A 72,089-nucleotide genomic window follows, 5' to 3' on the forward strand; every position below is an offset into this window, starting at 1 on the left:
ATCAGATAGCATAACAGCGACAGACTTGGAAAGTTAACAGCAATTAAGACTCATATCAAACAAAATCTTAATTTGATATGTTTGATATGAGTCTTAATTGCTGTTAACTTTCCAAGTCAGTGGTGTAGCCCCAGTATGTTCGGTGCAATAAAGTTTTGTTGAAGTCATACGGGAGTTGCTTGGAGTTTGTCATGCGCAGTTGCGCCGGAGCCCTTCCATTTCTTACCAGGCACTGGCCTGGGACGCTTTGTTCACTCTATGCGGGCATGCATGGATGGACTTAAAAGGCCAAAATGGGTGCTACTGTGCTTTTGCCTGTGCCCGAGGTCCCCAAGATCATTCGGACACTCGACCCGGTAAAAGAATATCCTAGTGTGGGTCAAGTTCAGGACTCTGGGGCTCCTGATAATGTTGTTACTATTGAACCTACTGCCCTGGTAAAACCCTACTGTATGTCGTCCCGATTTCGGCGGGGGTAGCCAGGAATTGCCAAAAGTCATGACTATTTTCGCCAACAACGGGAAGGGGAGATTGAGTTTGAAATGGGTTCTGATGACGGGGAGATTGAATTCAGCTCTGATGAGGATGAATACTTAAGGGCATTCTCTAACACAGCCTTTAAGGACATCATGCGTAGAGTGATTAACAACTATGTCCCTAGTTCGGTGCCGTCTGCACCTTATGTTTCACTGACCCGGGATAATGAGATCATGGTGGAGTACCAGTCCTATGAGGGTTTAGGGTGATCACCTACTCTGTCCACCTGGGAAAGGGAACCGATGCTTCACAAGATTCATGGGTGGGACACTGATAGTTCCAAGGAAAATTGGGGGTCCAATAGTTCTAGAGAGAACTGGGATTCTGAAATCTCAGACGAGAATTGCTATAGCGCAGAAGAAGGGGGTGATAATTTTTTTTAAAGAATTTTCCTGGCATGACACTTCCAGACCCATAGCTTCCATGCCTAAAGTATTGCCTGGTTGTGGGTGCCCAGTATGTTACCAGGAATATCGCTGTGCTTGCGCTTTAGATCCAGTGGATCATGCCGTGCGCAGACCACCCTAATAGGGTATTTTCAGTGACAGTGCCCGATAGTACGGTGCATTAGTTAGTCACAGGAACCAGAGCACTATTATTGATAAAAAGGTTCTCCATGTTGGAAGGAACCTATGTTCAGTTATGCAGTCATTTGATATATCCTTCAAATAAAACTGTATGTACTGTATTCCTTGAAATGTGTTATCATGCATATATGCAAATGTGATAAACATATATGTAAAATGTTCTTGTCATGTTAAGGTTACATTCGAGGATGGTACCCGAAACTTTAGGACCCAAGTGAGGTCGTTGGGATTCCACCAGAGGGAGAGTGTAGCCAGGTCACCGTATGGCTACTATTCTGCCCTTGGGCTGGCAGTAAACCCTGGTACAATCAGGTTTCCAGTAGTTGATATGGGGTTTTCACCCTCCTGGGTACTGTACTTAAGTGACAGCGGGAGGTGGTGACATCAGGCCTGGGCATGACCAATCATGAGTCAGACCTGGTGCCCTCCTCCTGGCTGTACTTAAGGGCAGGTACCGCCCAAATTCGGGAGTGCCTTTCCCCGAACTTGAGGAAGGCAGGTCACACAGAGAGGCTGATTATTGGGCCTTCTCCAGTCCTCTTCCCTTCGGAGGAGAGTGAGCGTGGACCATACCTCTGTCTCTGCTAGGGAATTAGGGAAGAGCTAGGATGGCTGCGGGTGCCCTTGGCCTGTAGTAACGGTCCAGGGACCATCCTTCAGTAGTAGCTGTGAGTCTTTATTGGGCAGAAGTCTGCCATTGTTCCTTTACTGTACAGAAGAGTAATAAACCGTTCCTGTTTTTATTCCTCCTGCCTGGTGCATGACCTTACTGGGGGGAGAGGTAATGCAGATGAAGCGGCCGTTATTCGAACATATCACAGAGCCGTTTTCGTGTGCGCTGCTGTACTCCACGCGGCCAATCATGAGGTTGCTTTGTTTGAATTTCATGGATTCCGATTTGTTTGGGCGTTTCTGTTGCAGAAAGGAATTGTGATGTGTGCAGTACAATACTGTGTTTCAATTTTGCCGGTTTTTAAAAACCAGGACACTAAAATTCCATTTTCTGTACTCGATAAAAACGAGTCAACACGCGGTAATGACGCGGTAATGACGCGCCACGACATGGGTATTCCGAGGTATACAACGCGTGATATGTTTGAATAACGGCTGCTGCATCTGTAGTTCTACTGTGGGAGATCACCTTCAGTTCCTAGAGCCTATGGCAGATGGAGGCGCTGCACTGCTGAAGAGATATGTGGGGTATGAACCCCAGAAGCCTGTTCCTGTGTCCCCGCTATCACCGGCGGACGACTCAGCCCTTCTGTTACCAGCAGGTATCATGCACCACACGATCCGTAATGGCCACATCTCCCACCGGGTGGGGGAAATACCGTTACACTTAAAAATTCTTCTAGTAACGTACATTGCAAGTCATTTCAGGAACAGATTAAAGACCAGCAATGGGAGTTTTTGGGGACGGTGGTTCACAGACCCTCAGAGCATTTTTATAGGGTTGCACAGTTCTTACAAGGTTGAAAACCATTGCGACAGAGCTTTTGTCTGCTGTGCAGTATTACACGGTGTGTACAAAAAGCCGCAGAAGTACAGAACCCACTCATAGGTGTTCCATCCTATTGGATTTATTAGCTTGAGTGTAGTTAATGATTCTGTATGTGCAGCTGTGAGTGTGTATAAATCAGACACAATACGTTTTTGGTGGATAATAATCCTATTGTTTACAGCTTCTTTCCCCATGTCACCTAAGGGTGGCTTACTATCACCTAAAGGGTTTTCCATGCGAAAATGAACCATTGTGTATTGCTCATTTAAACATTTTGTAGATAATTTAAAATAACACAGGGATTTACAAGCGCAATTGCGAACACTATGGTTATGATAACACTGTAATTACAAATGCGATAATCAAATATTCACATTCAGTTTCACAACAATTTTATAGTCATTTGTATGACCTTAGTTGTTGATAAATTAATGCAGGGTCTCAGCCTTGTAGTGCATGACATTGTTCCTCCAGTTATCACAACATATCCCTGAATAATACACGGGATAAAATGGCAGTGTTGGAGCAGTATATTACAATAAGTACCAGCAAAGAATTTCATTACATCTATGGCAGTGGTTCTCAACCTTTTTGGAGCAGGGGCAACCCTGAAGGATTGTGAAAATATCGGGGCACCCCTGCTCCTCAGACCTCAGTCATCCCCTCCTCGCTTACAGTACACGCACCCTCTTTTTCACAAACACAACACCACCCTCTTCTTACACACTCCAGATTAATCCTCACACATTATACTCACCCTTTTAATAAACACACACTCCACTTCTCATTTGCCCCCCTAATCCTCTTTCTCAATCATAAACACCACATTCACCCCCTATATCTCTTACTTATACCACATACCTACCCTCACCCCACAAAAAGCACTAGACTCCCCTACCCCCACAACACAAAGCTATCACACCCCCTCCCCACACAAAGCTGTCACACCCCCTCCCCACACAAAGCTGTCACTCCTTCCCTCTTTCCTCCCACCTTCCCACACACCTCAAACATGTCAGCTGCTCAGCAGGTGTTTCATGCGCTGTCTGGAGATAAAGAGGCTTCTCTCCTTAGTGCCGGGCTGAGAGAGGAGAGGCGGATCACAGCCTCTATGTCTCCTAATTGCTAGTTGTGTCAGCACATCCCGTGCCGTGTTTTTCCCCCATGACTGTAGCACCCTTGGCAGAGGTTCGCCGCACACCAGGTTTTCACAGCACCCTGGATGATAAACACTGCTACTGTATATACAATTCATGATAAGAACATTTACTTCAATAAGCCCACTGTGTACTGTGCGGCTACCATCACTTTCTGATTGAGGCTCATTGCTGTGGTCTTCAGGGATGTCACATAAAGCAAAGGTTTTAACAGAAACATTTGGAAATATAGATCCTAACCTAAAAAGCAATTTTTCTCACCAAAGTATATGTTTTCTTGTTACTATATTTAGGTATGTATATCTTTATTTATTTAGCGCCATCTATGTATATATCGCTTCACAGCAGTAATACATGTGACATACTAATATAACACATGTAGCACTGTACCCCCCCCCCCACCCCCCCATGGGAGATACACAGCTTCTGCTCCCTAGGGTGTGGTGCACATACCTGTTAGGCTCAGGAGAGCTGAGCTGATCTGCGGTGATATGGAGATCAGGACAGGCTTAGGGTCTTCCTCTGAGCTGCTTCTCAGGGTGCTTAGCACCTCCAGCTGTAGTGGGCTCCAGGGTGTCCGGAGATCAGTCCCCACTATTGAACACTTCTTTCTCCCCTGCCCAGGGACTGACCCGAACTGACACGCAGGCAGAGGTATGATGAACAAGGGGTCTTTATTGCAGTCACTGCATTAGATGTTTCATGCAAAGCGGTGCAGAGTCTTAGAGGCTCCAGGGTTATGAATGGTGCTGGATCCCGGTATTATGGGTGATCTGTAGCAATCAGATGTCCCCCCAGCCCCTAAGGACTGGGGGTGGGCACGCTCATCCCCGATGGGAGAGGCTCACAGCCCTACTGGTCTCTTCCTCATCCAGAACAGGACTGACTAAATTTGTCTTTGCCTCCCATCAGGAACCAGAAGGGGCCGGCTCGTGGTCTATACCTATCCCTGATAGGCTTACACAGGCCACGAGTCACCACCACACTCCTGACCATCAGAGAGAAGCATATAGGGGGGTCAAAAGCCCATGGATTAACCTGTCCCAGCCCAGACTACTTAGGACTTAGGTGACAGAGAGGGAAAGACAGGTAGAATAGACAAACCCTGTTACACACACAATGGGAATAAGCGCTTCAGACATACAAGTAACATTAGGAAAAGGAGTCCCTGCCCTGAAGAGCTTACAATCTATATGAGTGTTCATCTTGTTATGAATACAACAACATTCTCTCAATGTCACTTTCGTTTCCTCTTCAAACATGGAAGCTAGAGTGGACATTTAGTGTTTATGTAACTTGGGAAAGTTCATTGTCATCTTAGCACAGAATCAACCAATAATCGTATGATTTATGACTATACTGTAGCATGATTACTAAACATTCCCTAAGAATTTTAGAGGAGAGAGATTTTTTTGTGGGTAGGGAAAAAGAATATCCAACTTATCCAATGAAGATACACGTAGTACTGCGGTTATGGGACTTATATTTTTTTAAATAAAGTAACATTGTTCTATTTTACAGAGGTTTTCAACATGTATTTCATGGAACATTGACAAGAAAAACTGTGTAATGGTGCTCTACAGTGAGAACTGCCCTTAACGCTGCAGTTCAAGCAATATCCTACGTGTGTGTTTGTTTAAAATAAATCAGTTCTGTACTATGAGAAGATACTTGTAGCTCTGCCCAGCTGCGGTCCTCCCGCATTGTCCCTCGATGGGCCGCTCTCTGATGTCTTTGCGCGCATCAGAATCAGGGCACGTGAGAGTGAGGGAGGCCCACACAGCATGGGAGAGGGAGATGTCAGCTTGAGGAGATCCGGGGCAGCAGAGACTTGAGACCATCCCCAAGGTAGGTAAGTCTGTATTTTGTATTTAATTGGGGTGGGGGGAGAGAGGGGATGTTTACATTTTTTTATTTGGGAGGTGTTTTAAATATATATGTAATGGTGTTTGCCCGGGCCAATCTCATATTGCCCCCCCTATGTGGACTCTTACCCCTGTTACATGGCATACTAGTGTGGTGCACCTGCTGGCTTACAGGACTCCTGAGTCTCCCGCTTGATGGTATTATGGGGAATGGCATCAGGACTGGCTAATGAGGTAATGCAAAGTTATACTCACTCATGGTACAGGGCCTCCATCTCTTCCAGACCCCCAGCGTAGTAGGGAGGAGTCTCTGAAAGAGAACCTCTATGTGCACCGTCTTCCCAAGTGACTCCACACACAGGACAGAAGCGATATCTTTCTTTGGCATCCTTTATTGGACAGCCGCCCATCATAGTGGCTGGTCGTCTAGCCACTCATCTCAGGTTGCCAACCCAAAGGAAGTCCCTGACCGTACACTCCCAGGCAGGGGCACTGAAAGAAGGTGTAGCTCTTCCCTTACTTCCTGATGGAGTAAGAGGAATAGTCTTCCACACCACTCCCTTGAGGGAGGGCTACAAACACTGCCAGAGCCCTGACAGGTTGCTGGACAGACTCACCTCACTCAGGTGGTGAGGCACACACTGACTACATTCAGGAAGTGCTGCATATTATATAGCTTCAGTAGGCACCACCCCTGTGTCATTGTAAGTCGACACAGAACCTGATGTCACTTCCTTCACTGAATAATACACAGCACATGAGGTGAGGGCAAACCCCATGATTACTCCTGGCAAACCTGCCCTTAACAGGGATTATTGCACAGGAGGAGAAAGACATGTAACCCCAAAACTACACAGGGCTACATATATATATATATTTGGGGGGTGAAGGTTTTTTTGTATTTGCGGGAGTGTTTGTTTTTGGTAAGCCTCTTAGCTGCACTCCACAGATATCCTCCACTTACCATGATATTACTAGTACTAAACATGGTCCCAAAGTGTCGTTCCCACACGCAGTGCAACTTCTAGTTCCAGCTGTCCTGTTTTGCTAGTGTTAATGTCACAGTGACAACTTGGGTAATCATGACATCTCCCTATTTGCATTAAATGAACTTCTGAAATAACATCTGGCTCCTCATAAATAAAATACTCCTTTACAGTCTAAAGGTTTTCATACACTGGACAAAATATACAGTAAATGTCTGATGCTATACAATCCTTAAAATATTTACGTAACATGGAAACAAACAATCTATAGGAATTCCATACCAGACTTATCACTATTATAAACATTATAGAGCACATAGTGGTTTTATTACAGTAAACCATTTATTACTCACATTTACATTTAATCATTGAAATAACAAGCTTCTTCTGCCATTTAAAGTAATTATATTTGCTTTACAACATATACTTTTCCGGTATAACGTGCACACGTCGTCTTCACTCATTAATCATATGCTTCTTGTTCAAATGGTACTTTAGTTCATATCACCAGTTAGATGTGCATATAAGTTTACAAATGTAAAACCTGATCATTAGTAAAAGCCACAACTAACTGGAACAGAGGAGTCCCGCAGAACTGATCCCCCGGTTTCCAAGTCACAATATGTCTTCTTCACCAGTTAACAATACTTGCCCTGTGGACACAAAATTGCTGTGGGGTTAGAATTAACTCCTGGGGCCAATAGAAAGCTGTGACATCATTGGAAGCCTGCATTGCGGTTTTGTATTGGTAACCCCAGCCACCATGTTCTTTATAGTTTTCTCAAAGAAACGATGTAAACTCTTAGGGACCCAATTGGTGAGGTTAGCTAGAATCTTTTTTTTCTTGGGGGGTGGGAGGGGGGGGGGGATTTGCTACAGTACTTTAATACTTTATTCATATAGAATCTTACCAATTAGATTGTAAGCTCCTCGGAGTAGGGACTCCTCTTCCTTAATGTTACTTTTATGTCGGAAGTACTTAAGGGGTCATGCACTAAGCTCCATTAAGTCGTTTTTAGAGCGCAAAGTGCTCTTAGAACGTGATGTTGCGCTGAACACGATGCACTAAGCCACGCAAACAGGCACTTTGAGCTCTAAAACTGACTTTTTTCAGGAAATATTTCAGTCCAACGAGTCCAACTTTGCTCGTTCGTTACCCTGTTTGCGTTAAATTCTGCCCTTAAGCGGGATGCACTAAGCGACTTAACCTTAGCGTACGCGAAAGTTGCGTTAAACAGAACACGTCAGCTCAAGGTAAATGTAAAAAAAAGCTGGATTTTGAAAAATTTCTTGCTTTACATATTTGCATGCGCAACAGGAGTACAACAGGCCGGCGGGTGTCCCCGGCTGACCCCGCGGGTGTCCCCGAGGGAGGCCGGGGGTCGCGCGGGTTTCCCCGGCTGACCCCGCTGCTGTCCCGGGGTCCCTGCGGGAGTCCCGGGGTACCCGCAGGCCTGCGGTACCAATGTTGTGCCTACAAAAATACTAAACATTATTTCTAACTAAATACACCCCTAACACATACAGTACAATAATGTGCAAAATAACTATTATCCAGATATGGATAATATATTATTTGCCCATTATTAAACACTGCATTAGCATACATAAATAAAGTAAATAAATACAGTTATACTTACCACAACAGCAGGTCCCTCTGTCCTCCGTTGAAAGAAAGCATACAGTATATACATAATAAAGACATACTAATGGCCCCTAACCCCTTAATCACCTTAGCGGTTACAAACCGCTATAGTCATTAAGGGGTTAACCCACCCTGCCTCCATACAAACCCGGGAGGCCTAAGCACCCACCCTACACTGACTATACCCACCCTGTACCCATTGAGTAGTATAGTGGTACATCATACCCATATAATAATAATATGGGCATGATAAGCCTCTATAGCACTCAATGGGCACCCTAATTGCAATACATTAATACACCAGATACACAATAATAAAACCTAACTCCAAAAAAACATACTTCACTAAATAAAAACAGTAGCCAGCTAATCCAATGAATACAAGCAATAACAACATCAACAATGAATTAATTAAACCATTAACCAATCAAAACAATTAATTCCTAAACCAACTCAAAATGAATAGTAACACTAACCAATCAAACCAATGAATTACTGCAACATTAATGAATGTAAACATGATTGTTAGTGTTACTATTCATTTTGAGTTGGTTTAGGAATTAATTGTTTCATTGGTTAATGGTTTAATTAATTCATTGTTGATGTTGTTACTGCTTGTATTCATTGGATTAGCTGGCTACTGTTTTTATTTACTTCATTTAGGTATGCTAATGCAGTGTTTAATAATGGGCAAATAATCTATTATCCATATCTGGATAATAGTTATTTTGCACATTACTGTACTGTATGGGTTTGGGCGGTGGGGGGGGGTCGTGTATTGATGTTTGTTAAATCTTTTTTTAATATACATGTGTTTCATAGTGTAGATGTGCAGGGGGTCTCCGGAGCTGGCCCGCGTTGGTTTTATGTCCGGGGACCCCCCTGCTTCCCGAGATACAGGCCCCGTTATGGGGTGCCGGTATCTCCTGCAGTTTCAAGCTTCCGCGTCACGTGACCGGGACATTTAAATTCTGCAGGGGATACCGGCACCCCATAACGGGGCCTGTATCTCCTGAAGTAGGAGGTCCTCGGACCTGAAACCAATGCGGTTCAGCTCCGGAGACCCCCTGCTCATGTACACTATTATTAAAATGATTTTAATTAGTGTACGATCGCCTGTAACAGCCTTGCATGGAGATGGCAAATCTCCATGCAAATGTTAAATGCTGCTTTTTTTTCTACCAGCTAGCGTATGTGAAGTTTAAGAATGCTAGCAGGGGGAAAAAAAGCAACATGTACGCTGTGGGTGTTTTGAGCACATACGTTAAAAAATGGGCTCAAGGCCTTAGTGAATCGCGTCCCCGGCCTCACTTTTTAACGGACGTGCTTTTTTTGAACATCAGAACCCAAAGCCGTTGAGCTTAGTGCATAGCCCCCTTATTCCCATAACCTGTTATTTATATTATCTGTTATTTATATATTTACCCCGTGTATTCCTACTGTGAAGTGCTACGCACATTAATGGCGCTATATAAATAAAGACATACAATACAATACAATACTGTACAATATATTTCATATATTATTTTCTTTGTAATTAAACGCTTTTGCTATTCAGATAAGTGGCCTCGAAACCTTAAACGGTCAGCCAACCTCTGATGCTTTACTCTCATCCTGTAATGCTTTGTCGGTGCCTTTTTGCACATATAACATCTGGACCAGGGACTCTGATATGTGAAGATATGGCACCCATTACTGTGTTCCATTGCATGCAGTAATATACTAATGTCATCTCCCAGCCCATCAAAAAAATGGCACGAAAGTTACACAATTTTGAGCAACTTCTGCTCAGGAACAGCGACTGGGTACTCAATTTCCGTAGCCGTGAATGCTTATGGAGTCCCTATTGATAATTATAGTATAACAAGTTGATGTACTGTTTATATATGTATTTGGTTGCAGCCATTTTGCCACGGCCACATGAGCTGTGAAGTGGCCCGGCGGCCGGGTGAGTTGTGGCGAAGCACCGGTGGTCATTTGGTCGTGACAAAATTGCTGCGACCAAACGTCCTAGACTTACACACACCTTTTAGCTTACCTAAAGCCTCTGATGCACCCCAACTCCGTGGACGAATGCCAAAGTTGGGCCTGAATTCCCGGGTGGGCACAACTTCCATCTCGCGCATGGGGGTGGAGCTTCAATTAAGGCTGGGCTGCAGGTAGGGAGAGCTGGGGCCTGGCAGCCATTGGAGGCCAGGCAGCTGGACACAGATGTTGGGTTTAAACTCTGCCTGGGCCCAACTTCTAGCGCCGATCCCGGCCTGCCCACCCATAATTGTCCCGTCTCTACCCTCTGTCGGCTGCCCTGATCCTGTGTCAACATCGCTCTGAAAAAAAGCTGCAGATACACCGTAACAGCATGTACCATCACAATAATATATACCAGTATATTACTGGCTGGCAGGTAACAATGGATGGGAACTTTTTGTATTAAATCAATAGGAGAATGGAGATGGGATTGAGCTCTTTTGGAAGAAACAAGACATTATTTCAAGGGAACATTCCATTGTGCCTCAAGAGGAAAGTTTTCGACCAATGTACTCTGCCTCTGGTCACGTAAGAATGTGAAACTTGGACCCTAAAGGCAAAGGTAATTCAGAAGGTTCAAACAATCCAAAGAAGTATGGAGAGATGTATGCTGGGTATTGGGGGAAATAGAGAAGTTGCGCCAAAAAGGAATATCCTACTGTTCAATATGTCAGTTCAGTCCTTTCCACAATGCAGTATCACTGCCCGAGTCTCTCAGAGGTGATTCACCAGCCTCTGTGTAAATATATAGTTGAAAAAGGGGGAAGGGTCCTCAGGCGCGTTGTTCTGCTTGTGGCTCCACGGCGTGTAAAACGTAGGAAATAAAAGGGGAGAGAAAGGAACCACAGTGAGAAAACAACACAATAGTCATATATAACTCACTTCTTCATTCAGGGGGGTAGACAGTGAACATTCAATGTGGTAGGAGACACACTCACATCAGGTGTCTAATCTTGATTAGATGACTTCTCCTCTATATGGGGTGGGGTGGGTTGAGGGGATGCCTCCTGGTATCTTCCTCAAGGAAATAAGAAAAAAAGGGGGAAAAAATAGTGTAATACGCTACGTCACTGAGGAAGCAATAGCGAAACGCGTCTGACGTTTTTTGGTTATCACAAGCCACCGTAGTGAGGAGTTTGACTTCCCTGTTTTTTGGGCCAGCATCTCGCCGGTTGCGCAGGCGCATGCGCAACGGAACAGGGGCTGTGCAACGTGTGTGCGGAGAGGAAAGGCAGACGGAGAAGGACCCAGCCTGTGCACGGGCGTTTGGACATCTTTTCTGCGGTCAGCTGAACTCCACGCACGGACAGGAAGAATCTGCCAGCTGGGAACCAGACAAGACAAGACACCCCATCCCTGAAAGGGACGCTCTGTGGAGTCTGGCTACATCTCCTCCCTATGCCAATAGAAATTGGCCGCTTGTGAGTTTTTAATCTCTTTTGTTTATATGTTAATAAATTGTATTACACTATTTTTTTCCCCTTTTTTTCTTATTTCCTTGAGGAAGATACCAGGAGGCATCCCCTCACCCTCAACCCACCCCACCCCATATAGAGGAGAATTCATCTAATCAAGATTAGACACCTGATGTGAGTGTGTCTCCTACCACATTGAATGTTCACTGTCTACCCCCCTGAATGAAGAAGTGAGTTATATATGACTATTGTGTTGTTTTCTCACTGTGATTCCCCTCTCTCCCCTTTTATTTCCTACATTTTACTCGCCGTGGAGCCACAAGCAGAACAACGCGCCTGAGGACCCTTCCCCCTTTTTCAACTATATGCTGGGTATTACCCGAAGAGACAGGAAAAAGGATGAATGGGTTTGAAACAAACAAACAAAAAAAAGTCTATGGCATCATCACACGGGTGAAGACATTAAAATGGCAGGGGCAAGAAGAATTGACCATCGTTGGACAAATATGGTACTCAACTGGATTCCAAAGGAAATGATAACATTTGCAAAAGTGAGACTTGCAACCGCAGTACCTGGAACATCCTTGGGGATGACTTCATCCAGGAGTGGATCAACAAGGGCTGAAGATGATGATGTAAATATATATATAAAGCAGAAAATAGCCGTGTTGGTCCAGTTGCGATAGTGCAGAATAAATGAGTTCTTCAATATTAGGTGATACCTTTTTTATTGGACTAACAATTTATGTCATAGGACAAGCTTTCGAGAGTTTTCCTCTCTTCTTCAGGTCAAGCAATACTGATATACACAGGAATCTATGGCTAAAACAGTGTAGAGAGAAAAAAAAACAGATATGTACTGTATATACGTGTGTATATACAGTATTCTATATATATATTTATACCCCTAACCCTGGCGATTTATTGTGAAGAAAATGCTATAAATCACCAAAAACTGCACCAAGGGACCAATTAGCTCTGCAAATTCTGTAAGTATTGATGATGGAGAAAAGGAAACTAATAGAAAATGTGTATTGTTATACCTTTAAGCAGCTTCAGAACTTTTACAAAAAATAGGGAATCCGCTGCCTGGAGAGACGTACCTAATATATTTATTTAAAAAATGTAAAACTGAACACTTCTTTAATACTGTTGGTATGAATAAAATGTAAGTATCAGTGTTTAACTTAAGTAAGAGTGTTTGCACTCTTTATTTAAGAGTATGTCAAAGCACATAGGTTACTTCAATTTAGTTTCATTGTCGGCTGAATATACTCATTAAAAATACTTTAGAATGTTTTTTTGAAAACGTGAGTTTGGTGTAATCGCTCATTGTTCTTAGTAATTAGTATAGTTTGTGTGTTAAATATTTTGACTGGTAGTAAAGTGTTCTGTCGGACGCAATCATTTCCCTCCAGTTCATCTTGCAAAAGTACTGTTTGAGATTAAAATATCCTAGCTTTTATTTGTAATAATGATGATAACTTGTGCTAATGAGATCACTAACCGCCGTTGTTTTTACAAATAATTAGCTTTGTGAATTTGCATTAAACTCAGGAAAAAAATGAGTTAATGTGGCATTGTGGATCTGGTCCTTAGTGTTGAGGAGGTTAAAATGGAGCTTTCCTCAGAGCCCAGTGCAGTGTAAAGGTAACGATAGTAACCTCAAAAGCTAGAGATGAGCAAATGATGATTTTTATCACACAAAAAAAATAAAACGTTGCCAAAGAAAATAGAAGGACTCTCTCAGGGAACAGCTGTTAAGAGCCAGAACTGTGATGTAAGAAGCCGAAACAACTTCTTATTTCCTAAATGAATGTTCTGCTGCTCGTACGTCCCATTTAATCATCGGTTTTTATTTCCCTCCTGGAAAATAAATGGGAACACCCCATGAAATCAGAAAGGATTTGCCTGTTTTGAAATGGTTCCCCTTTCTTAACAAGTAGTGGGTGTTAATATCTCCGGCTTTGAGGGGATCAGATGGCTGAGACCTGCTAGCTGCTGGAATAAATGAACTCAAATGTGGTAACACACTGGAGTGAAATACATATTCAAAAAGCATTTCTGGATAGTAACGGAAGCGTGACAGTAAGGATTTAGCATCCAGTGAATGGACTATGAGTAAGTATCGTCTTTAAATGGATGTGCGTCTTTTACAAATGATGTGTTTTCCGATGGCTTAGAAAACATTTTTAACTGTGCCGCAGCAAAGCCTCCTGGAGCTGTAACGGAGTAATATAAGCAACTTGGGCTGCCGCTTAAGCAATTCCCAGTGTGTGGCTGTCTAAACAGAAACAGATGTTTAGGCAACACAGCCACGCAACAGACAGAAGATTAAAACATCTGCCCAGAGTGTTGGATGGAGCCAGATAAGCAGCAGCTGCATCAGCTGAGCCTGCCAATCATTTTCTAAAGGGGGAGCACATGTTAGCCTGCACCACTCTCGGATTCTGACATGTTGCTTCATTTATCAGGGGATAATCACTTTTCTGGCCAGGATGCCCCAACTACTGTACCACCCAGCTGCTTCCTGCATATGTTTCTTCCCTGTTTTCACTCGCTATGGTGTCTGAATGCTATTGTCATCTCTTCTGTCATCCTATGCAGTGGGGCTTCTTCATGTGTTTTTTCAGATTTAAAAGCCTGCTTCCCACGTATTTAACCCAAATGTAAAAAAACAAAAATGATTTTTTTTCCCAATCCGATTTAAACTTTATTTTGAAATCTTCCTTTAACGAACTTAAGATTTGACAATGGTAAATAATAGGTTTGAACCACTTTAACCCTTTGAGTGCGCCTCCAGCAGTCGCGGTCGCTCCATCACAGAAAAGAAGGGGAGGTGCTACACTAGAGCATATAGATTGCACTCTACCATAGAAAAATTAGCAGAACGTCGCTACTATATAATGGGGTCCCTGGAGTGCCAGCACCTATGTGGTAGCAGCTACATCTAGAGGATACCCAAAGTGCATTTTGTGCGTTACGAGTTTTTGTCTAGGAATTGTTGCAGTGTTCTTTATTGCGATGGGGCACAGCTCTCTAACGATAGTGTTGTGGTTTCTGAAGACACTCATTCTGATCTAATAGATGTTCTCTCCTACAGAAAGTAACCACCAAAAAAAAAAAAAACACCGACCCACTCCCTCATTGTGAGAAAAATAAAATATTTTCAATCCAAGGGGTTATTCATCCAACAACGATAGTGCCAATTGTGGCACTTTCGCATGGAAACTCCCATTGACTTCAGTAAGAGTTTCTGTGTGATAGAGTCCCGATTGGTACTATCGTAGTTTAATGAGTAACCCCCATCGTTTCTATGTAACTTTGATGATACCAATCTGGCATTTTATGTGCATATTATCCACCTTTCCGCTGGAAAGCACAGCAACTAGATGCATCATTTGGTTTGTTAGGTTTATGGTTGTGCAGTAAGTGACCTGTTTAGAAAAGATGTCCATCATCCTCATGTTTTACGTGAGGGAAGCCAAGAATCGATCTCCAGAAGCCTATACTTGTCATTCGCAAGTGGTAAATGTTCCAGGAAAATATATATAAAATATAATGAGAGCTAAGTATTAAGATGCTGCTTTTTGCTCCTTGGTTCAGTTTACATTTTTTTTTCTGTTTTGCCAATGCAACCTGTCACCAGAGATGTCAATATCTTCTCCTACATTTAACATTGATCCATAAGGAGCAGACCTAGTATGAAGTGTTCACAGGAGGAAACAGACCATACGGCCCATTATAAGGCCATAATGGACAAATACGTTCCTACAGTAATAGGACTTGCACCAATGTCTATATACACAGGATCTCCATATAGCTACATTTACATACAGACTGCTAAAGCTGATCTGCATTTCTCCAGTGTCTATGCAAGATTTCTGAAGTTCCATAGACCTTCCGGAAAACTTGGTACTTTGGACCTTAGAGGTCCACGTTCTGCTGGGGTGAGCCGGGGATTTTCTGGTATCCAGTGGGCCAGTGTCAGCCTGACCTGGTGGAATTAGTTGACGGAAAAAGGAAAACAGCGTTGAATGGGAAACAAACTTTGGTACAGTACATCTTATTAACTCCTCGCCTAATTTTCATGCAATCACTTCCTAAATTGCTCACTGACACAAAGGGCACTAATCTATCCCACAGCACCTTAATATATTTGTGATTAAACACAACTTGAAATTCTCTTCAAAATCAGCTTAAAGCACCAAGTCCTCAATTTGTTCTTAGGCGTAGGGTGACCAGATTTTCAAAATGAAAAACCGGGACACTGAAGTGTGTGTTTCATTATACAGAGGTGGGCCCTGAAGTGTGTGTTTCTGTATAAAGAGGTGGGGGCTGCTGTGTGCAGTGTGTTTGTGTGTACAGAGGTGGGGGCTGCAGTGTGCAGTGTGTGTTTGTGTGTATAGAGGTGGGGGCTGCAGTGTGTGTTTGTGTGTATAGAGGACTAGCTGATATACCCGGCGTTGCCTGGGATTTCATTTTCCTGCTCCCCTTCTGTCTCCGCTCCCCTCCCCCGTGCACAGTTCAATTCCCCCCCCTGTTCACAGCTGCGTCCCCCCCGTTCACATCTCCGATTCCCCTCCTTCACAGTTGGGTTCACCCCCCCCTGTTCACACCTCTGTTCCCCTTCACAGCTCCGTTCCCCCCCCCTGCACATCTCCGTTTTCCCCCTTTCAGAGCTCAATTCCCCCCCCCCTTTACTGCTCCGCACATCACTCTCCCCCCCTAAATCTCACATCACTCTCCCCCTCCTGCATCTCACATCACTCCCCCCCCTGCATCTCACATCACTCGCCCCCCCTCTGCATCTCACATCACTCGCCCCCCCCTGCATCTCACATCACTCGCCCCCCCCCCTGCATCTTACATCACTCGCCCCCCCTGCATCTCACATCTTTCTCCCCCCTGCATCTCACATCACTCGCCCTCCCCTGCATCTCACATCACTCCCCCCCACCTGCATCACCCATCTCTCTCCCCCCCTACCTGCATCACCCATCTCCCCCCTACCTGCATCACCCATCTCTCTCCCCCCCACCTGCATCACCCATCTCTCTCCCTCCCACCTGCATCACCCATCTCTCTCCCCCTCCACCTGCATCACCCATCTCTCTCCCCCCACCTGGATCACCCATCTCTCTCCCCCACACCTGCATCACCCATCTCTCTCTCCCCCCACACCTGCATCACCCATCTCTCCCCCCAACCTGCATCACCCATCTCTCTCTCCCCCCACACCTGCATCACCCATCTCTCCCCCCCACCTGCATCACCCATCTCTCCCCCCCACCTGCATCACCCATCTCTCCCCCCACCTGCATCACCCATCTCTCTCTCCCCCCCCACCTGCATCACCCACCTCCCTCTCCCCCCCACCTGCATCACCAATCTCTCTCCCCCCACCTGCATCACCCATCTCTCTCCCCCCCACCTGCATCACCCATCTCTCTCCCCCCACCTGCATCACCCATCTCTCTCTCCCCTCCACCTGCATCACCCATTTCTCTCCCCCCCTACCTGCATCACCCATATCTCTCCCCCCCACCTGCATCACCCATCTCTCTCCCCCCACCTGCATCACCCATCTCTCTCCCCCCCACCTGCATCATCCATCTCTCTCCCCCCCACCTGCATCACCCATCTCTCCCCCCCACCTGCATCACCCAGCTCTCTTCCCCCCCACCTGCATCACCCATCTCTCTCCCCCCCCCCCCCCCCACCTGCATCACCCATCTCTCTCCACCCATATGCCTACCTCAGGCGGCTGCGGTTTCGGTGGAGGCGGCTGGGGGTTCGGCGGAGGCGGTAGACTGTGGCACGTGCGCAGCAGGCACAGGAAGTGCCGTGAGTGGGCTCTGGGGGGGGGGGGGATCAAGCTGGGGTGCCGGGGGGATAGCGAGCCAGGGACCGGAGGGAGGGAGAGCGAGCCGGGGACCGGAGGGAGGGATAGCGAGCTGGGGACCGGAGGGAGGGAGAACCGGGCTGACGGGGAGTCGGAGGGAGAGCCGGGAAGTCGGAGGGAGAGCCGGGGAGTAGGAGGGGGGGCCAGCGTGCCAGAAGGGGGGCCAGCGTGCCAGATGGAGGGCCAGAGTGGCGGGAGTTAGACCAGAGTGCCGGGGGAGGAAAGCTGGGGAGAGCCAAAGCCCCGCCCCCCAGCTTCCTCCTACCTTCAGCCAATCCCCTGATGCCCGGCATTCTAAAGCCCCGCCCTGGCATTCATGAAATACTTAACAATCCTCGCCGCAGCCCCCTCGCACCACCTCAGAGTCGCAGACACAACTACAAAAACGAGGCCAGGAGAAAATCCGGGACATTTCCGTGACGGATGGGCAACCGGGACAAGACCGAAAAAAACGGGACTGTCCCGGCAAAACCGGGACGCCTGGTCACCCTACTTAGGCATCTAAATTCAGGGATCTCTTGGTGCAGCAGTGCATCTGAATTGTAAAATATGGAAAATAAAAAGAGGAAGGCGATTATATACAGTATATGTTGCAATATATATATATTGGCACTCCAATAGGTGCTGGTAAGCCACAGGTGCACGTCCCATATAGAGAATGTAGTTATACATTACCGTTCCAAGGATTGATAAACAAGAGACAGCACTCAATGTTGAAAATCAAAGTGTATTAGTGAAAGCAAAAATACATCCAGAAACCCAACGTTTCGGTCCTACAGAATGGGACCTTCCTCAGGGGGATACAAAAAAATATATATATGAAAAACAAGAAGAGGAAAAGCGCCCGATCCTTGTGCAAAATCCAAATACAAAGTTTTAATAACATGAACCAAGACAATTGCACACACAATTTGCCACTGAATAAAAAGTATTATATGGGCTAGCCCATGCGCCAACATGTAACCAGATCGCCGTCCGTTTGCTCCGTCACACTGTGTTTTCCTGTAAGACCTCACTGCTGCTGGTGTCACCTTGTGAGTGTCTCTGAGGCAAACAAAGATTGCAGCCTGGGTTCCTATCAAACATGGTCTATATTGAGAGCGACTCAGGGAACTTCTCCATTCTGGTGTCTGGCATCTGGCATCTGAACTGCTCCACCACCGTAGCTCACTCCAACCACGTGACCCTATGTGTTTCTTCTGGCAAAGCGGATTTCACCAGGGGATCCCTGATATATATATATATATATATATATATATATATATATATATATATATATATATATATACAGTGGTCGACAAATCACCAAAAATTCTACTCGCCGAACAAAAAAATCTACTCGCCACCTAATACCAAACGTGTGCTGCTTGGGCCAATAGGCGCTCGCCACGATGTTAAATCCACTCGCCCGGGGCTTGCAAATGTATAGGTTTGTCGAACACTGTATATATATATATATAAATGAATAGACAGCGCCTGTTAAAGTGACCACTCGAATCGTGACCTCCCAAAAACGAAAAACCACCCAGAAATGCCTGGGTCAGTACAGATGACTATATATATATATGTAACGGGTATTCACTATGAATACAGACGCTACTACTGCTGTGTATAACTGTGTGGCTCTCAGGAGCCTAAGCCTCCGCCCGGGGATCCTGGGGTACATACATATAACAAATTCGTGGTGCAACGCCTCCACCTGAGAGGGATCCCAATGGAGTGGGAGGAGGCCCTCACAGGAAACAATCACGGTAACCACAGAGTTGTAAAACAGGACAGGCTTTACTGCATATATGCGCATAACTTATATTCTACTATACATAACATTCAACGTTGCATTTTGGGTAAGGTATAACATACACCCCGCTCCCACCACCATGTATCCCCACACCGTGTCCAATCGCACTATACAAGGCCCTTGGCCACTCTCCACGTAAGTGTCCCCAAGTGATAACCCCACCCTTTAGGCGTGCTTCTTGCGTTGCTGTACAGTGTTGGTGCACTTGAAGAATGATACCTGCCCGGGGCTCCCACCCCGGGTTCCGCAGACTACGACAGGGATTCCACCCGATCCGACGTCGTCCTCCACACCGCGTTGGGTGAATTCCAGCGTGGATAATATCACCTTAGTCTCAGTGTCTTTGGTGGCGTTCTGAGCCCAGAAACCACCTCGCAGGGCTGCACGGCTTCAGCGCTGTGTCCCTGACTATGCAAATAGCTAATGGGGCAGTGTCCCTATCTAGGGCCTGTCCCTATAGCACAACAAGCTACACAGTGGCTCAGGGCTGTCTGGGGCCTAGGGGGCTGCTGGCCTAGTGCAGGGAGTCACTGACTCCTGCACCCTACCTCCTTCCCCTAGCTGCTCCTGACACCGACCAACATGCTCCAAAACCCCGCGAAATGTAACTAATCTCCTCTGCAGGGAGATGCTGCACCCCCATTGGCTCCCTGGGGTCACGTGGGGCACTCCTGAGGCTCATGGGAGATGTAGTCCCTTCTGTGAGCCCTCTCTTGATTGGCCCTCGTTCGCGCGCGTCTCCTGCGCATGCGCAAACTTCCCTGCTGGCCACCGCACCGAGAGCATGATTGCGCATGCGCAAACAAATTGAAGCTGGCGGCGCCCTCGCCGCCCTGCTCCGGGAGCTCTAACGACGCGATTGCGTCCCTGGCGACCGTCTGCACAAGTCCCCGGCAACCCCCGAGCAGCATCGTGACCGCCCTCACTCTTGCGATCGGCCGACGGGACCGCCATTGGGCTCGGCGGCACCCGCGATCGCCAGCAAGGTGAGGGGGAACTTGACAGGCAGGGGGGACCTGGCTACATCCTCCCCCTGGTAAAGAAAACCCCAACGTCCTCGCTTGGGACACAACTTACATAACTATATACAGCAGTTATATAATGAAAATGGCACAACATCGTTATATAATCAAAATGCATCTTATACGAATATAACTTAGTACATTGCATCAACTTTAAACAATGTTACACTGTTCTGTGAGCATCACAATCACGGATTGGATTTTGCTCCGAGACCACTGCTGGCACAAAGCACGGGCTCTGTGAATCCAAAGGCTGGCCTGTTGGTGCCACCTTAGTAGGCGTTGGCCTACAGGGCCCTTTACCCGTAGCTCCTCCGGGAGATGCCCCTTCTGTGGAATAGTCCCTTTGAGAGGGTCCTTCCATAGGGTCTTCAGGAGTTTCAGAGTGGGTTTCATTATTTACTGTCTCTTGACCCATCTCTGATAAGTCGGACTCACCGTTGAGCGGTGTGGCCAGTATTTCTGCTTCTTCGTCTCCCACTTGGGGGATGGGGAGAAGGTGATTACGATGCCAAACCTTTACCCAGCCGTCAGTGTCTTTGATGCGATAGACCGGGAGGCCTGGCATCTGTGACTCAACTTCATATACTCCGTCTCTCCACCGGTCCGCCAGTTTATGTTTTCCGGGGACTCCCAGATTACGAAGCAACACAGCGTCCCCAGGACGTAGCTCCCGATACTTGACTTTATTGTCATATCGTCTCTTTTTAGGATCCAGGGCAGGAAAGGGAGCGATGTCATCAGGAACACCCAAAAGAAAACATATAAGATATCATAGTGCAGTAGGTTAAATAAAACGTGATGTTCAGTGTGATAACTTGGCTCTTATAGATGACCTACTTACAAGAAGTAAGATAAAAAACAGCAAGTGGTTTAAAGATTGTTCCTGAGGAAGCTGTGGTATACAGCGAAACGCGTTGAGCCGAGTTAGCAGAGTAGCAGCACAGCTGAATTGCAGTCTGGCTACCTGTTTCATCCCTGGAGGCACAGTGTCGGTGCGGCGATCCCATCACCCCTTCACTCATCCGCTCCAACCGGAAGTCGTCACTCCTAGGCCCGGACGTGACGACAGACGCTCTCCATCTGCGACCGGACGAGGGGACACCCTCGAGGAGGGATACTGAAGGGACTGGAGCTTTCCATCTGCCGATTCACCATACCTACTGCCTCAAGTAAAACCTTATGTGATTGTGTTCGTATTCCACATTGTGAGTACATGTCTTATGCCTTTTATCTATAAATTTTGGTGTTATCTGGTAAACACTATGGTTTCCCTCTATTCCTGTATGATTGCGTGTATCTGACTGGGAGCTGAGGTCTTCGTGAATATACCATCCAGCCTGTTACCAGTGTTCACTGTTGCGTGCTGCAGTCAAACCCATCTGCCACTACAAGCTGAATTTTTCAAGAACCATCTTTAAACCACTTGCTGTTTTTTATCTTACTTCTTGTAAGTAGGTCATCTATAAGAGCCAAGTTATCACACTGAACATCACGTTTTATTTAACCTACTGCACTATGATATCTTATATGTTTTGTTTTGGGTGTTCCTGATGACATCGCTCCCTTTCCTGCCCTGGATCCTAACTACTTGTAAGGGAATCAGTGCATATTCCCTGGAAGGTTGAGAATATTTCAGAAACACCTTATAATTTATCTTTATTTATTTTATTCATTTACATTTACTGCTGTTATAGCGCCGTTCCAAGTCACTGGGTTTCATATTGTCTCTTATTGCCAGTATTAAGTTTAGCTGTAGACTTCTCAGGCTGTTGGTACGCTTGCTGCAAACTGTCCTTTAGCCTTTGCACATACTTGAAATGGGTATCATTGTGTATCCCATCCGTTGTTACTCGAAGACGCACATCTACTGGGAGTCTTGCCTCCCGTCCAAACATGAGGAAGTATGGGGAGAATCCAGTGGACTCATGGCGAGTACAGTTGTACGCATGTACCAAAGCTTCTACGTGTCGACTCCATTCCGTTTTCTGCCCACCCTTCAGGGTTCCGAGCATGTCCAACAAGGTCCTGTTGAATCGTTCAGGCAAAGCATCTCCTTCGGGGTGGTACGGAGTCGTCCGGGATTTGGCGATTTTCAGCATTTTGAGTAATTCTCGGATCAGAGTGCTCTCAAAATTTCGCCCTTGGTCGGAGTGAAGTCGGTTTGGAAGACCATAGTGAACGAAGAACTTCTCCCATAGTATTTTTGCGACTGTGATGGCCTTCTGGTCTTTTGTGGGGAAGGCCTGTGCATACCGGGTGTAATGGTCCATGATGACCAGCATGTTACAGATTCCTCGGGTATCGGGTTCAATACACAAAAAGTCCATACACACCAGGTCCATTGGACCAGAACTCTTGAGATGGGCCATGGGTGCGGCTCTGGTAGGCAAAGTCTTGCGTTGGACGAACCGGGAACAACGGCAGCAGTGCTGTTCCACTGCATCGCACATCTTGGGCCAGAAGAACCGGTCTCGGACTAACCCAAAATTCTTCTCTACTCCGAGGTGCCCATGTTCATCATGTAGAGACTTCAACACCATATATCTCAAGTTTTGGGGTAGAACCAGTTGTCGCCTATCAGGGTGGTTGTGATATTGGACCACCCTATAGAGCAAGCAATTGTCTATCTCGAACTTGTCCACCTCACGCATTAGCAACGCGATCAGGTCTCGGGGAGCACTTTTCAGTAGAGCTGGATTCTTTCTTTGAACAGCTTGCCGAATGATGCTGATTACTAGAACCCTCATTTGATAGTCCACTAAGTCTTTCCATCTTATGACTTTGTCATGGGTTATGTTCATTCCCTTGGGATCGCAGTAGGCAGCGGGGATAGCCTGCGACTGGCATCCTAACGAATCTGCAACTCGTAGTTCGGAGAAGGCCACCTGATCATTGATGACGGCCACTATGCTACACATTGCTCGCATCCCTGGCCCGGGGATTTCTTCCCATTCATCATCATCGGGAGTAGCACTTAATCCTGGTCGTCGTGATAGAGCGTCAGCTCCACTGTTCAGAGGCCCCGGCTTGTACTTCATAGAGAATCTGTAGTTACATAGGGTTGCCAGCCATTGGTGCCCTGCTGCATCCAACTTGGCGGAAGTATTGATGTACGTGAGGGGATTGTTATCCGTCCTTACCTCAAACGTAACACCATAGAGGTAATCATGAAGTTTCTCTGTGATCGCCCATTTGAGAGCCAGGAACTCTAGCTTGTGTACAGGGTACTTCTGTTCACTGGGTGTCAGGCTGCGGCTGATGTAGGCTACAGGCCGAAGACCCTCGGGGTGCTTCTGATGCAGGACAGCGCCCAGTCCATTGAGACTGGCATCCACATGCAGAACGTATGGTTGTTCTGGATCGGCATACGCAAGCACTGGTGCTTCAGTCAGGCTTTTCTTCAAGTTCAGGAAGGCCCACTCACACTCGGACGTCCACTTATCGCCAAACGGTTGACGGGCCGACGTGGCCTTCCTTCCGGTATCCTCAGGGTATATCTTCAACAGATTGTTCAGGGGTTTAGCTCGACTAGAGCACCCTTCCACGAAGCGACGGTAATACCCACAGAAACCCAGGAATGATCGCAGTTCTGTGACATTCTCGGGACGCGGCCAGTTCACTACCGCTTCTATTTTGGCGGGATCGGTAGCAATTCCTTGAGCAGACACGATGTGTCCCACGTAGGTCACTGAGGTGTGACAAAATCGACACTTGTCGAGGGATAACTTCAATTCTTCTTTTCCAAGGCGGTCTATCACCTTCAGCAGCCTCTCTTCGTGCTCTTCCAGGGTCTTCCCGAAGACAATGATGTCGTCCAGGTAGACAAGACACTCCCGAGGGTTCATGTCCCCAATTGTTTTCTCCATCAGTCTCTGGAAGGTCGCAGGAGCTCCACATATACCTTGGGGCATACGCGTAAATTGGTAGAAGCCCAGGGGGCAGACGAAGGCTGTCTTTTCCTGGTCCTCTTCGCTCATAGGTACCTGGTAGTACCCAGATCGTAAATCAAGCACACTAAACCATTGGCTCCCGGTTAGCACATTCAGGATTTCTTCAATGCGAGGAAGGTTGTATTGCTCGGGTACCGTACGATTATTCAGAGTTCGATAATCGACGCACAGTCTTACAGATCCATTCTTCTTCCTTACCACCACTATGGGTGATGCATAAGGACTCCGAGACTCCGTCAATATCCCAGCGGGCTCCATTTCCTTCAGGACGTTCCTTACATCGTCCACATCCCTGGGGGCGATGCGACGAGAGCGTTCACGGAACGGAGTGGCGTCACTCAACCTAATGGTGTGTTGGGCGCTGCGACTGCGGCCCACATCCATCTCGCTGGTGGAAAATACCATCCTTCTTTCATTCAGCTTGACCGTCAGTCGATCCTTCCACTCAGTTGGCAGCGTCGAGTCTCTGAAGTTGAAGTCCAGGTCAACTAACTGCTCACCCACTGCAGCGGCATTCACCTGGGGCACTGTTTCTACCGGGCTGAGGGGATATATGCTGCCCAGACTTTGTCCTACATCAATGTCCATCGGAAATGGAGAGATATTTTGAACATACACGTAGGTTCGTAGAGGAATTGTGGTCGTCCACTTTCTGACTTCGGGTATTACCCTATACCCTCTCTGGGTCTCTTCCTCAGGGGCACTCTCCAGAGAGAACAGATGATCGGTCTCATCTCGATCCGGATAACAGCACCAGACAGCCATGCGTTGCACTCCCCCTGGTAAAATGGTCGTCAGTCCGCGTTGACGATTGTAGAGGTCCCTGTGACGCTCTAAGGCATATACTCTGTTGCAATCCTCTCTCAGTACACGGTCTCTTTCAGGTAGGCTCTGATTACAGCTCGCACTATATCCGTATTTGTTCCCAAGATGACCGGGTACTGACATTATCCTTGAGGCTTCAGGCATACCTTTGCCTCCACATGCATGGGATGTTTCTTACCGGTATTCAATTGAAGTATCTCCAGTTGAATTCCCACAATCCCATCGATGGGGTAATCTTCATTGCTCAACTCGCATGTTTGGTAAGGGAAGTTACGTGACTGGAAACGGTTCCAGGGTAAATTAGAGGGCACCCTTCCGGTAAAGTCTCTGGTAGATACACTACTTGTGGGCCTCTATCCGGGGGTATAGCTTGTTCAGTGGCCAGCAATAGGGTGTTCTCTTGCCGGTCAATGTTGTAGTGCTTGCTGATGAGGCGGGCGCCCGCCAGACCAGGTAATGTCCTTACTGCGCTGCAGACAGTAAACATGGATACATCGGCAGGTACCCCGTCTACGGCGACTACGTGTTGCAGGAGCTCTCCTAGCTTTTCGGCCCAGTTGGGCACTTGTTTGGGCGTGAGCGCAGACATGCTGACTGATAGGATACTACGTTAACTACTGAGTAGGGCACCCCATGGCTATCTCAGCAGCGCCTCCAAATGTAACGGGTATTCCCTGCTGTGTATACCTGTGTGGCTTTCAGGAGCCTAAGCCTCCGCTCAGGGAGCCGGGGGTACATACATATAACAATCTCGTGGTGCAACGCCTCCACCTGGGAGGGATCCCAATGGAGTGGGAGGAGGCCCTCACAGGAAACAATCACGGTAACCACAGAGTTGTAAAACAGGACAGGCTTTACTGCATATATGCGCATAACTTATATTCTACTATACATAACATTCAACGTTGCATTTTGGGTAAGGTATAACATACACCCCGCTCCCACCACCATGTATCCCCACACCGTGTCCAATCGCACTATACAAGGCCCTTGGCCACTCTCCACGTAAGTGTCCCCAAGTGATAACCCCACCCTTTAGGCGTGCTTCTTGCGTTGCTGTACAGTGTTGGTGCACTTGAAGAATGATACCTGCCCGGGGCTCCCACCCCGGGTTCCGCAGACTACGACAGGGATTCCACCCGATCCGACGTCGTCCTCCACACCGCGTTGGGTGAATTTCAGCGTGGATAATATCACCTTAGTCTCAGTGTCTTTGGTGGCGTTCTGAGCCCAGAACCCACCTCGCAGGGCTGCACGGCTTCAGCAATGTGTCCCTGACTATGCAAATAGCTAATGGGGCAGTGTCCCTATCTAGGGCCTGTCCCTATAGCACAACAAGCTACACAGTGGCTCAGGGCTGTCTGGGGCCTAGGGGGCTGCTGACCTAGTACAGGGAGTCACTGACTCCTGCACCCTACCTCCTTCCCCTAGCTGCTCCTGACGCCGACCAATGTGCTCCAAAACCCCGCGAAATGTAACTAATCTCCTCTGCAGGGAGATGCTGCAGCCCTATTGGCTCCCTGGGGTCACGTGGGGCGCTCCTGAGGCTCATGGGAGATGTAGTCCCTTCTGTGAGCCCTCTCCTTATTGGCCCTCGTTCGCGCGCATCTCCTGCGCATGCGCAAACTTCCCTGCTGGCCACCGCACCGAGAGCATGACTGCGCATGCGTGAACAAATAGAAGATGACGGCGCCCTCGCCGCCCTGCTTCAGGAGCGCCGGGAACCCTAACAACGCTATCGCGGCCCTGGCAACCGGCCGCACGCGTCCCCGGCAACACCCGAGCAGCATCCTGACCGCCCCCACTCTTGCGATCGGCCGACGGGACCGCCATTGGGCTCGGCGGCACCCGCGATCGCCAGCAAGGTGAGGGGGAACTTGACAGGCATGGGGGACCTGGCTACATCTATATATATATATATATATATATATATATATATATATATATATATATAGATAGATAGATAGATAGATATATATATATATAGATATAGATATAGATATATAGATATATATATATATATATATATATATATATATATATATATATATATATATATATATATATATAAAAATATATATATGTAAACAAAAGGAGAAAAAGAAGCCCAAAAGTATAGCTCTCTAGTGTACCATATGAGATTTCAAAAATACAAAATGTATTTATTTACTGTCACAAAACATGATAAAAGAAAGCATTGAATTTTAAAATAAGGCATAGATCCCCAGTACGTAAACCATAGCAATTGCTCACTAGCATGTGAGTCATATAGGACACAAAATCTCAATGAGAAATAACAGACAATCTATGTCTGAAGCAAAAAAGGAAATGGCTATACAAGTAACTCACAACAACAATGTGAAGGAAAGGACTGTGACCAAAATTACTATATGAAGTCAACCGCTACACAAAATATCATGGGATAAATGTAGAAAATATTCCCCTTGCATGCTCAACAAAGCTATGCACAAAATCAATGCTGTAGAAGAGACATAGTAATAGGATATAGGTCCAAGTATGTGAATCCTAAAGCTTGTTAAGTGTGAAGCACAATCCTACTTAGCATGAAAAACAGTGTCACTAAATATGCTGGGAGCAACGGCTCAAGGGTATAGTTACGTGTCCCAGAGAGGGGACAAACCAGGGGATCCTGCCTACAGCACCCACTCCTACGCGTTTCGGCGAGATGCCTTCAACTGGGAGCGGTGGGGTAGGCAGAGTAGTATGCAGGCTTAAAAGGGATTAGATTTGCGCCAAATAACGCCGTCAGCAGGTGAAAATTACACCCACTAAATTACCTTAATTGTTCCCAGGGGTGCACTAGGTGAGCCTTCCAATTGCGCAAGTGTGGGATGACGTCATCAGTAGGAACCTAATGTGCCCGTGCTCTGTGCTCTCATGAAACTGGCAGAGTACTCACTCAAAATGATGAATGCGCATGCGTGGCCAAAAGTAAACAGTACTACAATGTAAGCCTGTCGCACGCGTCCAGGTTAGCTAATGCGCAAAGCTTCAAAGTTTGCCCTGCATTTAAAGGGAGAGTGACACTATAAACCCAAATACATTTAAACGCGATCACAGTTAATTTAAGCACTGACAAGGCACCTACTGTAATTAAACCACAGCTTAAAGTGAATTAGTTTACACAACTAGCAAGATAGCAGTAATAAATCTGCTTAATAGAAAAAAGGGAATGATATACACATAGAAAATACTTATCTATACAAACTGTATATCAGGTTGTATATAGCTGTTAGGAAGATAGATCTTAATTAAATAAGTACAGTCCAAGTTACATAAGCATGACTAGAACACAGACATATATTGCTAGAATTATAAACGTGTCATTTAGAGAGAGCACAAAGCATCCTCTCATTAAAAACAACGTGATGTTCTCAAAGAAAAGTCCAGAACCACATCTACGGAATGACAAAATACTCCAAAGTCACATGGAAGATTCCCAATATGAGTTAGCATCAACTCTGGAGGCTGTGTCCTTCACATGGTAGTATGTCCCGAATGCACCGAGGTAGATGATGGTTGCAGTAACTCCAAAGTCCGTCCGAGGATGGTCAAACCCAAGATTTATAATTATAGGTGTAGCCATGCTGTAAAATGGACTACAGTCATCTCTCCTGCTGGCAGTAAGACCTGGTAAGTTATGGGAATGCCAGCAGTAATTATGGAGGTTTGCCCTCATACCCTGGTGAGGTGCCACATACTCTGAATCCATAATTAGTGATGTCAGAGTTGTGCCTGCCCCCAGAGGATACATAAGGCACAGCACTGCTCAAAAGTTAGAGTTGGTTGTAGTTGTTGGAGTAAGGAGCAAGTCTGAGTACAGACTTGATATGGTAGCCACTGATGCAGGTGATGCAGAGCACAGCAAAGCAAAGGTACAGGATACACTGGAACAGCAGCAGTAAAATAAAAGTCCTCTATTTTCACTTCATGGTGCAGACAGGGATGGGTGCAAAAAAGCCTCCTTCTCTTACGCGTTTCACACCTATAAGGCGCTTCGTCAGAGAGTGTAGGTAGGTGTGCCTTGTTCCCCCTCTTATACTGGTCTGAATTAACCACAATTGAAAAATCCCCGTTTGCAGCGAAAACCGGAAGTGACGTGGTGATCACCTAAACCGGAAGTGACGTCGCGCAATGTGCGAGGCTATGTGATGGATACTATAGCTTTGTTGGTCATATATACATGATCATTTCTCAATATATGGCAGCAAGAGAACTGTTTGAGAGCTAAACTCTTTCTCTGCCTCTGTGTAAATGAATTACTGCGATCGTCCTTCCAAACCGGAAGTGACTTATCGCGTTGATACAGGAAATAATCTATGTGTATAAACAGTGTGGGTTGTCATAGCAACCCAAACTCGGCAAACTTTACAGTGGGGAATATAGAGAAACTGTTTGTTAAAGGGGGAATATGGCACAAATATCTTGCTAGATAATTAGGTGACTAAAGTAAAGCAAGATATATTAAAAACAACTAAAAAAATACATATGCAAATCGGAGGACATAATGACATCACAGTTCCAAGTAAAAAATAGAAAAATGCTAAATTAATCTATATAGATGTATAGTAGGAGCAGAATATTGCAAAGATAAAATGCATTTGACAACCATATGTACCGAGATGGTGGGCTATGTAAATCCTATTTAAAGAGAGATTTCCTGATCACACTCATTAAACAAAAAATACATCCTAGTCATTAATCAATACACAATTATGATAGGAAATGTTTCAATTCCCAATCTGTATTTATACCCCCGGGTGATAATGACCCGAGGGTATAAATCCAGAACATTTCTCTTTTATTGAGTGTCCCTTCTCTGTTGCCTCCCCTTGTATGTTTGGGGATATACTCCAACGCACTAAATGTAAATGTTTCTATGGAGCTATATGGGCAGTCACAGAAATGTTTGGCTAAAGGCAAATTTAGATCATTCTTTTTGATTGATCTTAGATGTTCTGAGATCCTAATTTTTAGCGGACGTATTGTCCTGCCGATATATATTTTTTCGCAAATACAGTTTAATTTATATACCACATAATTTGTGTTACATGTCATAAAATGGGTAATTTTGTATTTTTGACCTGTATGTTTGTTAACAATTTCTGACAGTGGAGTAGCATACTTACAATATGAACAATTCCCACACTTATGGAACCCCTTAGGAAGTGTTTTGTTTTTTGAATCTGAGATAAATAGACTTGGTGATAGGTGGTATCCTATGGTTTTGGCTTTTTTGTAAACAAATTTTGGAGTATTTGATACAACTGTGTTAAGATCTTTGTCTAGTTGTAATATTTTCCAGTGTTTTTCAACAATTTTTTTAATGAGTTTAGACTGATTACTATATGTAGTGATGAAAAGTGGTGTTTCGGAGACTTGTTGCTTTGGATGCCTATATTTTGAGTTGGAATTAACTACAGAGGTGTTTAGTAGTTCTTCTCTTTCTGTATTCAAGGCCTTTTTAAAGGCAGATTGTATATCTGACTCAGAATACCCTCTGTCTCTAAATCTCTCACTTAGTTTTGTTGATTCTTTCAAAAAGGATTCTTTAGTGGAGCATACCCTCCTTAATCTAAGGTATTGTCCGATTGGGATGCCACGTAATAATGGCTTCGGGTGACTGCTATTGGCCCTGAGGATGGAGTTGCGGGCGTTAGGTTTTCGAAACAAGTTTGTCTGAATTTTGAGGTCAGTATCTATATATAGATTAATATCCAAATAATTGATATGATTAATATGTATACATGAAGTAAACTTTATATTAAATGTATTATCGTTAAGATAATTAATGAAGTCCCTCAAGGTAGAGCAATCTCCCCTCCATATCAGAATGAGGTCGTCAATGTACCGACGATAAAAAAACTATATTGTTACGGAATGGATTAGTGACACCGAAAATGTGTATGTTTTCCCAAAATCCCAAAAATAAATTCGCGTAAGAAGGTGCAAACGAAGTCCCCATTGCCGTGCCCTGTTTTTGAAGATAAAAGTGGTGATCAAACAAAAAATAATTGTGTTCTAAAAGAAAAATAATGCAATCTAACAAAAATGTGATTTGTGGAGTGTGTAAATATTAGTGGTGTTAAGAAAGTGTGTGACTGCTTGGATGCCCAAGTCGTGAGTGATGATAGTGTATAAGGATGTCACGTCTAGTGTTACCCAGAAATAATTGTGACACCAAGTGATTTTGTTTAACATAGTGAGTAAATGTGAAGAGTCTCTGAGATAGGAGGGGAGTGCTCTCACCAGAGGTTGTAGATAAACATCCACATACCTGGACACACCATCTCCCAAAGATCCAATGCTAGAGATGATAGGTCTCCCTGGTGGATTGACCAGGGATTTGTGGATCTTCGGGAGAAGGGTGAAATACAGGTATGGTGGGGAAACGGTTGATTAGATACTGACATTCCTGATTAGATAGTACCCGCAACTCTCTACCCAGATCAATCAGAGTATTGAGTTCAGAAAGGTATATTGTAGTTTGGTCCTTCTCCAGTCTAAGATAGCAAACCTTATCATTCAATTGTCTCATGGCTTCATTAAGATATTGTTCTTTTAACATAACCACGATGGCTCCGCCTTTATCGGCGTTTTTTATGATTATTGTTTCATTTGTTTTTAATTGATAAAGTGTATTCCTTTCTTCCTTGTTAAGGTTGTCTGGTCTTATGCTGGAGAATGTAAAACCCTTTGCAAGTATTTGTAGGTCTCTTTCAACCAACTTTTCAAATGTTTCCAAAAAGGGTCCTTTATTATATGTGGGACAGAAAAGCGACTTATTCTTAAGACCTGAGCTTTTACTATGTGTAAGGAATGTACTAATATCCTCATCTTCCTCTTCTTCATGTTCATTCAAAAGGTCAGTGAGATCTTGAATGGTAGTGTATTCTCTAAAGCTCAATTGATCTTGCTTCATTGTATCCATCTGAGGCTCTCTGATGGTAGAAGCCCCTGGTGGAGACAAGGTTGCAGAGGAATCATTCTTATTCTTAAACCATTTTTTCAATGACAGTTTCCTAATGAATCTTTGTACATCAATAATAGTGGAAAAAAGATCAAAATTGTCATTTAAAGCAAAGTTCAGACCCTTATTTAACAGTATAATTTCCTCATTTTTCAAAGGTATACCAGATATATTAATAACATTGTTATTTTCTATAGTTAAGTGTCCATCTTTCTCTTTCACGGTCATTAAAGCACTATTATTGAACTTTGTTCACCTATCCTGAGTACAGATTTGGGAGGAGGCGGCTCACTAGACTGTGACCAGGGACCTGGCACAGGGAATATCTCCCTGAGGGGAGATAGGGAATCCACCAGATTGGGAAGACATACCTTTCAAAGGGCAGTGCAGTGAGCATGAGCGGCTGAGCACAACCACTGTGAGGGGCAGCTGGCCCACCTCACCTCAATAAAGATGATCTTGTTCAATCATACCCTCGTGTGTAAGTGTGGAGTGATTACACAGAGGAGTGCACCACAGAGGAGTTCCTCACCAGGACCATCCACAAGCGGACGCTGGGATCCTGATGAGGTGGAGGCGCTGCACTGGATATAGGTAGGACTCATTCACACTACCTCAGCTGCCTGTCTGGGTTGGCAATCCCCACACAACATCATGCGGGAGACTCAGGAGTCCTGTTGCCAACAGGTGCAGCACCAGACACTACACTGTAATGGGGACTGGTTAGACCACAGGGGCCAATGTGAGATTGGGTGGGTCAGGCTAGGCCAGAAAATCCGTTTCATTTGGAGGCGCTGCTGAGATACCTGTCAACAGGACAGGCTTTTGCTAGGTCACTTGGAAACAGGGAGAGTGTCTGCTGCCACTTTGTGCTGCGTTGGGACGGACCTAGGGGTAGTCAGGGGGCTGATGGAGTTTGTCAGTTCACAGGGACAACCTAGGGGCCTGAAAGGAGTTGGAGGTTTGGAGCTGGGCTATAGCTGTCCTAGTCACCTTGAGGCAGTGCTAGTTGGTAGGATGCCTAAAGGGATAGCCTGTTAACGTGGTCAGGAATTCTGGAGAGGGTCTGCGCTAGGCTGGCCAACAGTAGGTAGACGCCCAAGTACTGCATGGAAGAGCCAGAGTACTCTAGCCCATTCCAGACCACTTACCGAAGAGAGCACAGACTGGGAGGAAGGAGATACAGCAGACACAGAGAGAGTGAGCCTAGCCTGAGGTAGTGCAAACACGAGTCCAGCCTACATTAGGTACACAAGGTGGTGCATCAAGGTAATCTTTATTGTACCGGTGTGGTAGCTGACCCGCAGCGAGGAGCTCCATGTACAATAATCCTAAGTACAGTGAAAGAATGGCGACCGCAAGAATGGAGGATCCGCGCGGTCCGGAAGGTCCAAGATGGCGGACGGAGGCTAATAGAGAGAGCGCACATGGTGTGTGTGCGGGTGAAGAGCATGCTACGGAAATTACTTTCACGAGCCTGCTGTGGAGTGGTGCCAAGGCTGTGGACGCGCCGTTCTGGTCCTGCCTAGGGCCGCGGAGTATTACTCCGGATGATAGCGAGGAGAACATTGTCGTAATGTGTGGGGGACATGAAGGATCTGCTTGCCAGCCGGCAAGCACTATACAAAAAGCTACCTCAGTTGCTAAAGTGATTGGCAATGCAAATCAAGATGGCAGCTCCCGCTTCCCTGGGAGACCGCGTGGGCTCGTTGAAGAGAATTCTGCAATTGCAAAAGTTGCAGACAGTTGGCCGGGATTGGCGCCAAAGAAAGAACCCCACCCTGTTGGGGGTAAGGGCGCGAAAGCTGTGGCTGCGCCCTCCAGGACTGTGAAAGGTGTGGTCTCAATTACAGGACATCCTATTAAGCTGTGGGACCCGCCCATAATTGCTACTAGTGGGGGTGGTTTCCAGCTTTGTCAGATGAGGGTGGAGCTAGTCAAGGGAGTGGCTGGCAACTCAACCCCTGCTTGTCAGTCACGCGGAGCCAGTGCACAAAACAGACCATTGCTGCAAGTATCTCCTACTAAGACAATGGCCTGTCAGTCAGGAGTCAATACAATGGTCTCCACTCAACCATATTCCGCACCAGGAGGCTTACTGGTGATTTAGGTGGCGGGCACCGAGACTGTGGTGTGCCTCTGCCTGCAATGCAGGCTACCCGGCGGTACCGTGGGTACGGCGGTGCGCTGCCCGCAATGTGGTACCCAGTACTTGTGGCCTATGCCTACAGTAGAGGCAACTCTTATTCTAACAAAAACCAGTGGCAATTCCCCAAAAGACCCAGGAAACACCCAGGTACATTCTGAATACATGCCTTAAACTTTCCTTAAACTAGCCCCAGCATTTCTGCATTGATTAATGGCCTATCAGATTAACAGCGGGGGTCCCTGGCAGTCCCATTCAAACTGAATTGGACTGCCAGGGATCCCTGCTGTGTTAATCCTATGGGTCGTTAGTCAATGCAGAAATGCCTTAAACGTGCCTCAAACTAGCCCAGAACATACCCAGCACATACCCAGCACATACCCAGAATGTAACCCGGCTAGTTTACAGCAAATGTTAGAATAAACGTTGCCTCTACTGTACATTTGTGCCCATCCAGACTGTCGAACCCGAGGGGGATACGGCTAGACTGTCCGCCGGGTCCCCCGGTGCACTGTGGAAGGAAAGTGCGGATCCCGGAGAATGGGAATCGGGGCCAGTTGCTAAGGCTGAGCCCGAGGAGAAAGGAGCGGTCGGTCAGCATACTGACCGAGAGACTAAAAGGCGGTCGCCGCGAACGGTGACCCCGAGCAGAGTTGAAGCGGATTCCTCCGATGAGGAACCCAGGGTGTCGTCCGGTGCAATGATCCGGCCCTTGGCAGTATCCTGTGGTGAAAATGGGAGGAAATTACCACTTACCGGGAGTATCGGTGAGAAGAGTCGGGTGTCGCCAGTGGAGCGGAAGGCAGAGAGACGAAGTCCTTCCATTCCTGGGACCGGCGGGTCCAGTGGTGACGGGCGATCCACACCCACCCTTCGGAGCGGTAAGAGCAGCCCTTGTTCTCACCAGGTTCTGGTGACGGCACCCGTGGAGGAAAGGCAGTGTCAGGCCCAGGCGGCGCAAGAGCAGGCAGCGGAACTTCCGGACGTCGTCCTGGAAGAAGAGATCCCGCATGGGGATCCATCTCAAGATGGCAGAGTTTCCGGTTCCGGCAATGACATCACTTCCGGCGGAGTTAGCGGAACGACCGGAGAGATGACAACGACGCCTCGTCGATCGGGCAGTGCTTCCCGATCACCTGTGTCAACGAAGAGCTGGCAGGCTGTGAGGAGAGTCGAGAAGGGTGAAGCTCAGCCCGCGGAGAGTCCTTGCAGTGATCCTGGACACTATAGAGGTAGAGAGCGGGTCGGAACCCCGCGGATACCCACTGCCCGTCCATATGCCCAGCCCCATGCCCTAGATAAAGCCCCTGTCCCAGTCACCTTTTCCCGTGGGTCCTCATCTAGTCTGGGAATGTCGGGAGGGTCCCAGGGAACCTATGAGGAACGGACTGGGGAGAGACTGGTGAGCTTTACGTCCGATGATGGGTCGGTGGATGGAGGCTATTCATGGGAAGCATCCATGTCTAGTTGGAGCCCTAGCGTGGCTATCGTGAAGTTAGAGGATAGGCCAAAGCACGAGAGATGGTCTAAGCCCCGATCAGTGGGGACATCTGGGGTGTCTTCCTGGGGGGACACAGAGGAGGGAGACTCTCTAGAATCAGAGCCTGAGAAGGTAAGGGAGACCCGGTGGTGGGCCCCATATTTCGAGGGTTATGTGGGGTGGGTGGACCGCACTCGGTTTCTACTAGTCAGGGAGGATGTAGTAGATTACTGGTGGGCTAAGGGAGAATTTACGGCAGAGAAGCGGAAAAGGGAGATGCAGGAGCGGTGGTTTCAGATCTGCTGCAACAATATAGAGCCCATGGGTCCCAGTATATTGACAGACCCCGTGGACCCAGACGAGCCCCTGTCATGGGTGTTGCCAGGGAGGGCAGGGAATGCTAATTTGACGCGGTACAGCCGGGCTGAGAGGGCTATTACCGCCAAGTACAAAAATTCTCATGGCCTGGAGTATCTCTACGTTCCGGAACCCCTCATGCAGGAGATCGAGGACAATAGGGACAGGTGGTTGCGTGAAACCATAGAAGAGTATATGGTAAATAAAGGGGGTGCTATTAAGGGCAGCAAAGCCGAGGAAAGGATAGCGCACCTTATGCGGATGTGGAGTATAGGCAGGAACGTCTATATGCATAGGGTGGTGTATCGACCTGAAAGGGGGTTGCCACGTGATTACAGTGTGACAGTCCTGGACATGGGGGGTCGGGAAGTTAAGAAACCCGATCCTCGTGACTATTATTGGGGGGGACAGGATGACTGTTGCGTAAGTTAGTGGCTGCTGGTCAGGGCTTGCTTGGCGCAATATGTTTTGTGAATCTGTCAATGTTGTGACTAATTATGTATGTCATTTTACAGTGCTTCCTGGAGAAAGGTACTTCAAATTTAGGTCCCAGCCGGGTCGGTGGGATTCACCAGGGGGAGAATGTAGCCATGCTGTAAAATGGACTACAGTCATCTCTCATGCTGGCAGTAAGACATGGTAAGTTATGGGAATGCCAGCAGTAATTAGGGAGGTTTGCCCTCATACCCTGGTGAGGTGCCCTATGTATGGATGGGAGTGGCCACATACTCTGAATCCATAATTAGTGATGTCAGAGTTGTGCCTACCCCCAGAGGATACATAAGGCACAGCACTGCTCAAAAGTTAGAGTTGGTTGTAGTTGTTGGAGTAAGGAGCGAGTCTGAGTACAGACTTGGGAGGAGGCGGCTCACTAGACTGTGACCAGGCGCCTGGCACAGGGAATATCTCCCTGAGGGGAGATAGGGAATCCACCAGATTGGGAAGACATACCTTTCAAAGGGCAGTGCAGTGAGCATGAGCGGCTGAGCACAACCACTGTGAGGGGCAGCTGGCCCACCTCACCTCAATAAAGATGATCTTGTTCAATCATACCCTCGTGTGTAAGTGTGGAGTGATTACACAAAGGAGTGCACCACAGAGGAGTTCCTCACCAGGACCATCCACAAGCGGACGCTGGGATCCTGATGAGGTGGAGGCGCTGCACTGGATATAGGTAGGACTCATGCACACTACCTCAGCTGCCTGTCTGGGTTGGCAATCCCCACACACATCATGCGGGAGACTCAGGAGTCCTGTTGCCAACAGGTGCAGCACCAGACACTACACTGTAATGGGGACTGGTTAGACCACAGGGGCCAATGTGAGATTGGGTGGGTCAGGCCAGTTGCAGAAAATCCGTTACATAGGCATATCAGTGAAAGAGCACTTAGTAATAACAAGATGATCTCAAAGAGATGTCCAGGACCGCTGGGCCAATAAATCACTGCAAAGTCACGTGGAAAATTCCCAGTGTAGGTGAATGTCAACTCTGGAGTTCATGTCCTTCTCATGGTAGTCTCTCCCGGATAAGCCGAAGTAGATGGTGGTTACAACAAATCCAAAGTCCGTTCATGGTTGGTCAAACCCAGGATGCTAGAGACAGACAAGGGGGAGAGAAAAAAGGGGGGGAGAGAAAGACGTGTTTGATACTCTCATGGTGATGTCAAAAATATAAAAATATACATTCTAACAGCAAAATTCCAAAAACTTAGGGGAGAGCGAAAGAGAGAGAGAGAGAGAGAGAGAGAGGGGGAATCGGGGAGATGGGAAGCTACAGAAACATAGAGAAGCCCAAGTAGTCATTCAGACCCCGCGGAATCATAGAGTCCATCTGGACTATCTACCTGGACTCTCTACGCAACAAAGCCTTCTCCAAATCACCTCCCCGAATTCCCAAACTAACCCTCTCTATAGCAAAGGCCTTCAGCAAAGTGTAATTAGACGCAATGCATATATATATATTTATTTATATATATATATTTATTGATTGATACAGTCACTGTCTCTAGGTGCTTGAATAGTGGAGTAAGGGTGCTTTCAATTGTACAAACAGTTAATGGAGAAGGACCGGAGCAGTGAGTAAAGACACTGACTGGCACTGAGTTTGAAGCAGGGGAACCTGGTTCAATTCCCGGTGTTGGGCACCAAAAATATAGATTGTAAACTCCACGGGGCAGGGACTGTGTCTGCAAAAATGTCTCTGGAAAGCACTGCGTCATAATAGCAGCTATACAAGATCAAAGTATTATTATAATTTAACATCCACCTGGAAAGCTTGCAACTAATTAAGCAGGCTGGACTCCTGAAGAAACAGGAGTTTTAAAAGTTTGGAAGTTGTCCCAGAGAAGGGGGGAGAGGAGAGAGTTCTCCCCAGCTAGGAAGAGGCTGGCAGAGTCCCCTTTGGTCGCTGGGACTGCCTGGGTTTTAATCCCAGGAAGAAGGAAGGACGTGAGACTGCGCTGAAGCAGGGATGTCCTGTCCTGGATATTGGAACTACAGAGGGATTCTCTGAACTCTCGTGAGGCCGAGCCCCCCAACAGAAACAGATAAGAGCTGAACATTATATTGCTGTGCCTAGAGACTGTGTATATCGTTTATATATAAAAGTACAGGTTTTGGGGTGGTAACCAGCTTAGCTAGCCACCCAGTTACAAAGGACTGGAGCTGTTGTGTAGTTAAACTCCTATAAGGAGTAGGTGGGCCTGTTATTGTATTGTATTATTTAACCCCTGTAAAGGGGAAGTACAAAGTTTCTTGTCTTAATCTGAGACTAAAGATACTGCAATGTGATGCAGACATCACAATATATATGTGTTTTTTTTTTAAATAATTAGCCTTTTATAGTTTACATTGTTACCCTGTTGCCAATGCAGTGTGCTACACAATAGATATTCTTTTCTATTTTTTATTTCTGTGTTTCTTATAATTGCATTACTGCTAAATAAGAATCTAATTTTCTATACTTTTAGCAGCTAGAAATCCCTGCATCAGTCGTGAGTGTTTTTAAAATGTTGTTCTTAAGATTATTAACACAGCACTTTCCTAGAAGGGAGATTGTTTTTCCTCGCAGACACAGACACATTTTCTTCAGGTGGCAGTACTTGATTCTTTGATCTGTGTTACCTACCGCGACTTTAGCAATTGTGTGTTTCAATTGGTACATATTGAATAGGTTAAAACCACAGAGCAGGTTCTCTGAGTTATGTGCGCAATTTGACGTCTTAACTTTGCAAAGGTGTTAGGAAGCACAGTGAAAATATGTAGGAACCAGGGCTGCTTTCAGAAAAGCACACAGTATGTGGTATTTTTGTCTTCGGCTAAACACACTTGCTCCAAAGTTAATTACAAATCATTTGTCGTTCTCTCCCCTGGTCACTTTTTTTTTTTTAATCTCCTACAGTTCGACATCCCAGCATGCTACAAAGTTGTATTTTTATTGGTTCTGCCTGTTAACCCGTGTTTTGTTTGACTTAAGTTTGGCCTTTTTCCTATAACCCTCACCCCAACCCCTCTTTTGGAACAACAATTAAACTGATTAAAAAAGACTTGAAGAATTATGTCATTAGAAGTCTCCTCTGTGCTTCCTCGTAGCTGCTCACTCTGTCACACTGTAAGGTCACACAGAGCCATGTGTTCCTTCCCTTCGCCTATCACATCCACACTCCAGTAACACAATGCACATTGACTGTAATTGCTTTAACAATAAGCTAGCAAAAGCTCTGGTGTCAGAAAAATGGCAATTATTTTAACATTTTTTTTTTTACATTTTTGTATTGTTGTTATTACCATTTAAAAATGCTATGAAGGGATTACTGGAAACTATGTTGAATGTTTCCAGTGACAACAACAACAACAGGAAGAGCAATTGAAGTGTGTCCGATTTCAAGGGAAGTCCGATGCATTAAGAAAGGTCTCTGTTGAGCAGCAAAACTTTGATACTTTATTAAAAGTTCCGCCTGCTCTGTTTTTTATGTTTAACTTAATTATTTTTACGTAGGTAGGAGGCAGAGGGTCTCCGGAGCTGAACCGTGGTAATTTTAGATCTTGGGACCCCATTGTTCGCTAGATACCAGGGAAGATGCCAGTGTTAGCATCCCCTACAAGGGATCCAAAATGGCGGTAAATTTAGTCGATCTTTATTTGTATAGCGCCCTCCATGTTCATAACACTTCACAGCAGTGTGTACACTTGACAAAATTATATCAGACATAATGGAAAAAAGCATTTAAAACAAAAATGTAAACATTAGAAAGGGAGTCCCCGCCCCTGAGTTGAGTTTACAATCTAAATGTAATCATGTTTCCTTTTATATATGTAACACAGCCCCCCCCCTCCCTCTGAGAGATACACTACATTACTGTGTTAGTGTGGTGCTGAGGCATACCTCCTGGTTCAGGAGAGCTGAGTAGCCGCGATGGTAAGGGGCAACAGGATATGCTTTTGGGGTTCTCTGGTTCTGTACAGTCAGTGCATCAGCGCCTCCAGCTATGATGGGCTCCTGGGATGAAGGACGTCAGCTCCCACCACAACACTCTTTAACCCTCCTGCTCAGGAACTGACACCCAGGCAGAGGTATAGTGAACAGATATATTTATTGGTCATACTGCAGCAGTTCTTCACTCAGCATAGATGTTGATGTCCAAAGTCCCAGGACTTCTGGATGGTGCTTACCCCGATTGTATGGGGCCTTGAGTCTTGATGGCCAGCTCATCCACGCTATGGGAGAGTCTGACAGCCGATGCTTTCTTTGGGATTACTAGGGTGCACAGGGTAAAGCCCTTATTCCCTGGTCATGTAGTCCTGGGGTGACTCCGCAGAAATGGTGCTTCTGGAGATAAGATCTCTGAAGGAGACACAGAGGAGGGATCTCAGTCTATATAGTAAGTGTTCATGTAAATAAATAGGATCCACTTGTTATTGTTTGACAGCTAAGGAAAATGTCCCTTTTTAGATGTCCTTAAGAATGATTCATTGCTACTCTCAGAGTTCATATTGCAGCAGCCTCTGCCCAGAAGGGGCTCCACAGTGCATAGCTCCAAGTGATAGTTGGACCAACCCCATCAAAGGATCCATAGCTGGCCCTACTACAGGTCACCATGAAGTGGCAGTCAGTGCTCATGAGAGGGACACGGATCACAGGCAGAGAGAGTGCAGTACAAGTCCTGAAAGAGGCACTAAACAGATAAAGTGCCGGAGTGCGACGAGTGATGTAATCAAGAGTGTGCAGGAAGGTTGTGTCCCCCCTGCCGCAAGGAGTAAGGATAACCAAAACAGAGATCCTAGTGTGTGTATAGTATTGACAAGATGTGATAGAGAATCACTTAAGTAGGTGACAATGTGCCTCACACCAGTTCAAGGAAAATAATCTCCCTAGGAATTTCTAGGGAAGATATTGTATGTGTGCAGATTGTGAATAAATGTTATCTGTTTCCATAACTATAAAGTTCCTGGCACCCATCATTTTTCTCTCCCTTAGAGCTGGGCAGGGAGGGCTACATATATATATATATGTGTAGCCCGTAGCCCTCCCTGCCCAGCTCTAAGGGAGAGGAAAATGATGGGCGCCAGGAACTTTATAGTTATGGAAACAGATAACATTTATTCAGATAACACATATATATATATATATATATATATATATATATATATATATATATATATATATATATATATATATATATATATATATATATATATACACACACACAGTGGTCGACAAATCACCAAAAAATCTACTCGCCGACCAAAAAAAATCTACTCGCCACCTAGTACCACACGTGTGCTGTTTGGGCCAATAGGAGCTCGCCACGATGTTAAATCCACTCGCCCGGGCGTGCAAATGTATAGGTTTGTCGAACACTGTATATATATACAGTGGCATATATATATATATATATATATATATATATATGTAGCCCTGTGTAATTTTTGGGTTACATGCCTCTCTCCTCCTGTGCAATAATCCCTGTTACAAGGGCAGGTTTGCCATGAGTAATCATGAGGTTTACCCTCATCCCCTGTGATGTGTATTGTGTAGTGAAGGAAGTGACATCATGCTCTGTGTCCAATTACAATGACACAGGGGTGGTGCCTACTGGAGCTATATAGTATGCAACACTTCCTGAATTTGTGAGTGTTTCATCCCACCTGAATGAGACTGTCTGACCCAACACACTGCCAGGGCTCCTCTGGCAAGGATTGTGGCCCTCCCCTAGGGGAGAGGTGGGCAGACTATTCCCCTTACTCTATTAGAGAGTAAAGGAAGAGCAAGGACAACTTCTAGGGCCCTGACTAGGAGTGGTGTCCAGGGACTTCCTTGAGGTGGGCAACCTTTACGATGAGCGGCTAGAGACCGGCCACAATGATGGGCAGTCTGCCACTAATGATGTTAATAAAGAATGTCCAACATGAAAGAACCTTCTTGCCTGAGAGTGGAGTCATTCAGGGAGAAGCTACACCCAGAGGTTTTCTTTCAGAGACTTCTCTGTGCTGTCGTGGGGACCTGGAAGAGATGCAGGCGCTGTACCAGAAGTGAGTAGTTCTCAGCATTACCTCATGAGCCAGTCCTGATGTATTTCCGCATATCATCGCGGAAGACTCAGGAGTTCTGCAAGGCAGCAGGTGCACGACACTACATTACATGTAATATGGGGCAGTTTCCTCACGTAAGGGGCCAAAGTGAGATTGGGGGGGGAGGAGAAACACCGTTACATTTTTGGAGGCGCTGCTGAGATCATCAGGACAGGATTTTAGCTAGGCGAACTGATGTAGGAACATGTATGCTTCCAGGAAAGTGCTACGGAATGGAAGGGAGCCTAGGGGTGGTCAGGGGTAGAATGTCTGCTCACAAAGCACACCCTAGATGCCCCTGTATGGTGTGAAGTAGATCTGGAGAAAGGGGTATTGCTGTTCTAGTCACCTTGAGGCAGCTAGTCGTAGGATGCCTTAGGGGGTAGCCTGGTTAATGTGGGTCAGGAACTCCTGGGAGGGTCTGCGCTAGGTGTAGCCAACAGTAGGTGACGCCCTAAGTACTGCATGGAGGAGCCTAGAGTACTTCTAGCCAGTAACCAGACTACTAACCACAGAGCACGTATGCTGGACTGATACCGTGTACAGCATACACAAGAAAGAGTTTAGCCTATCCTGAGGTAGTGCAATACAACTGAGTAAGACACACTTGCGATACATGTAGATGTGCACTGGCATACTTTATTGCATCAAACTGGCGACTGCCCAGCATAGGAGCACCATGTGCGATTGCAGAGAAAAAGTAAAGATGGCGATAAGTGATGAGGTCCCGCGCGGTGCGGGGAGCCCGAAATGGTGGTTCACGCCAGAGATGGGAAGCGCACGTGCAGTGTGGACAGCGGAGGAACCGTGCGCGGAGACGCCTATACTGAGTAGGCTGTGGAGTGGCGCGAAAGCTGTGGCCACACCTTTATTGTCCTGCCTGAATTCCCAGGGTGCAACCCAGGAGGATAGCTGTGAGGACATTGCAATTATGTGTGAGACGGCGGATGGAGTATCTGATTGCCAGGTGGTGATTACTACTCAAGTCACAACTGCTGTTAGTAGGGATTGCAGAGCGATCCAAAATGGCGGCTCCCGCTTCCCTGGGAGACCGCGTGGGCTGTGTACAGAAAATTATTTTGCAGGAACCGGGCCGGGAGTGGCACGAAAAAGAGAACCCCACCCTGATCGGGGAAGTGGCGCGAAAGCCGTGGCCGCGCACTCCTGGGATGTGACAGGCTCAGAGCCGATTCTGGGTCATGACGTGAAGCTGTGGGACCCTCCTCTAATCTTCACCAGAGGGAGGGGTCCCTGCATCTGCCAATGGAAGTCTGAACTGACTGAGGGAGGAGCCGGATATGCACTTCCTGTCCCTCAGTTGCGAAGAGCTGGTGAGCAAGAGAGACTGTTGTGCCATGCGTCTCCCTTACCCAGTGCAACTACTAGCTGTGCCATGGCGGACTTTGACATACACCCCTACCAACTTTCAGGAGGCTTCCTGGTAGTGAAGACGGATGATAGAGAGATTCTACGGTGTCTATGTATGCAGTGTAGACTACCGGTAGGAGAAGCCAGTACGATGGCGAGATGCCCTCAATGCGGCATCCACTACTTGTGGGCTGGGGAGCCGTTCATGCCTGGGCATGTGGAGGCAGGAGGAGATACAGCCATGCTGACGGCTGGGGCCTTGCCAAAAATCAAGAAAGAGGAGGTCGATCCCGGAGAATGGGGATCGCTACTAATGATGGTGCCCAAGAAGGATGGCGCTGAGGCCTGCAACTGCAGCAAGAACCTGGAACCTCGCTGTTGGTCCCCTGCGGAGGTACCCTTACCGTCATCGGCATCCTCCTCGTCGGACGATGAGAATGGAAGCCGTGCATCGGTGGTGATGCGCCTACCGGCGGGCCACTACAGCGGTGCTGAAAAGAAGGAAGAGTTACTTACCAGTGACCTCGAGATGTTGAGTATAGAAATTCCCCGACAGCACGCGCTGGTGCGGCCGGATCAGCGGAAGAGTCCCACGGCCGTGGCGACTCCCAGCGTGTAGGAGTAAGAGGATCCCATCGCAAGCCAGCGGAGTGGTGAGATACCCTCTTACCTTCCACAGGCTTCGATAGAGGCGGCCGAAGAGAAAGGCCCGACCAAGGCCCAAGTGGAGCTGAGGGGCGACGTCTAATATCCGGCGCTGGACGTCGAGATGAAGTAGTACCTGCTGTGACACCCCCAAAAATGAATACCACAAATTATACCCATATTGTAAGGGGAAGGCCAAAACGTTATGGGACTGCCATCCGTTCAAATACTACATCTGGTGTCTCTTCTGGTGGAGAGACTGAGGAGTCTGAGACTGCGTTAGCAGTAAAGATGCAGTCCTCGGAGCATAGCACCAAGTGGTGGGCTCCGTTGTATGAGGGTATTCTGAGTGGTTAGACCGCACCAGATTCATCTTAATGCGAGGAGATGTAGTTGATCACTGGTGGGATGTGGGTGAATATTCGGCTGAGGAAAGCCATGAGGAGTGAGTGAGGGGGTGGGATGAAATCCAGAAAGGAATAGTCATCCCAAATGGGTCCTCTATACTGTATGATCTCATTGCCCCTGAAGAACCACTGCCATGGGTACTGCCAGGCAAAGCAGGGAATAAGAGGCTGGTGAGAATAAGCAGGGCTGAGAGGGCCATAGTAGCGAGATATAAGCATCTCATGGATTGGAGTATCCTTATGTTCCCGAGCCCCTAATGCAGGAGATAGAGGACAATCGGGGGTACCTGGCTAAGGGAAGCAGTGGAGGACTACCTCAAGTCAAAGTCTAGTTACTCTGAACATCGAACAGAGGCTAGGATATGTTATCTGAGGCGGGTTTGGAGTGTCGGCCGCAACATTTACATGCATAAGATGGAGTATAGACCAGAAAATGGGCTGCCTAGATCATACAGTATTACAATTGTTGATGATAATGAACGAGTGGTAAAGAAGCCTGATCCCAGACATTACTATTGAAGTTTGGATTCTCCTAGGGAGTAATCCTAGTAGTACACTGTCTGTGGTAATATGAGGTTCTGTATACAGTAATGCAGTTATGGTGATTAGGCATATGTTGAATTATGTATGGTGTGTGCCAATGTATTTTTGTATTGATGATACTGTTGTTTCCTGTATGTTTTGCAGTTGCCTGTTTGAAGAAAGACTCCGCAAATTTAGGACCAAGTGGGGACCATTGGATCCACCAGAGGGAGATTGTAGCCCTGTGTAATTTTGGGCTTACATGCCTGTAGCCCTGTGCAATAATCCCTGTTAAAAGGGCAGGTTTGCCAGGAGTAATCATGAGGTTTGCCCTCATCCCCTATATGTGTATTGTGAAGTGAAGGAAGTGACATCATGCTCTGTGTCCAATTACAGTGACAGAGGATGAGACACGCACTCAATATCAATGGTAATAGAGGTGGGGTACTTAGCTGCCGGTGCGCTGGTCCTGGGCAGTTCCTGTAGTCCCAAATGTTCCAGTACAAAGAAGAAGAAGCAGGCACACGGTCTTACTCAAAAGGAGGTTTAATATGCCATAAAGTACAACGTTTCGGCAGTCAAATACTGTCTGTGGTAATATGAGGTTCTGAATACAGTAATGCAGTTATGGTGATTAGGCATATGTTGAATTATGTATGGTGTGTGCAAATGTATTTTTGTATTGATGATACTGTTGTTTCCTGTATGTTTTGCCGTTGCCTGTTTGAAGAAAGGCCCCGCAAATTTAGGACCAACTGGGGACCATTGGATCCACCAGAGGGCGATTGTAGCCCTGTGTAATTTTGGGGTTACATGCCTCTCGCCTCCTGTGCAATAATCCCTGTTAAAAGGGCAGGTTTGCCAGGAGTAATCATGAGGGTTGCCCTCATCCCCTGTATGTGTATTGTGTAGTGAAGGAAGTGACATCATGCTCTGTGTCCAATTACAATGACACGGGTGGTGCCTACTGGAGCTATATAGTATGCAACACTTCCTGAATTTAGGGGTGTGAGTGTCTCAACCCACCTGAATGAGACTGTCTGACCCAACACATTGCCAGGGCTCTGGCAAGGATTGTGGCCCTCCCCTAGGGGAGAGGTGGGCAGACTATTCCCCTTACTCTATTAGAGAGTAAGGAAGAGCAAGGACAGCTTCTAGGGCCCTGACTAGGAGTGGTGTCCAGGGACTTCCTTGAGATGGGCAACCTTTATGATGAGCGGCTAGAGACCGGCCACAATGATGGGCAGTCTGCCACTAATGATGTTAATAAAGAATGTCCAACATGAAAGTGTCCAACACCACTTAGTGTGTGTGGTGTTCCGCTGCCAACTAAGGGACTCCTGTATACTGAGATTGCCTCTGGCACCTCATGTTGATCAGCTGCGAGAGGTGAGACCGTTACCATCTCCCACCGTGCCTGCTTTCACTGTGACTCTGTCTGCGGTCGGTTCTGCTGTGTGTTTATTTAAATACATTTTATTCATAAGATAATACACTAGGGGAGTGCGCTTTTTTCTCTTTTTTTTTTTCCAGTTCTGGTTTGGGAGTGATTCTCCCGTGGATGATCAGCACCCCTCCTACAATTGAACTGGATCTGGCTATTGGGAATCTTTCCCCTTTGTTTTTCTAATGAATACTCTTTTTCACTGGACTTGTGTTTGATGGATTGAACTCTAGGATTTGTACTTGGTACTCAGAACTATGATATGAGATTCTCAGAGATATGCATGACCTGTATGTGTTTGCGCTGCTTTGTTTTTGTATCTATATGTATATAAAAAGTGGCACTGTGTGCTCATTTGCATGTCATTTCCCAGAATCCCTTGCTGCAGTGGAAGTGCTGTTTTCTGGGTGATAATGGTGAAAGACAGGGTTGCAGACCTGTCTAAGACATGCAAATGAATATGCAGGAATATTTACAGTTGCTTTATGCTTTACTGTGGAGGGTTTTAGTCACTTTTTTTACCCACCATAACCTTAATAGTCGTGGTGATTACCTACTCTTATCTCATTTGAGCAAATGTCAGTAAGCCAACCTTACACTGATGAGACCCATCAAGGTTGAAACATGTCTGTGAGTGGGTTAACTGACTTTGCATCTCCCAAGTCCTTGCTTAAAAGCTGTGTTTAAAGCAGCATGCATTGACTAAGGGTTGCTCATGTAATGTGAGCATGAGATAAAAAGTGGCACTGTGTGCTCATTTGCATGTCATTTCCCAGAATCCCTTGCTGCAGTGGAAGTGCTGTTTGCTGGGTGATAATGGTGAAAGACAGGGTTGCAGACCTGTCTAAGACATGCAAATGAATATACAGGAATATTTACAGTTGCTTTATGCTTTACTGTGGAGGGTTTTAGTCACTTTTTTTACCCACCATAATCTTAATAGTCGTGGTGATTACCTACTCTTATCTCACAATATCTCACAATACTTTACCATTCAGCAGAACAGCAAAAAAAGAGGCAGCACTCCAAAAAAAGTGTATTTGAACAGACACATACAGATCCCCAGCAAGCTCTTTTTGGGAACCCCTTGGCCACCACAAAATATATATGTATATAAGTGTCAAAAAGGAGAGCTATTGAGAGTGGCAACTGAATACAATAAGCAATTAAAAAAAATTTTTTAAACAAAAATGAATAGACGATACCATTCTGTGTCTAACGAAATGCTTTTATTTGTGCGAGCTTTCGAGATACACTGATCTCGATATATTTTTATATTATATATTTTTTTATGTTTACAAACTAACCTTTAAAAAAGGCCTCAACTGCCTAGATTTGACCTCTTAAACCTCTCGCTGCCATTGTTTGGTTTTGAGGAAGGACTATGCCTTCAACGCTTGTGTTCAGCAAGTGCTAGTTTGGAAATCAGAGGTGCCTTGACAGATGTCTTTTAGAGATATGCAAAATGTTTGGTGAAATTTCGCATAAATCGGCAAGCTTTGCCAAGCATATAAAGTCAATGTGCATTGCAAATTCTCTTCAATTTTGTTTTCTGCAGAGAATATAAATAGTGTTGACAATTGTCCCAGGCTAAGTGGCTCTGGGGGGCCTGTCGGACTGATGCCATCTGGGCTCTCCTCCTCTGCCTACTGCCGGGCCCACAGGTGCTAAGGGCACACTAACCCTCCTCCCCCTCAACAATCAGAGTTTCCTGACCATAGAGGAGGAGGAGGAGGACTCAGAAGTATTTTTTCTGAATCCCGACAGGCCTCAACCCCTGCGTGTGCAAGGCCACCAGGGCCGGCTGGGAGTTTGGTGGGGCACAGTACAAATATGGCAGACTTCTTACCTTCCCTGGAGCTGGCATCTCCTCCTGCTATGTTGCATTGTCAAGGCGATGCGGCGTCATGTGACGTCGCAATGATTTGTCGCTTTGTGATGTCATGGTGATGCATCGTCACATGATAGCAGGAGGAAATGCCAGCACTTACAGAGGCCCTGCGCTCTAGCAATCGAGCTCTGTACAAAGTAATGTGGTGAATCAGATCAACTATATGTCTTGCGATGTCTGAAGCCTAATGGCTATGTAGCACCCTGCTACATTTCTAAGGCCGGGCATATAAGTCTTGGTAATATAAGCACATGGCCCTGCATGTGAGTTAGCTTTCCCTATGTTGCAGCTTTCAGGCACATGTCTGGGAGCAGTTGGTGTCACATGCAGAAGGAGTGGCCTTGGACTTCGAGTCTGACGTCATCGGAGCGACATCTCAACCCCACGGAACATGGCTTGTATATGAGTGTCACTAGACAGAGATACACTGTGTATCGGTCCGCCGTGACCACTGATGTTTCACCAATAAGAATATAGCGCTAAAAATCTTTATTTCACTGTTGGGTCCGCCGAGACCAATATATAGATAGATGTTTACTGTATGAACCCCTTATGTATCAGGTCCTCCGAGACCAGAAATCTTTACACAGTATAAATTGACAACTGTATCTGGGTCCGTTTAGACCAGGGTTCCAATGCTGCAAAGGTGTATATTCATTGATGCATATTGAATAAGAGAGTCACACTGAAGCAACGAGAGATTGTATACATCTATAGAACGTCATTAAATACACCATTTGGGTCAAGTGAAATCACAATGAGAAGTGTCTAAGTATATACTCACAAAGTACAGACTGGGGATACTTCTGTTACTAGGTATACACCAGTACATTATGCATCGAAATTGTATCTTTGTATTCTGAGTAACTTTATGTATAACATCGGTAACTTACTTTATCCCAAGTACTTTGTTCTTTAGACAACATAGATATCATTAGCGCTGTTCTTTGTGATGAACAAAATTACAATATAGGAAGTATATAATATATACGGGAGACAAAGGCTGTATATATAGCCACTGTATATTTATGAAAGAAAAGGATATGTATAACAAGGCGCCTGTGGTTAAAAGGATATATATCCAACCAGTAGAATAGCCAGGGATAGGCTCCAGACGTAGTGATGTGCTTAAAATAGAAAAAAGACAACATACATAGCGTGATACTGTTAGACGAAGGGGGGGGGGGGGGAACTACATATAGACACACAATATATAACTAATAAGTATCAGCTGAGATACAGGTGATTGCTAATTAAAACATTTAATATACATATATTAATATACAGGACATAGAAAAAATAAAAATAAAAAACTGGGTAAAAGGACAAATAATGCCGATGGACACACTGCTGCAATGGGTGAAATACCCACTCACCGGACGATAGATGTAAACAGGCGGTGGATAAATCTGAGAGTATCCCCTCTCTGCTGCTCAGACAGCTACTGCAACCGATCCGGTCTGTAGATACTCCATATCAACGGGTATATTACTCGGGTATGAGATGTCGGAGTAGACAAAGCAAACATTATTATACCGGAAGACACACATATTAATGTTATAACATAAATAATATACGGTAAACTAAGCCTACAGAACTCCTTTAGGGATTTTTTTTAAACAATTTACACTGTAAATAATGGCACAGAGTCACAAATGAATTGATGTAATACAATTTTATTGTTTTGTATTTTTAACTGGGTAGCTGATTCAGAATCAATAGATAGCCATTTATAGAGTAAGAGACTTTGCTGGGACCAACTGTCCAAATAAATACTGAATATGGAAACATAGAGTGCAACCTAGTGGAGGATTCTTTTTGGATCTTCTTTGATCATACCCTGCATTATTCTCATTCATCCTCATGCACCATGTTACTTACCTGAAATTAAAGAAAAGAAAAAAAGATTACAAGGAGGAGCGATTTATATTATTAATTATCTAATGGCCTTGGATACAACCAGATCTGCCCAGTTACTGGGGCAGGGGGGGGGGTGGCCACTCCCCTGATATGAAGAGGCGAACCCTCCAAATTAGAGGGAGTTCTGTCTTACCCATAGGGGTGAGTCCTGTCCTACCTGGGGGTGGATGAGACCCCTGGGTGGTGAAAAAAACATTTCTAGTCCAGACTCCTCCAGAGTCCTACGCTGCCCCAGAGGAGGAGTGGGTGCATTCCTACCCAAGGGAAGGGTGAAAGAGACAGGCAAGGACCTATGTCCTGGACAGTTCAATGAGAGGGCCAGGGCATCAAGCCACTGGAGACCTCTCCAACAAAGAAGTGTCAGTTCCTGAGGCAGGAGAGAGACTTCATGATTTCCCTCAGTTTAAGTAGGGATTGGAAGGGACAAGGTGGAAGTCATCACCCTGGGATATGTAGTTGTCAATGCTGTATGCTGATGTGTGCACCCAATAAATAGTCAAGTTGAAAAGTTCCTGGCACCCTGTTCTATTTCATTCCACTCCAAACATCCTTGGCCTGACCCCATGAGGAGAGAAGACCCTGAGATAAGAGGTAAACCAACTGAACTACACACTCTATTGGAACAGGTATACACCCTGTCTGATAGAACCAGAGACCTTAAGAGAGAGAGAGCATTTATGTACACGCTATCTCTGACCGCCGGGTGGAATAGGGGCGTTACAGCTAGGACAGGGCCTCTTCATGATTTAAGTGGGTCTTTGCTGCAGCTGCTACTTGGCTGTTGCACCACTATACAGTGTGTGCATTTTTTTCACTTTATTGCATGGCTTTTGCTTACAGTCTTTTCAGGGGTACTGGGTACTAAAAATAAAATTGGCCATGCAATAATAGATCATGCTCAGTAGCCCAAGTTTTCTGATACTATACATTACAATCCTAGAATTGCTTGCATTTAGTAAATGAAGATCTTAATGAGTCCTACTTCAATAGTGTTGCTAGCTAGAAACTATAGAGACACACAAGCCAGATGCCATTATTGATAACACCCAGTACTTGGCTGATTAGAGCTAGATAAAATAGCAATTGACAACATGATCCAACCCATAGCAAGCATTTTTTTTATCACAATTTACCATAAAGAAGGGAATCAAGAACATGTAACTTGGCATGCCCCTAATACAAGGGAACATAGAAGAGAGAGCAATAAAAAGCATGGGTGCTACAGGCAGGACACCTAGTCAGGGTACTAGCATTAATGGAAAATGGGGGAGCCATGCACACCAAAAAAGAGATGCAATGGAATTAATGCAAAACAGTCATTTAATGACGAAAAACAGTCACAAAAATCCAACGTTTCGGTGCTGACACCCCTGATGAAGGAAGTCAGCACCGGAACGTTGGATTTTTGAGACTGTTTTTATTGATTAAATGACTGTTTTGCATTAATTCCATTCCATCTCTTTTTTGGTGTGCATGGCTCCCCCATTTTCCATTATCACAGTTTACCACAATTTCAAACTGGTTCGTTCTGTCAAACCTGTGAGATCCAGGTAATTCAGAAAATAGAAAAGAAAATAACTTGTACTGCATGTTATTGTTGGTGAACTGTAGAGGAACATAGTTTGGGAAAAAGAGATTAGAAAGAAGCCTGGTCGGCTAAGAAGAATGTATATCTGTAACACAAACCAAAATTCTGGTTTGCTTCGTTCTTACCTGTAAGGCTGCGGCCCCGCTGCACGCGCGTCTGCGAGGCAGGTGGCGAGTGCAGCCGAGTCCCCCGGTCTGCAGTGAGCTGCAGGCGCGGCGCCCCCCCCTCGCAGCGGGTCCAGCACCATTGTGGGGCGGCTCTTGTCCCTGCAGCGTCCGCCACAGCGGGCGCTGCAGTAGCCAGCGGGGACCTGGCCTAAGGTCTTCTTTATGTAAATTGTAATACTCGCTACTAAATGGTATTAATCCTTAACTCTTAAGGCCATGCACTTTTCAGCATTGTGACCATGTCATCTCTTGTGTAGTGATAAGATCATGTCACCAAATGATGGGAATTGAAGAAGATATCCAGTGGACATCATAAGGGCACCCAAATGGGTATGGGACCTGTGTCCCATTGAAAGAAATGGGAATTGCCACAATTCAGCAAATACCAATCACACTCTTGAAGAAATGATAATATTCAGTTAAACATTATCCCTATGAACTTTCATAGATTTATAAATTAATCTCTGATAAACGGCATTTAGGCCCACAGCCAAAAAGCATAAATATTGTTTGCTTACATATGGACCAGGGGTAAGAAACATGTAAAGTGTCTTACATTTGACACAGATCATAGAGGAGTAAAGAGAACTCAAACTCAGCGTTAAGAATAGGTCTGGTTTATGTATTTGTTCATTGGGTATCTCCATGCTAACTTGTCCTAAACCACATCCAAAATAGCTGATGCATGCAAATGAAAAATACCATGGCACATTCATACTGTAGGTACAGATAGTTGTTCAAAATGCCTAAGCATCAGTTTCAGGCAAAAGGAGCATTGATATGAAGCCCTCTTATTTTCTGCTGGAGAAATATATTGACTACAATTTTCCCTCACTATTTAATTGATAGGCCTTATCCGTAACAGTCAAGAAATATGTTGTCTGATATGGTGATCTTCTTGATGGGTTGTATTGTGCTTGGAAGAAAATAATTGCAGACTCTTAACTTCTCTAAGCCCTGGCATCTGATGTAGAAATAGTACTACATCTGCACATTTCAATCCGACTGTAGATCACATGGCTCTACAATATAAGCTCTCACAAACAGGGCCTTCAATACCTTTTGTACTGTATCTGTTCTTGTTTGTCCTTATTTGGTATGTCATTCTGTGTATGTACTGTCATTTATGTCATTATGTTCCCCATTGTACTGTGCTGAGGAATACAAGAGAATACCGTAATTACATTTTTCTACATGAGATGGGTTTTTTTTGGACCACAAGTCTATCATTTGTCATTAGAGCAACATTGAACCCTTTGTACATTCAAATATCCGATTCTTTTTAGATATCAAAATATCAATAAAAGATTTCAATGCTTTGTATTTTAAATTAATTATTTCAAACGAATTATTATAGATCAGAGGTGGGCAACCTATTTTTCAATGTAGCCACAGGTGTGGCGAATAAGAAGTGAAAATCACCACACCATGTAAATATTGAGAAATTAGGTTGCTCAATCGAACATTTAAAACATCACACACTGTTCGTCTGTTTCACTCACCTCAGCACTATCACCTGCTGCTGCTGCTTCCCTCAGAAGTGTATGTACAGAGCTCCCAGGCATTTGGTAAGGAATCAGCTTTATTCTTTCTTTCTTTGGTATTTTTTGGTTTGGATCTGTGGGGGAGTATACTGTGAGTATACTGGGAGTTTTATAGAGGGTTTTGGGTGTTTTTTCAGGCTTAAAAAACGTTTTTGGTTTTCACCCAGGGGCTGCAGTGATTTAACCCAGCATAGCTGCAGTTTAGCTGGCTGGAAAACTGCAGTCTCACCCCCTCTCTCCTCCCTCACTACTGGAGGTTTTTACTGGTTGTTTAAACTTCCAATTTCACTCTTTTGTTTTTCTTAGGCCTGATTCCTTTTTTCACTAGCTATTGAGAGCTCTGTGTCTTTTCTATAAAGACTTGTAAATTGTGGTGTTTGCTTATTATAACAGAGAGAGAGAGTAACTAATAAGGGGAAAAGATTTAAAACTGCAGCAGGTTTTAAAAGCTGTTTTTTTCCCCCTTGCAGAGAGATCTCTTCTTAAAGGGACAATTTCTCTCAATACCTCTCTCACTAAGCAATACCCTCCCCTGACTTAGAGGCTTATTTGTTATCATGCCTGGAAAGGGGAATAGGACAAGTGCGGCAACGGGGGCGACGCCCGGATACAAAACACCAAAAACTGTGGCCCCTAGGAGCAACACTCTTAGTCACAGCCCTAGGCCTGGTCCTTCCAGTGCCCTGGCCACGCCTCCCCCAGCACCTGTTAGCAGTGTAACCCCTGCAGTCCCAGTTCAAACATGGGCGCATGTGGCAGTTACAGGCGTTGACCCCAGCAACAACAATGCTGGGGCCACGCCCTGTCTGAGCAGGAAGCTTGGGGTGAGGTGCCCAATGTCACCTGGCCTACACATGGAGATATATGTGAGGGCTGTGGCTGATGTGGTGGGTCCCTCTGGTGTGTTGGTGGCCAGCAAAATGTATGGGAGGGGCATTTTCTTCCTCCGTACGCTGGCTGCCACTCACACCCTGGTGCAGAAAGGCATCAGTGTAGGGGAGAAATACATCCCTATAGAACCCATGGAGGGGTTAGGCACAAAGGTCATTCTGTCAAATGTGCCCCCCTTCATCCCAGATTGCCTCATGAAGCCGTACCTGCAAGCCCTGGGAGACATTAAGTTCCCCATAATAAAATTATCTTTGGGCTGCAGAGATAGGGCGCTGAGGCATGTACTCTCATTTAGGCGGCAGGTACAACTGCTGCTGCCGGGGAGCACTGAATCTGTGGAGGGTTCGTTTAGGGTGCTCTACGAGGGTATAGCATACACTGTGTTTTATGGCACGGAGGGGGTTAGATGTTATCTGTGCAGAGAGCTGGGGCACACTCATAGGAGTTGCCTCAAAGGGAACAGAGGACCCATCCCAACTCCTGCACCCACCCCTCCCTCTGCCAAGACACCCGATACTGCTGTGCCCACCACAGCGGGGCCCTCAAGGGCCCAGGTCCCTCTTGAGACCGCAGGAGATGTCGCTGTCCCATCCAGGAACAGTGACTTCTGCACCTCTTCCTGGAAAGCGGAAGGAAGGAGAGGGGGTCGCCCTGGAGCGGCCAGCCTCTGTTAGCGCTGTCTCCCCCCAGGAGGAAACACCCTGTGCCGCTGCGCCCACCACAGCGGAGCCCTCGGGGGCCCAGGCCCCCGCTAGGACCACAGGAGATGTCGCTGCCCCATCTCGGACAGTGACATCTACACCTCTCCCCAAAGAACAGAGGGAGAAGGAAAAGATCTCGAGGGCCCAGGTCCCCCCTGGGACCACAGAAGATGTCACTGTCGCAACTCAAACAGTGACATCTGAACCTCTCCTCCCAAAAAAGAGGGGGAAGAACAAAGTCACCCCACAACAGTCACCCTCTGTCGCTGTCCCCCCCAAGAACCCCCTAACCCCATTGTAAGCACCGTACAGGGTGAAGGGGAGCGGGAGGAAACTCCTGCTATGGAGACAGCGGCACACTCTCCTGGGAAATCAATCCCCAGGAAGAGCAAATCTAAAACCAATAAGAGGGTGATTGAGGAGGTTGAGGGTGAACCATATTACGTTTACCCTCTGAAGTCTCGGAAGCGGAAAGAAAAATCAGTTCCGCACAAGGTGGTCCTGTCCGGCCCACTGGTTGGGATTAACCAGTGTAAGCCGGATCCCACAAATGTACAGCCCCCCCCCCCCTCAAATTTCTGGAAGGAATGCAGCTGGAGGTACCCGACGCCTCTGGGGACGTTGGGGAGCCTTCCAACGCCCCTCTCGGTTGGAGAGCGTCCCCCAGAGAATTGTGCTTCGGTGAATTTGACATGCCGAATGCACCTATCTTCAGAGCCAGCCAAGATCCCCCTCCGGCTGTACCGCCTTCGGGTGACACACATAGAGATAAAAAGCCCCGGTTTGCGTCACCAGAGGAAGGAGATGGGTTAGGGCTGACCCCCGTGGATGAGGGTTTGGAGGGTGTTGTGGTGAGCACTTCCGATAACATCTGGGAGTTGTCTGACCTGAACCCTCTTGGTGCAGAGTTTTGGGCAGGCACTTTGTTGGGAGTGAACGCTGGGAAAGACCCTCCCTATGAAGCCCTTGCTAAGGAGTGCCCCCCCATGGTTGGTGAGAGCCCTCCCGCGGATGGTGGGTGCCCTCCCGCGGATGGTGGGGGCCCTCCCGCGTATGGTGAGGGCCCTCCCGCGGACGGTGGAGGCCCTCCCGTGGATGGTGAGGGCCCTCCCGCGGTTGGTGAGTGCCCTCCCGCGGGTGATGCGAACACCCGTGGCACGTGTGCTTCTGTGGCCCCCGAGGACTCTCGGGAGACCACTGCCTCTGCCATGTCGCCACCAGCTGCCCCTGAACATCCTGACTCGGGGATGTAGGTGGAGAGCACAGTGGACCCCCTCGTGGAAACACCGAGGAGGGGATCCAATCTAGGGCTGAGAGAGGCCCCCGCAGAGAAGGACGGGGGTCTTGAATTGTCTAGCCAAGAGGAGCCTGGGGTGTTGGGGCTCAGAGGGGAGTCCTCTGGCACCATGGAGTCAGTGGACTTATCGATCCCCATTATCCCTGCCCGGGAGCTAGATAGTATCCTGGATGATACCCTCTGTAGACACGGACATACGAAGGTGCAGTTGGCCCTTGAGAGGTGGAAGGATGCTTCGGTCATTCTCCACTCTCTCAGAGTATATATCAAGGCTAACCACAAGGCCAAACTTTCCGGGACTATCGAACATACTCGGGTCCTAAAGTTTAACAAAGTGATGCGAGAGCACGTAAAGGCTTCTCGGGGTATAGTACCCTGAGCGCCTATGGGAAGCAAGACTCTTGATTACCAATGGCTTTGAGCATCAGTACGTTAAACGTAAATGGATGTAAGGACGGGTTTCGCAGGTTCCAGGTACTCTCCTTTTTACAAAAGGGAAAGTATTCTGTGAGTTTCCTGCAGGAAACCCATACCACTCCAGAGGCTGAAGCCAGCTGGCATCTGGAGTGGCGAGACAAGGTCTTTTTCAGCCACCTCACTTCGACATCTTGTGGGGTGGTGACCCTGTTCTCTGAATCCTTTCAACCTGAGCTGCTGCTTGCCAAAGCTGTTGTTCCAGGTCGCCTGTTGCATATCAGGGTCCGACACGAGGACTACACGTTTAATTTCCTGAACGTGTATGCTCCTGCCACCGGACCCCTGAGAAGGCAGTTCCGCGTCAGAATGTCTGAATACCTGGAGACAGTCGACGCGGACGAATACGTGGTGCTCGGGGGTGATTTTAACTGTACCCTCGAGGCTCGTAAAGACCGGAATGGTCCGGAGCCACACCCGTATTCTGCGTCGGCCTTGCGGGAGGTCATCACCCGCTACTCCTTGGTAGACGTCTGGCGAGAACAACATCCTGAGGCATCCACTGAGTTCACCCATGTTAGGGTGTTTAGGGGTGAACGGATGTCCTGGTCCCGGATCGACAGGCTGTATATTTCCAGCCACAGCCTGTCACGAGCCCAGTCCAGTGCCATTAGGCTGGCGCCGTTTTCGGACCACAATTGTGCGTCCGTGACGGTGACGCTGCTACCTGCAGCACCCTCGGCCGCATATTGGCACTTCAACAATACATTGTTGGAGGACAAGGGGTTTGCGACGACGGTCCGAGACTTTTGGATGGCCTGGAGAGATTGCAGGTCAGACGTTGCCACGTTAGAGCAGTGGTGGGACGTGGGCAAGGTTCATCTGCGCCTCGTGTGTCAGGAGTACACAAAAGGTGCCAGCGGGCGGCGCGATGCTGAGATCGAGGCCCTCAGGGAGGAGGTGCTCGATCTCGAGAAGCAGCTGTCTGTGGCAGGAGACCAATACCTGCAGAGTATGTACGTGGAGAGGAAGTGCAGTCTCCGGGACTTGGAAGATCGGAGAGCTCGGGGGGCGTATGTGCGATCCCGCATCAACTTCCTTCGAGAGATGGATCGCGGGTCGCGCCTCTTCTATGTGCTGGAGAAAAAGAGGGGAAACTGTAGACATATCACATGCCTGCTGGCAGAGGACGGTACCCCTCTGACTGACCCGGAGAGCATCCGGGACAGAACCCAGAGATTCTATGTAGATCTTTTCTCTCCGGAGTCCATCCAGCCAGATAAATGCAGGGTCTTATGGGAGTGGCTTCCCACGGTCAGTGAGGATGGAAGGGAGCGGCTTGAGTTACCTTTGACTCTGGCCGAGCTCTCTGAAGCCCTCAGTCTCATGTCCCACGGAAAAGCGCCGGGGCTAGACGGGCTGACTGTGGAGTTCTTCCGGTTTTTCTGGGAGATGCTGGGACCTGATTTCACCGAGGTCCTAGCCGAAGCCCTGGAGATCGGTGAGATGCCACTTTCGTGTCGGCGGGCAATACTGTCTTTGCTGCCGAAGAAGGGGGATCTCCGTCAGATCTCTAATTGGCGACCGGTCTCACTGCTCAGCACGGACTATAAGATCGTAGCCAAAGCGCTTTCGCTGAGGCTCAAGTCCGTGCTGGCAGACGTGATTCACCCCGACCAGTCCTATACTGTCCCGGGCCGGAGCATTCATTACAACATTTTTCTGGTCCGGGACCTGATGCACTACGCGCAGAGGACTGGTCTATCACTCGCCTTCCTGTCCCTAGATCAGGAGAAGGCGTTTGACAGAGTGGATCACCGTTACCTTATGCAAACCCTGCGGGCGTTTGGCTTCGGCCCACAATTTGTGGGCTTTCTCCAGATGCTGTACGCCTCTGCAGAGTGTCTGGTGAAGATCAACTGGTCCCTGACGGCACCTTTTGTGTTTGGTCGGGGAGTACTTCAAGGGTGCCCCCTGTCTGGGCAACTGTACGCGCTGGCCATTGAGCCCTTCCTCTGCCTACTGAGGAGGAGGCTCACCGGGCTGGTGCTGTGGGAGCCCGACATGCGAGTAGTCCTGTCGGCTTATGCCGATGACGTGCTCCTAGTGGCCCAGAACCTAGATGATCTAGAGCGGGCACAAGCGTGCCAAGAGGTCTACACCGTGGCCTCTTCTGCTCGGATCAACTGGTCCAAGTGCTCCGGCATATTGGTGGGTCCCTTACAGGTGGACTCTTTGCCCCCCACGTTTCGGAATGTCTCATGGGAGAGCGATACTCTCAAGTATCTGGGAGTCTACCTGTCTGCTGCGGAGGACCCGGCCCCAAAAAACTTCAGTGATCTTGAAGAACGGGTCATTGCTCGTCTGGGGTCATGGGTGTATCTGTCGAGAATGCTTTCCCTTAGGGGAAGGACCCTGGTGATTAATCAGCTGGTGGCCAGTCAGCTTTGGCACAGGCTGATAGCCATGTGTCCAACCCCCGAATTTATCAACAAGATCCAGAGGAGGTTAATGGATTTCCTCTGGATGGGGAAGCATTGGGTCTCTGCGGGAGTTGCGTGTCTCCCTTTGGAGGAGGGTGGACAGGGAGTGGTGTGTGTCCTCTCCCAGTTACACACTTTCCGCCTCCAGTACCTGCAGAGATACCTATTCGCAGATCCGTCTCCGCAGTGGTGCCAGCTGGCGACCTTTTTCTTTCGCCAGCTGCGCAATATGAGGTATGACCGGCAACTGTTTATCATCAGGCCTGAAGGTTTAGGTAGAGACCTCTCGGTGCTGCCGGCATACTACCGGGACTTACTGAAGGCCTGGAAATTGGTCTCCGTGACCAGGAAGGAACAGGCGGTGGGGGTTGATTTCCTCGCCGAGCCCCTGCTGTATAATCATGCAGTGGGGGCTCGGATGTTGGATTCACCCTCTATTTGCCGCCGACTAATCCTGGCGCAGGTGACCAGAGTCGGAGATCTCCTGGACTATGAGCGGCGAGACTGGGTAGGAGCAGAGGAGCTCGCGCCCCGTATGGGTCTGCTTACTGCCCGCGTCCCTCGTCATTTGATCCAGGAGATTAAAGATGCCATCCACCCCGACTCACGCACCTTCATCGAGGGGGTTTTGCAGACCGGAGAGCCTTGTCAACCTATCAACTTCAGTTCTCCGGATCTTTGCGTAGAACCCAAACCAAGGCAACCCCCTCGGGCTCCTATCTCCCCAAACCTCAGCAGGTTGGGGGATATGTCCCCGGCATGTTTTCGCGGCATGCCAAGGAAAGTCCTGTATTCTCTGGTGCTCCATATAGTGCACTACCTCGCCCTTGTCACCCGCCCAGATACCATCTGGAGGCGGGTATTTTTTGGGAACGAGGGCGAGAGACCCCGGTGGAGAGAGCTCTATTCAGCTTTGGTTCCCCGTCCCGCCGGGGATTTGAGTTGGAGGGTCCTCCACGGTGCACTGAACACAGGAGAGTATTTGGCACACTTCACGAACTCCCCCGCCGCCTGTCCTTTCTGTGGCGAGCGGGAGTCCGTATTTCACATTTATTTGAGTTGCGCCAGACTGCAGCCCCTCTTGTCCTTCTTGAGGAGCCTTCTCCTGCAGTTCTGGTTAAACTTCTCTCCTCATCATTTTATTTTTGGGTGCCCAGTGTCCCGAGACAATAAAGAGGGTAGTTGGTGTGGGTAGAGCACAGCTTCCAGACTCCCTGCAATGTGAAGCAGGGAAAACAAAACCAGGCCACTCCGCAGTAGTTTCAAATTTGTATTAGCCAACTAACACATACAGGGAAAAAAGGGGACAAATAGAACGCACCTACGCGTTTCGTACAAAGGTACTTTATCAAAGTACCTTTGTACGAAACGCGTAGGTGCGTTCTATTTGTCCCCTTTTTTCCCTGTATGTGTTAGTTGGCTAATACAAATTTGAAACTACTGCGGAGTGGCCTGGTTTTGTTTTCCCTGCTTCACATTGCAGGGAGTCTGGAAGCTGTGCTCTACCCACACCAACTACCCTCTTGAATTTTCCTATGGATGGACTGCACGCTACTGATCCTGAGAGTGCCCCCTGAAGGAGCAGGTAAAGTGCCAATGTGCCTTATTCAAATCCTGCTGTCATGGACATAGTTCCTCCTCATTATGCTGTTAGGGTGATTATTGTGTACATCCCTGTGGTTGTCTCAACTGACTCCACTTGTCACTTCCCCTACAGTTATCACGCAGATTTAATGCATTATTGAGGGGCACTCCATCATCGCCGGACTTCCTAATTAAGGATCTTATTAACAATATGCTTAAGGATGCTACCTGCTCAATTTTGAGCACCACATATACCACATTCCTCCCGAGACAATAAGCCTAGGGATCTCCTAGTCAACCTGCTCCTGGCAGTGGCTAAGGTAGCCATTTACAAGACCAGGAAGTAGCGTTTGGAGAGGGGGGTCCCAACGAACATCGTGGCAGTATTCCGGGCGCTGGTGCACTCCCGTATTCGGGCAGAGTTCATGTACGCCAAGTCCGCTGGGACGGTTTCGGAGTTTGCCTCCCAGTGGGCGTTAGGCGGGGTGCTCTGCTCGGTATCCCCCATCATGGGTTCTTCTGAGTTAACCCTTCTTTTTTAAGTGCACTTTTTACAGTGCACTTGTTGATTCCCTTATATATTTGTTTGACTGGTTTTTCTTTGTTCTACTTGGCAACAAGTAGAATTGCTGTTTAACTGAATTGGCCGGCTTTGCCGGCCAATCAGTATTAAACCAGATCAAAATAGGCTGCTTCACTCACATCAGCACTATCACCTGGTGCTGGTTCACTTCGTTGACTCATTCAGAAAGCGGAAACCAGCATATGTAGTAATATGATGTTACATAACAGCTGCAGCATTTCACTGACTGCAGCACAAGGTTAGAAGGTGGCCATTTTGTTAGTCACACAATCAGGATTTGACAGATTTATAACAGGCGCACCAAACGATTACCAGCTTAGGTAAGAATGTAGAAATATACATACTCACCTGCTTTACATTCACAAATAAGAAAAGAAAAAAGGGGGGACATATTATTGCTGCTTTAAATTAGGGACATCGACTAACATTGGCTGCATCCACTAATTGTAGTTAAAGGGACTAGTTGTGTTCATACTGTAGTACTATACAAAACAGTATATTATAGCTAAATGTACATTTTATATTAACATTTTTTTCCATAATAATAATAAACATGGCGATAACTCTGGGTTTCTGTAGAGATCTCCAAGACGCAGCAAAGGGAAATCCTCCTAAAGTGATAAGTGAACTGGTCCTTGGCAAATAGGAACTTTAAATCTAAAACAGGATTTCCTAACCTTTTTTATGAGACTTCATATTCACATAGTTGACGCCAAATGCTTTTCTGGAACTGTTTTTATTTCATAGAAGCAGCCAGCGCTTTAATTCTAAGGAGGTCAGAAAATATACAAAGATATGAAATAAAAATTTTTTGTAATAAGGTGAATATCAGGAGCGACACCCTTTTTATTCAGAACAGGAGAATGTGTTTAGTGAGGCTTACTTTCTAGCTCACCGAGGCCCAGATCTGCAGAGGTCTGTTCTTAACTTCACCCCACGTACTTCCAATGCCATGTCTTGTTTCAATCTTGTACTGCTGACTAAGAGGCAGAATAGGATGAGAGCACAGACACACAGCAGATGATGTACCTACTTCAGCAGTAATAACTATAACCGTGGGAGTTTGCTGGTGGTTTTCGCTCATTTGCAATTTATCTTGGTTTTAACCCAAACAGGTCAAAAACTAAGATAAACAGGGTTGTGACTTTACAGAGAGGAAACACACACACACTCACACACAAACTCAGTCTTGGAAACAGTCCAGTGGAAAAGCCACATTCTTTGGGTCATACTAGTAGGTTTTCACAGCCCTTTGTGACAACAGAACATTTTGGGGACAAATTCAATTTAATAAAAGTTTATGCAGGGTACTATAAATATAGCATTACTGTATTCATTAGATTTTTTTTTATCAAGCACTATGCACCAGATTTAGAGTTTAAATGTAATCACAAAAATAGCAACATGTCATAAAATATGCTAATGAGGTATGATTAGCACCATTGGCTATGCATGATTTTTACATACGCCCATGTAACGTTTGCACTGAATTGAATTAGCACACGCCCTTAACTCAGCTCAGGATGCAGCAAATGAGGATGGCAAAAGAAAGCACTGCAGTATTTTAGGCTGTAAAATGGCCATGATAATGTGAGGTCTTAGGCGGTACTTCTGGAGTACTTTATTATTTTGCAAGCAAGATAATTCTAGCTCTATACGTTTGTAACGGTGTTTCCCCCACCCGGTGGCAGATTGGGCCACGTATGTGGTGCATGATACCTTCTGGTAACAGGAGGGCTGAGCTGCGATGGTAGTGGGGACACAGGATCAGGTCTCTGGGGAACATTACCTACATGGTTCTCTAGCAGTGCAGCGCCTCCATATGCTGTAGGCTCCAGATAAGTAGAGATGATCTTCTACAGTAGAACTATCACCTCTTCCCCCCCCCCCCAGTAAGATCACACACTAGGCGGGAGTATAACAGGAAGGGTTTATTCTCTCACTCTGTGCAGCACAGTACACAGCAGGGTTCTGCCCAATGCAGCAACTGGCAGCTACTCACAGAAGGATGGTCTAAGGGCCTTCACTACAGGCCAGGGGCACCCACAACAGTCCCAGATCTTCCCTGCCGCTAGCAGGGGCAGAGGTATGGTACACACTCACTCTCCCCAAAGGGGAAGAGGACCAGAGGAGGCCCAATAATCAGGCTCTTGGCTGTGTCATCTGCCTCTCTCAAGTGGGTAGAGGCACTACTAAATTTGGGATGGCACTGCCCTTAAATACAGCTAGGAGGAGGGCACCAGGTCTGTTCCATGTTTGGACATGCTCAGGCTGGATGTCACCGCCTCCCACTGTCACTCAAGTGCTGCTCCAGTGAGTGGGAAAAACTCATATTGGCTACTGGCAGCCTGATTGTACCAGGACTTACTGCCAGGAGTAGGGCAGGTTAGTAGCCAAAGGTGGCATGGCTACACACAGGGCCGTCTTAACGTATGGGCACGCTGGGCAGTTGCCTGGGGGCCCCACGCACCCGGCCCATGCATGCCCGCCAATGCTCTCCCCCCGCCCGGCACCCCGGCTCGCTCTTAGGGTTGCCAGGTGTCCGGTATTTGGTTCCCATGTCCGGTAAAATATGAGAGGTAATACCGGACATGGGATAGAGCAGGGCTGCTGCTGCTTGGGGGCTGGGCAGCTTCTGATTGGTTGCTGCTGTGTAATTCAGCCAATCGGGAGGTGGCAGGAGCCTGGGGGGTGGGGCCAAAGAGCGGAGGAAAAGCATGCAGCAGAGAGGTGAGGCTGTGTCTGTGTGTCTCAGTGTGTGTCTGTCTATCTGTGTCCTGTCTGTATATGTGTGTGTGTGTCTCAGTGTTAGGGTGACCATTTGTCCCGGTTTTTTCATTCCTGTCCCGGTTGCTGGTCCGTCCCGGTAATGTCCCGTCCCGGTAATGTCCCGGTTTTTGGCCCTGGTCCCAGTTCTTGTAGCAGAATGCAGTGGCGCACGATGCGGGAGCGCTGCACGATGCGGCGGGGCGGCGCTTGGGCGGTGAGGAGAAGATGCAGTAGTGTGACGGTTCAGGGGATTCCTCCCCCTTCTTGCTCTTCCTCTGTCCCCTCTCTTACCAATCTCTCTGCACTTACCCACTCCTGCCCTGCTCCATCCTCCTCTTTCTCTGCCCCATTGCCTCAGCGCATGCCCCGCAAGTCTCTCGTGTGCGCGCGGTCCCCGAGCCCCTGCAGCAACGCTTCCTGCTCCCAGACACTCTCTATGCCCGCTGGCTGTACCTCACCTCCGGTGGCGGCCCCGTCCGGTCCTCTGCTTCCCTCTGCTGGGGTGCCCGCGGCGAGGCGCTCCGCGCGTCTGGTGACGCAGCCTGTGCGCGCGCACCCTCAGCTTACAGAGGGCGCGCGCACACGCTCCTCTTCTAAGCCCTGTCACTCTCCTGACTCCTCCTGCCATTCCCTGCAGGCTATCTCGCTCTCTGATCCTTCTGTCTCCTCCTCTTCTCTCCCTGACCTATCCTTGTTGTCTCCCACTTCTCTCTCTACTCCTCCCCTCTCTCCTATTGGTGTGTCTCCCTTTATAATCCCTGTCTGTCCTCTCTATCATCGCTCTGCATAGTTCCTGTTTCCCTGTGTGTGCTGACCTATGCTGTGCTCCCTCTGTGTCCCTGCTATACCCTGCTCCTGTGTTACTTTGGATTTCCCTTGCTTTGACCCCTGCTTGTCCTGGACTGCCCTACTCTCTGTACCCCTTGAACCTTGCTACGAACTCTACTTTGCTGACCTCTGGAATCCTTGGACCTGGCTTTGAACTTCGACTACTCTGCTCTCTGGACCCCTGGACATTGACACACGGACACGACCATTCTTACGTTTAACCCTACAAGACGTTGCAAGTATCCTAACCACTTTTCCAACAGGCCCAGCAACGCTATACCACACTTCGGGCTTGCTCCCACTGCTGTGGGTGTGTGGTGTAATACCGTTCCCACCTCAGTATTGGGGTCTTGCCAGGTCTGCGGGCATACAGGCGTGACAAGTAGCAGGTGAGGATTTGCAGAATGCCGGGGGGTTGGGCTTTTGGAGAATGCCGGCCGGGCCGCAAGGCATTGGTTGAAGGTTGCTGGGGGCGGGGCTTTGCAGGATGGCGGGCCGCAGGGGATTGGTTGGAGGTGGGAGGAAGCCGGGGCGGGGCTTTTGCAGGACTGGTTGGAGGACAGAGCACACTGAGCTGCTTCCTTCTCAGAGCAGGTAGAGGTTTGTGTGTGTGTCTCTGTGAGTGTGTGTGGCTCTGTGAGTGGCTCTGTGAGTGTGTGTGTGTGTGGCTCTGTGAGTGTGTGTGGCTCTGTGAGTGTGTGTGTCTCTGTGAGTGTGTGTGGCTGTGTGTGTGGCTCTGTGAGTATGTGGCTCTGTGAGTGTGTGTGTGGCTCTGTAAGTGTGTATGTGTGTGGCTGTGTGTGTGTGTGTGTCAGTGGCTCTGTGAGTCAGTGTGTGTGTGGCTCTGTGGGTCAGTGTGTGTGTGGGGGGGTCAATGGCTGTGTGTGTGTGGCTCTGTGTGGCTCTGTGTGTGGGTCAGTGACTCTGTGTGTGGGTCATGACAACGGGACGCATTATGGCGCCGAGGCATCACGTGATGCCACATTGTCATGGCAACATGTCACCGTCTGATGTCAGTGTCTCGTTGTCATGGCAACGGGGTGCGTCACACGATGTAATTTGTTTTCTAAATAATTTTTTATGTGTCCCGGTTTTTCATTTAGAAAATCTGGTCACCCTACTCAGGGTGTCTGTCTTTCTGTCTGTGTCCTGTGTCCTGCCTGTATGTGTGTGCCTCAGTGTGTGTTTGAGTGAATGTCTCAGTGTGTGTGTGTATATATGTCTCTGTGTGTGTGTATCTGTGTGAGTGTATGTGTGTGTTTCAGTGTGTGTGTGTCTGTCTTTCTGTCTGTGTCGTGTGTGTGTGTGTGTGTGTGTGTGTGTGTGTGTGTGTGTGTGTGTGTGTGTGTGTGTGTGTGGTGGCAGACAGTACATACAGTACTGGCAACTTTGTTTAATTGCTCACTCACCCTCACTTTTCTTTTACTATACTAACAGTCTTCCCATTTTCAAGATCTATTAAAAATAACCACCATTGTAAAATCTCAGAAAGGCTCAATAACTCAGCTCTCATCACAGCAGCATTGCAATCTCTGCAGCACCTTCTTACTTACAGATCATCCCCAAGAAGGCAGAGCAGGTTACCTATTCAATGGCATGATTCAATATGCAATTTAAAGCTGGATTTTGAATTCTAAATTTGAAAGCTACAGTACTGATAATGACAGGGAGGGGGGGGGTGAGAGAATGAAGGGATGGGGGGTAACAGAGGATGAAGGGAGGGGTGAGGGAGGATGGGGGGATGAGAGAGGATGAATGGAGGGGTGAGAGGACAAGGGGGATGAGAGAGAGAGGATGAGGAGGGGGTGCAACAATCTTGGAATTTGTGGGAGGAGCAGTAAGATCAGTATTGCTCGCCATGTACAGTATGACTACAGGTCAGTTATTTATAAATTATCTGAAGAAGAAAAGCAGATGTATTCTGCCACCAGTGCTCAAGGGCCAACAAGCGTAGTAATGTAATGTACAGGTTAATAAAAGCTTCAATCAGACTTAGAACTTTGCAACTAATTTTGACAGATTTATTATAAATCATTCTTCCTGGCAATGCACAGGTTATTAAGCATTTATATTAGTGTTAGGTACCCTTGAGATTTGGTCTGCCGTGCAGTGGCTCAGGGGCTTACAACAATTTGGCCAAAATGTTAAACTAAAAGACCATTTTATTTAATAGATATCAATACATGTATATTTAGGCACTGTACCGTGTATAAAGTTTCGCTGGATGTGCATTGAGCTCTGTCTGTGTTTTATGTTTGTCTCTGGTTTTAAAAGGCAATTTTATAGACCAAGGTTTTGCAGAACATCACCACATTCCCCTCAGACGCAGGAAGAACCCCATTGGTCTTGAGGCCATTGATGGAAGACCACTTCAACCACCCTTTATCTCATTGGTGACCGAGGTTCTTCATCTTAAGACAGGTAACGATCACCTGGAGAAGATTCCATTCAATGTGATACATACATCTTCCGTAGGAGTAATTCTCGGCCTTCCCTGGTTACAGATTCATAATCCCCGTGTGGATTGGCTGAATAAGGATCCCATCCTATGGAGCTCCTTCTGTACCAAGAACTGTATCATAGAATCCAGTAGCATCTGTGGAACCACCACGTCCGAAGAGAAGGGAAGGGTACTATTGCCTGAGGAGTATGCCGAGTTCAGCGACGTCTTTGATAAGGTCAAGTCTGATGTATTACCTCCACATCGTCCTTTTGATTGTCCCATTGAATTACTCCCAGGTACGTCTCCGACCAGAGGGGCCACTTACCCATTATCCATGCCTGAGACAAAGGCCATGAGTGAATACATTGCCGAGAATCTACAGAGAGGATTCATTCGTAACTCTACCTCCCCTGCTGGCGACAGATTCTTCTTTGTCAAAAAGAAAGATGGGTTGTTACGACCATGTATTGACTATCAGGGTCTCAGTAAAATCACGGGGGCAAATCACGGGTACAGTATTCCTAGATTTTGCAAAGTCTTTTGATACTGTTGATCATGCTATCCTGCTTAACAAACTCCAGAGCTCTGGAATAGGGAAGCATGCTTTAAACTGGTTTCACTCCTACTATCAGGTAGATCCCAACATGTGTCCATCTCAGGCTCTAACTCCAACCCCCTGGATATCACCTGTGGTGTCCCGCAAGGCTCTGTTCTGGGGCCCCTACTCTTCTCAGTGTTCATCAATGATCTTCCCACAGCTTGTAAGGAAGCCTCAATACACATGTATGCAGGTGACACACTCCTATATGCACACAGCCATAGCCTCTCTGACCTTCAACACATACTTCAGTCTGACTTTTTGAGACTCAAAATCTGGATTTCCCACAACAAACTGTTTTTAAACACTGACAAGACTGTAACAATGGTATTTGGGACCAAGACTAAATTTTTAAAGCTTCCAGCGACTGAGCTCCAGATTAAAACCACCCTAACCCCTGTCACTAGTTTTAAATACCTGGGCATATGGTTTGACTCCCACTTAACATTCAGGATGCACATTGATACCCTGACAACCAAGACCTTGTGAGGATTCGGGGGTCACGAGGGTCGCAGCGTGACCTCCCCTCCCCTCTCGTTGCGCCCGCTGCTGCGGGACGTCCCCCTCACCGGTCCCGTCCGGTCCCCGTGGTTGGGGGACTCCCCTCTCATCCCCGGTGGGAGGCCACTGTTCCGCGGGCGGCTGGGGCTCTGGCGGCTGCTACCACTCATGGGCGCGCGCTCCCCCTCGTTATGGAGCGCACAAATTTATTCACTACTCCTGCAGTGAAGCCACGCCCCCAACTCACACACAGGCTGCAATCATGCCCCAAAGCTGCTCACCTGCATTCTCCTCAAGGCAGCCTATCCAGGACGGCTCCATGCACTCCTCCAGGTCTGCCTCCTCTTTCTATTCGCCAGCCACACTATATAATGCCTGTCTTGTCATTCCCACATCGCTCGACATAGTCTCTACTAGCGGATGTCTATTCTGGATCTATCTCTTGTCTTCGTTTATTCAGGTTACGACCCGGCTTGGTGGACTTCACTCTCTGGCTCTGGACCCCGGCTCTCACTTGACCTCGCTGCTTCTCATGCCCCTCGACCTCAGCTTGGACCCCGACCTTCCGGATCCTCTCCCAGACCTTGGCAAACGGCAACGACTACATCTCTTCTTTCACCAGTACCGGCAAGTATTGCTACAGCTATTTCCACCTGGCCTGGCAACGCCAAAACCACCACACTGCGGACACGCTCCTTCTGCTGCAGGTGCGTGCACATATACGTCCCCACCTCAGTATAAGAGACGGGTCTGGTCTGCGGGCAGCACTGGTGTAACAGACCTATGCCAAACTAGGGGTACTTTACAGGAACAAATCCTCCCTAAGTCTCCTGGTCAGAAAGCGTATCACACAGCAGATGCTAATGCCAATTATTGACTATGGAGATATAGTATATAGCTCGGCACCTCAAACCCACCTTCGCAAACTTGACACCCTCTACAATTCAATTTGTCGTTTTGTTCTCCAATGCAACTAAAACACACATCACTGCGAAATGCTCAAAAAACTAGATTGGTCATCACTAGAGTCTAGGCGCAAAATTCACCTTTCCTGTCTTGCCTTTAAATTCTTAATGGGCAAGCTACCCAGCTATCTGAACAAGCTCCTCACCCCTACCACATGCAGCACTAATCATCTGAGATCAGACTCCAAAAGACTGTTCATGGTCCCAAGGCTCAACAAAGTATCCGGCCGTTCCTCCTTCTCTTACCATGCACCCCAAAACTGGAACAACCTACCGGAGACTCTCACATCCACCACCAGTTTAAGTTCTTTCAAATCTAAGGCTGCCTCACATTTTAATCTGGTCTGTAACTGTTTCATACGCCCATAATATATATTTTCTTTAACTGTGCATGCAATGTCTTGTATATAATGTATACCCTGTTCATTTATGTAACTGTATTTGTAACCATGTATTATTTGTCTTAACTCTGTGCCCAGGACATACTTGAAAACGAGAGGTAACTCTCAATGTATTACTTTCTGGTAAAATATTTTATAAATAAATAAATTAAAAATCGTTATCCACTTCCTCTCATATCAGAGCTCTTCGACCGCCTACAAGGCGCTAACATTTTCTCCAAATTAGATTTACGTGGGGCTTATAATCTAATCGGAATTCGTCAAGGCGACGAATGGAAAACTGGATTAAATACTAGAGATGGACATTATGAATACCTGGTCATGCCGTTTGGTCTGTGTAATGCCCGAGCTGTGTTTCAAGATTTTGTCAACAAAATCTTTAGGGATCTTCTCAATTCTTTCATGATTATCTATTTGGATGACATTTTGATTTTTTCTAAATCCAAACAGGAACATGTGTCTCACGTCAAACAAGTACTCCTTCGTCTACGGGAAAATTGACTCTTTGCCAAACTCGAAAAGTGCCAATTCCATCAAGCATCTACCATTTTTTTAGGATACATCATCTCCAATACTGGCCTTACCATGGACCCTGTGAAAGTCAAAGCGGTACTGGATTGGCCTCAACCCACCACTCTCAAAGCCATTCAACGGTTTCTAGGATTTTCCAACTATTATCGCAAATTTATCCAGAACTTTTCTTCCTTAGTAGCCCCTCCTACAGCATTAACTAAGAAAGTAGCAGATCCCACATCTTGGTCTCCCACGGCCTTTCAGTCCTTTTCTCGCCTTAAAAAGGTGTTTGTGTCCGCACCTATTCTTATCCATCCCGATCCCAAACTTCCATTTACCCTTGAAGTCGATACATCTGATGTCGGTGTTGGTGCTGTTCTCTCCCAGAGGAAGACTCATTCCAGGTTGCACCCTTGTGCGTTTTTTTTCTAAAAAAAATTCTTCCGCTGAATTCAATTACGATATCGGGAACCGTGAACTCGTGGCCATGAAATTAGCACTCGAAGAATGGAGACACCTTCTAGAAGGTACTGAAGATCCCATAACAATCTTGACGGACCATAAAAATCTGTTATACATCGAAGGAGCCCGTTGCCTAGGAGCCCGCCAAACCAGATGGGCACTCTTTTTCTCAAGATTCATCTTGATAATTTCCTATCTTCCTGGAACCAAGAATGTCAAATCTGACGCCCTGTCTCGTCAATTCTCTTTGGACGACAAATCTGAGGACCAACAAAAAAACATTCTTCTGCAACTACCTTCAATGTCCTTAAAAATATTGTGCGGCAACAGGACCACATCCCTGCCGATCTTACAGTTCCTGAGGGTCGTCTTTACACTTCTCCCTGCATCGC

Source organism: Ascaphus truei, chromosome 4 (genome assembly GCF_040206685.1).
Source record: "Ascaphus truei isolate aAscTru1 chromosome 4, aAscTru1.hap1, whole genome shotgun sequence".
NCBI classification, from domain to species: Eukaryota; Metazoa; Chordata; class Amphibia; order Anura; family Ascaphidae; genus Ascaphus; species Ascaphus truei.